At 32.9% G+C, this 62,301-nt stretch overlaps 7 protein-coding genes across 8 annotated transcripts; 4 read left to right on the top strand and 3 right to left on the bottom strand.

Moving 5' to 3' along the window:
• Positions 1 to 503: 503 nt before the first annotated feature.
• On the bottom strand, positions 504 to 1,284 carry LOC133313941 (MFP1 attachment factor 1-like). Its single transcript, XM_061515366.1, has one exon. It carries the CDS (start codon positions 1,196 to 1,198, stop codon positions 704 to 706), a length of 495 nt encoding a protein of 164 aa, XP_061371350.1. The 5' UTR covers positions 1,199 to 1,284; the 3' UTR covers positions 504 to 703.
• A 12,744-nt stretch (positions 1,285 to 14,028) lies between these two features.
• LOC133313937 (WD40 repeat-containing protein HOS15-like) lies at positions 14,029 to 20,848 on the top strand. Of its 2 annotated transcripts, XM_061515361.1 has the most exons (14): positions 14,029 to 14,186; positions 14,771 to 14,916; positions 15,033 to 15,393; positions 15,492 to 15,586; positions 15,674 to 15,720; positions 18,049 to 18,199; positions 18,395 to 18,458; positions 18,589 to 18,747; positions 18,839 to 18,960; positions 19,146 to 19,220; positions 19,544 to 19,597; positions 19,678 to 19,751; positions 20,087 to 20,161; positions 20,448 to 20,848. In XM_061515361.1, the coding sequence occupies exons 1-14, from the start codon at positions 14,126 to 14,128 to the stop codon at positions 20,665 to 20,667; spliced, it is 1,704 nt and encodes a 567-aa protein (XP_061371345.1). In that variant the 5' UTR covers positions 14,029 to 14,125; the 3' UTR covers positions 20,668 to 20,848. The 2 variants fall into 2 exon arrangements, with proteins under 2 accessions (XP_061371345.1, XP_061371346.1); XM_061515362.1 differs by lacking the exon at positions 14,029 to 14,186 and having other exon boundaries at positions 14,789 to 14,916; positions 15,025 to 15,393; positions 20,448 to 20,846.
• A 1,938-nt stretch (positions 20,849 to 22,786) lies between these two features.
• LOC133313951 (uncharacterized) lies at positions 22,787 to 23,217 on the top strand. Its single transcript, XM_061515375.1, has 2 exons — positions 22,787 to 22,963; positions 23,071 to 23,217. The coding sequence occupies exons 1-2, from the start codon at positions 22,787 to 22,789 to the stop codon at positions 23,215 to 23,217; spliced, it is 324 nt and encodes a 107-aa protein (XP_061371359.1).
• A 3,845-nt stretch (positions 23,218 to 27,062) lies between these two features.
• On the bottom strand, positions 27,063 to 28,792 carry LOC133313956 (G2/mitotic-specific cyclin C13-1-like). Its single transcript, XM_061515381.1, has 8 exons — positions 28,499 to 28,792; positions 28,189 to 28,421; positions 28,023 to 28,098; positions 27,810 to 27,886; positions 27,690 to 27,723; positions 27,445 to 27,597; positions 27,212 to 27,346; positions 27,063 to 27,128 (listed from the first exon to the last, which is right to left on the bottom strand). The coding sequence occupies exons 1-8, from the start codon at positions 28,790 to 28,792 to the stop codon at positions 27,063 to 27,065; spliced, it is 1,068 nt and encodes a 355-aa protein (XP_061371365.1).
• Positions 28,793 to 37,015: 8,223 nt separating this feature from the next.
• Positions 37,016 to 38,920, top strand: LOC133313952 (G2/mitotic-specific cyclin C13-1-like). Its single transcript, XM_061515377.1, has 8 exons — positions 37,016 to 37,462; positions 37,568 to 37,800; positions 37,892 to 37,967; positions 38,096 to 38,172; positions 38,279 to 38,312; positions 38,404 to 38,553; positions 38,644 to 38,778; positions 38,855 to 38,920. Exons 1-8 carry the CDS (start codon positions 37,016 to 37,018, stop codon positions 38,918 to 38,920), a joined length of 1,218 nt encoding a protein of 405 aa, XP_061371361.1.
• Positions 38,921 to 40,017: 1,097 nt separating this feature from the next.
• On the bottom strand, positions 40,018 to 42,447 carry LOC133313953 (agamous-like MADS-box protein AGL104). The gene is made up of 10 exons (XM_061515378.1): positions 42,263 to 42,447; positions 42,116 to 42,169; positions 41,942 to 41,957; positions 41,801 to 41,862; positions 41,659 to 41,686; positions 41,500 to 41,561; positions 41,311 to 41,410; positions 40,546 to 40,682; positions 40,266 to 40,462; positions 40,018 to 40,133 (listed from the first exon to the last, which is right to left on the bottom strand). The coding sequence occupies exons 1-10, from the start codon at positions 42,445 to 42,447 to the stop codon at positions 40,018 to 40,020; spliced, it is 957 nt and encodes a 318-aa protein (XP_061371362.1).
• Positions 42,448 to 51,818: 9,371 nt separating this feature from the next.
• On the top strand, positions 51,819 to 60,477 carry LOC133313925 (metal transporter Nramp2-like). The gene is made up of 5 exons (XM_061515342.1): positions 51,819 to 52,530; positions 55,101 to 55,237; positions 55,395 to 56,047; positions 57,382 to 59,434; positions 59,823 to 60,477. Exons 1-4 carry the CDS (start codon positions 51,974 to 51,976, stop codon positions 57,601 to 57,603), a joined length of 1,569 nt encoding a protein of 522 aa, XP_061371326.1. The 5' UTR covers positions 51,819 to 51,973; the 3' UTR covers positions 57,604 to 59,434; positions 59,823 to 60,477.
• Positions 60,478 to 62,301: the final 1,824 nt, after the last annotated feature.

Consider the following 62,301-nt stretch of genomic DNA (forward strand, 5'->3'; position numbering starts at 1 on the left):
CCAATTTGCAAGAAAATTATTTTAGCATAAATAAAACATTCGAAATGGATTACTCTCAGGGTGCTGTATAAATACTCATCTACATTCCATCATTAGTATATCTAAGACACTAATTAGAATAAAGAAGAAAAGACCAACTTATTTTTTACTAATCTCCTTAGTCCTTCACATTCCGTTTACTTACCAAACAATGGAACCAAAACTTTCCTCCATTCCATCAGAAAATATCCAATAAAATGCATGGCATCCCATTCCATTTCATCCCACCATATTAGATATCCAAGCAAAGCCTAATCTAACCAACATCATGGTAACCAAATCATCAACAAATAGTTACAATGACTTGCAGGTGTACAAAATCAGGGAAGCTCCGAAGCTCTAGTATAAGATTCAGCAAACGCAACGCCACAACATGTGAATGGATGAATTAGTTAAAAAATAAATAAAATTGGAAGCAACAAGAATCATGTATACAAGACAGAGATACACGCACACGGTGGATAGGAGCAAATGAATTGCATAAAGACGAGTTGAACATAAACAAGGCAAATTAAAACAACCTGAGATGTTCAAAGGAAGAATATATAACCAAGATAGGTGGCGCAAGAAATAAACAAAGTTCTACGGATAGATCATCATATTATAAAATATTAAAATATATTCCCTCAACAAGGACACCCTAACATACTATAATCTCCAAGGATCAGGTATCGGACTCCTCGGCGGCAGGGACGTCCTCTGCGGCGGGGGAAGTGGAAGGAGGAACCTCAGGGATAGGAGTCTGATCGACACCGTTATCCACGGCAGACGAACCTGTGGTAGCTCTGGCCTTAACGGTATCAAGCATCCGCTTGCTGATCTCCTTGGAATATACCTGGAGGATCTCGATGCCGTCATTGTCGGAAGCGAAGGAGAGGCCGGCGGCGGAGAAAGCCTCATCCTCGATCTGGCGTGCAGCGGCGGAGGCTTCGTCGGGGGCCATTATCCCGTAGCGCTTGGAGAGGACGGAAGGAGTAGATAGGGTTTCGATTAAGCGATGGATGACGGCGTCGCGGGTGCGCTGAGTGGGAGGCCATATGCTGAAGGAGAAGCCGCCGGGACCGAGTTTGGTGGTGGCAGGTTGGTCTTGGTTGTTCTGTAGCTGTGGAGCGGAGTCTTGCTCCGATGGGTTTGCGGGTGCGCTTTCCGGGTCGGACATTTTGAGAAGCCAAAGGTATTGAGATAGATAGGAATTGTTTCGTAAACACTGCTGTACAAGCCTGTGCTGTCAGAAATCAGAATTAGTAATGTGTATATCGGAATTTTTTCTGGGCCAGGAAACGGAAAGGACTTATTGAAAATTATTTATAATTTTAAATGATATAAAATTATGTCATTTTAATAGAGATAGATAAAAAATATATTTTTTATTTAAAATTTAAATTAAAAAAAATCATTCACTTTTTCTTCTGTGATTTTTATTTTTTGTGTCAATTTTTTTTTAAAATGACATAACTTATTTTCTTTAGAAGGATAAACATCAAAACCATTACTTAATTAGTTGGTTAATTAATTTTGATTAGAATTTTTTTTATTTGATCAATATGTACTTTCAAAAATTAATCCTCGGAGTTCAAATTCAAATCGTGTTATTTTTCATAATTGTACTTAATTACAAAGTAAATAAAAAATACTTAAAATAAATTTTTTTTTAAAAAAAATTGTATACGGAATATTATATTTATAAATTATTTTATTTTACAGCATAAAAACTAAAGAAAAAATGTTTATCTTTTTTAAAGATATAATTTTATGTTATTTTAAATCTTAACCGTTGATTTTCATCAATTAATAATTAAGATTTAAGATTTTTATTGTGAATTATTAATTAATTAATAAGTTTGATACAATAAATTCTAAGTGTTAACTGATGCAAATCCATAGTTAAAATTTAAAATGACATAAAATTATATCTTTTAAAAATAAAAAATTTTCAAAAACTAAATTAGTATTCAAAGCTTCTAAAATACTAATTTGATGTTATAAATTAGTAAATTGAGTTGGGACTTGGAAGCGTCAATCTAGTAAATTGACCAGAGTGGTGACGGGTCCCGTTGTAAATAACAAATTTTGACATAATATATATATTTGTATCCTCTTATTTTTAAGCTGCAAGCTACTTATAAAATAAAGTTAAAAAAAAAAAAGCTTAAAAAAAGAAGTTGTGTTGTCTGAAAGACAAAGATGTCCAACCGGTGACTGGTATACTTTATGTAGGATCTAGGTGCCCTCTCTTAAGTATCTATGAATGAGATACCTTTGAGGGTAGGTTGATCACTGTGCACAATAATAATCGACATGGTCAAGGCGTGGGATGTGTGCACAGTGACAAGCTAAGAGAGAGGTTTAGAGAGTGTCTACCTTATTGGTCTAACCTCGTATTTATAGATGGGTTACCTGAAGGAGTGTACTTCTGGGCCTCTTAGGAATATTGGGGGCCCAAGTCCAACTGCTTAGCTGTCTGGATATGATCGTCATAAATAGGAGATTCCCTTCCTTTTGTGTTGTCCTTTATTGGTCCTTCTAGAATATGGGCCTTTGTCAGGTCTATAACAGAAGTTAAAAGCTGTTTGAAAATTACATAAAAATTTTAGCTTAAAGATTACTTAAAAGCACATATTTCAAGAAAATTATCTCTCTTTCTATTTTTATCACTCTTCATTTTAAAAAAAGTACACAATTCAAGAAAAATAGATAAGAGCTTAAAAAAAGCTCCTCCTATGAGCTTTTAGTTTTCAGCTTTTTTATTCATTATACAAAAAAGAGTTTTTCAATATAAGAGTTTTTTCCAAAACCTGTTTGGCCTAACTTAAGCTTATAAGCTTCTAGCTTAAAAAAAAAATCCAAACAGATGGAGACCGGTCCCGTTGTAAGTAACAAATTTTGACATAATATATATATATATATATATATATATATATATATATATATTTATTTATTTATTTATTTATTTATTTATTTTGAAACCAATTTTGACATAAATTCTGTCTTTTTCTTTCCCTCCAATTTTATTTAGTATAATTCATTCTGATAAGATTGTTCTAGAAGAAAAAATTGCCTCGTTCGTTTGTCCTAATGAGAAAGAAGCCATATTGAATCTATTATGATTAACTAATATAATATTTATAAGAAAAAATGTGGCTTATTTTAAATGATATGTCATTTCTAAAGAGAGAGGATCTATAAAAAAAAATTATTTTTTTACATCTCTTTATGTCTGTAAAACGATATAACTTGTGTCATTTAGCGTTCGTTTGGATTTATTTTTTCTCCAAAAGCTACTTTTTTAAAAGAAAAAAAAAAGCACTTTTCACTTAAGTTTAAGGTCCGCTTTAAAAAAACAGAAGTTATAAAAAAAGTTAAAAAATTACTTTTTGTAGAAGCTAAAAATTTTAACTTCCAAAAAAAGTTGAAGTCAAAAGTCAAATATTTTTTTCAAAAATTAAATATTTTTATAAAAACATAAATAACTTTAACTTTTATAAAAAATATTTTTAAAATAAGAAAAAGATATAAGCTACTTTTTTTGTGAAGGCGAAACAAACAAGCTCTTAAAATAACACATATTTTTCCTATGTATAATGTATAAAATAGAAGAATCACATTTGTAAAATGCTATCGAGTGATATTTCTAGCTTATGTAACACTAATATTTAATTAAAATTTTGACGTATATCATATTTTTTATATACCTCTTAATACACAACAATAATAAATCTTAATTAAATATTTTATTTAATTACTAACAATTCAGATTTTAAATCTTCATTGGTATCTTGTTAATAAACCAAATTCAATAATGTTTTACATGATTCAAATTTTTAAATTATAATTTATTACATGAATCTTCATTAATATAAAATTCATTAATATCTTATTACTAAATTCAAGTTTTTTTTATTTCTCTCTCTAATATTGTGTAAAAAATAAAACATACGATTCAAAAGTTTGCTCGTGATGTTGTAAAGTGAAGTGCATCAAATATAATTTTTGTATTATGGGATATTATAAATATCGCATAAATTTTTATTTTTATTTTTGAACATTACAGGGAATCGAACCGCACACCTAATACACATTAAACACACCCAACACTACTAGACTATCTCTAGTGGTGCACGCATAAAATTTTCTTCCTCCTCCATACTTCTTCAGAATTTAGTTATGATTACTGTATTTCACAGCTTATTTTTGTAAATTTTTGAGCCCAAATTTGTAAGGAAAATAAATAAAAAATGTTCTAAATCATAATTCATATCATACAACGATATATTCGTATAAAAATTACCACCTACTGTTATTAAAATTGGATTGACACCCAGTCAATTTAATTTCTAAATAATGATAAGGCGTTTGGATTGGTTTTACAAAAGAAAAAATACCTATTCTTTTTAAAAAAATTCAAATGTTAAAATTATTTTTAATTTATTTAAAAAGTACTTTTAAATTAAAAGGTGATACTTTGCCTTTTTTTCAAAAGCCAAAATTCTTGACATCCGAAAAAAAATATTTTTTTATTTTTTTCCTGATTTTTACTTTAAAAAATGTATATTTAAATACACACATCAAATGAAAAACACTTTTATTATAAGGGTTTGATGTTTGTCATTTTAAATGATATAAGTTATGTCATTTTAGGAGAGAGATAGACACATGGAATGAAAATTATGGAAGAGTGAAAGTGGATGATTTTTTTTAATTTAAATTTTAAATAAAAAAATAAAATTATGTGTCTGTCTCTCTCTTTTAAAAAGTTTCTTAGAGAAAAAAAAAACTCATCGGGTCTTAAATGGATTAAACCAACAATTTTATAGATGAGATTCAAACTTATACCTTAACATGTGGATTAAACCAACAATTTTATACATGAGATCCAACAACCCACATTAATCACCAGATCAAGTTATATGTTTGAACCAAACCTATCCAATATCCGGATAAAGTGGATTACCGATTACCGATCCCAAGTTTAATTATATGGGTGTGTTTGGTACAGGAGAAATTTTTTGGTAAGCGGGAATCATGATTAATGGGAATTCAGTAGAAATTGAGTTTACTTGGAATCTTACAAAAGATGTGTTTGGTTCGCCAAAATATTACCGGAAATACTGGGTAAAAATTACTGATTCCATATTTGGTTTAGAACAAAATATGACTTGGAATGCGAGGTTATTTTACAAAAATAGCCCCAAACTATTTTTTCTTTTGTAATTGATAGATTGGGTCTAGATTTTTATGTGTATTGGAGTATTTTTGTCTCAAAATTTATTGTTGTGTTTTCCCTTTACTTGGTATTCTGATTGGTATTTCGAATTACCATATTATTTTTGGTAATCTGAATAGTGACTTTTCTTTATAAATCAAATTACCGGTAATCCTTGGATATCCGGGAATCGTAATTTATTCCTTCTACCAAACGTGTTAATTACATTTACCAAAGAAGAATTACCGTTAATCCTATCTAAAAACTTGAATCAAACACCCCCTCTACTCATATCACTTTGCCAACAACATATCCTGTATTTGAATACCCCTTTTGAAGAGATGTATTAAACTCTGCCCCAATCCCTAGTTAGACGAAACCCATAGATGGCGCCGTGCATCTATAATTACAAATAATAAGTTTGATGTTCTCGCTCTGATTTTATGTCATTGTTTTGGACCTATGCCAGTTGGTGGACATATATGGGCGTGCAATGACAAGATAACAAGTACAGGCAGAGATGATAGAAGTAAAGAAAAGAAAAGAAAAGAGCCACATGTAAAGGAAATAAGGGGCCGATTAGTCACCTCACCTTCCGATCATAAAATCACTTGCTAGAATATTGACATAGTATGCAGGTCAAGTGACATGAGGAATATAACAATATGCTCCACGATTGGATTGTTCAGCACGAAACTCTTCATGCACACCTTTTAATTTCGTTCTTTTTTTTCTTTTTTCTTTTTGGACGTGGGTATAAAGTATTTATTTTATTTTTAAAATTTAAGCATTTGAGATCTGAACCTTACTGCTCAGTTCTAATAGATTGCACAGCAACAGACGTCCGTCAAGAGTCATGAGACAAACGTCATTCGTGAGGGTCTCTTTAGAATCTCACGAAGGTTTTGTCTGTTCAAGTTCCAGACGTGCCGTATCTGTTCAACGGTCATGAATCACTGAGAGATTCTGCCTTGAGGCGATGTTTAGAAGATCAATACGTCTAGCGAGTGCGAGACCATGGTCGAGGATCATCGTTATAGAGTAAGCGATAAAACACCATTCACTCCGTTTATATAATATTTATTTAATTCATTCTTATTCAGTATAAAACACCATTCACAATCGAATATCCTGAAAGAACTTGAGATATAATGAGCTGCGTAGCCCACCCAAAAAAAAAAAAAGAGCTGCGCGCAGTTCCTTTCAGCACATAATTTCTTGCTCATATTATAAGTTGATTGATTAATATAATTTTTTTAAAAAACTAAATAATATACTCTAAAACTTATTTTTCAAAATGATACAGGACATATGTAATAGAAGTGAGTATATGGCATGGCAACAGAAAGATGGCATGTTTGTGGGACCTATTCCGTTCGGTCAAAAGTGATTAAAAATAATTAAATTATATAATTTTAGCATATAATTTTTAAAACACATTATTCTATTAATAATTCTATATATTTTCTAGAGGCACATTATCATTATCATTATAATATATATATTATAAAAAATTAAAATAATATAATTTAAAAGTTATTTACTAAAATAAAATAAGGGAAAAATGTTTGTCCTTATTTTAAATGACACAGCTTATGTTATTTCACTCTCACAAAATAGTGGAACCCACACCTTTATTTTTTTTGTTCATTCTCTCTCTTACATGATTTATCTCTTTTTCTCATTTAAAATGATACGAATTTACATTCTTTAAAATATTTTTCCATAAAATAATTTGACATCTTTTGACCAAATCAACTCTAGGAGTAAGACGTAACATGTGTCATCATCATGTGAGTCTCTCTAATAGAGTTAGCGTGCTAAAAAAATTAAACTATATTATTTCAGTAAATAATTTCAAAATATATTATGTCATTTTCATAATTTTTTATGATGTATTATATTGATAAATGTGCCAATGTTTTAGGCAACAAAACCAAATGAATATTTTGTAATACATTCAATTTTCTTTTATTTTCTTTTCTTTTTTAACGAGGTACAAAAGTAATATTCAAGAATCATTCACTTTATTTTTTCTAATATATCATCTGATCATGAATTGTTATTTTCTCTTTATTTACTCTCTTTCCAATATATTCACAAGTAATATGCACACTGTTTTAAAAATGATTTTAAACTAACGGACTCATACCCATGTGAATCGAACCTAATATCAATCATACAAAAGTATCGTACCAAGTGTTAGAAATTAAAAATCGTTTATTTGCTTCGCGTGCTAAGACTTGGTACGAGATGTTAAACCCTGGGAACTCTTGGAAGGAAGAGAGAGAAAGGAAAATGAAAAGAATTATATTCTATTATGAGATGTTAAACTACCTTTGCGAGATATTTCAACCGAGTTGAACTTTTGGTACACTAAACTTTATAAGTACAGTGAGTGTTGTAACTTGTAAAGCTGGGAAGCCAGAAAAATAATAGTTTGTGACTTTGTGTTCCATAACATCATTCGAATCCACATAACTAACATTTTAACAAATTAATCCCTATAATTTCGCACTAAATGTGTTTGTGTGTGATAGCAAGCATGCTTTTACCGCAAGACTTTTGAGGTGTTAAATTTAAGAGATAGGTTATTATGTTTATTTTATTTTATCTTTTATCCATTGATTCTGATTTAACAATGTTTGATATGAGTAGGCAAGGTAGGCATGAAAAAAAAGATAGGTAAAATATCTTATCCTAAATTTAAAATCTGACTTATTACCAAAAAAAATAAAATTAAATCTGACATTTTCTCTAGTAATATACTTGTGCATTATTGGCATATAATACACATCAACCCTAAAAAAAATCTTAAACTGAATAATAAAACACCAGAGAAAAAAAAAGAAAAAGAAAAATTAAAGTAGGCACTCAAGTGCTCAACTCACGCAAGAAAAAGGCACATCGTACTCATTACCAAGTTTCTTCACCAATTTATATGTTTTGAATTTACAAATCCTGTATAGATTTTAGTACCACATAATATCTTTATATAAATCCCACTCGACAAACAAGCTAAGTAGTACCTAAAAGCTAAAACGCGTGGGTGTAAATTTTGAGAAGGAATGCAGCATTCCCCGATAACATTCCGTCATGGTTGAAAAAAAGCACAATAGAATTTCTACACTAATTAACCCTCCACAGGAAATGAGTCTCAAACCTCTATTTAATATGCTCATTTCCTAGCTCCAACATCATACGAAATAAGCAAACGAACCAAGCCTTGCCTCAACGATTGTGGAGTGGGTCTGATGCATCAGGAACTTTCCTCTTCTCTGAGAAGTAAGCCTCAATTGGGTGCTTCGGAATCTGGTTTTGCTCCTGCTCCTGCCTCTGTTGTTGCTTATTCTCTGGCATAATTATTGTCTGGTTACGCAGGCCAACAGCCGAATCCTCTTCTTCCCTTTCACCGCAGACGAGGAATATAAGCAAAACAAAAACCATTACCCTCTGCAACCCCCCAACTTGCGCGAACTGTTGAAAGAGCATATCTCGCTGACTCGCTGCCTCAAGATGAAACGTGGTATAGAAATACATATATATCTTTGAAAAAGATGGAGAAATTACAAAGGCAAGCACTTGCTGGAGATAATAGGAAAAAACAAATAGGCTTTGTTTGGGGCAGGGGTAGAAGGAAAAAGGTGATGTGTTGTGTTGTGTACATTGAGTGCAACCCTGCAAACAAGTGACCCATTTTACGAGAGAACTTTTTCTACTTTTGCTTTAATATATTCTGTATTTCACGAGAACTTTTTTTACCTCCTATTCTGATCTTTTTTTGCTTTCAGTCTCTCAAAATAAGGATCACTCCCAGGTTCAATTTGTAGCATTATATACTCAGATTTTGGCACTTGTGCTTTCCTGTTTCCTTGTCCGGGCATTGCTTGTCGGCTTTGGAAAGCGGTCAATTTGCTCCAAAAAGCTTCTATATTTCTGCTAGGCCCAGGCCCCAGTAATTCCCCTATTTGCCACCTAAAAGCAAGCAAGTTCTAGTCTCCGATGTCTTGGATTGTCTTTTTCAGCATTTCTTTTTTTGTTGTTCTTTTTGTTTTGCTAAGTAAAATAGAGTATCTAAAATTATTTATTTGCACTGCATGGCATGTAACACTCATGTTGCAGATTCTGTTTATAAAGTATGGACTGTGGACTGTGGAGTGTCATTAATAGTATTTAGTAATTTAATCTAAGCAATTATTACTTACGGTTATGTTTGGCTGAATAGCAACAAGGACGGCAAGAAATATTACCACAAATATTTAAAATAAATGAATGGAATTGCAATATAAAATATAAAATATAAAATACCTACCCGATTGCCATCCTGAACTTCAAATTTTATGTTCCTCCGAATTAGATAGTCGAGGAAGGAATGAGATGGGTATGTGAGTAATTTTCCATTAAATTTTGATTTAATTACTACCTTATACTTTTTTAATAATATCTCCATCTTGTGGTTTACCGATATTATATTGAGAGAATCCATTGCGTCATTTATAGATAAATTAAATAATGAATTTTTATTTTAACACTTGTTCTTTCCTATTCCCATTGATTTGTTTATAAATAAATAAAATGGTCTCATCCAAAACTCACGTGACATGAGAAAATGCATTGTAAAACTAAGAAAATTCACTTGTTCAATAACTTTTTATTTTTTTGTATTATATTCCGTTACCATCCCTTTCTTTTCATATAACGTGAAGTATAAGTCTTGAGTGGTCAAATCATGGACGACTAATCAATTAACGGGTCTATCCAATACCGAATGAGTAAATGTCTTGACTATGGATAAAATCATAAAACCCAAAGGGTATTCGACACTTTGATTTTGTCGTGTGCTTCCCTGACTTGTGGTGTTTTTCCAAAATTGTGCTTCCCATGCTTCTTAATTATATATTATATAAATAAACTCATACGAACGATAGCACTTACGTGGCAGGCCTGCGCAATCTCCTCCCCCTCCCTGTCTCTCTAACTTTCACATATGCACTTTATCTTGAGCTCGTTTGTTACACAGTTTTTTTTAAGATTTTCGAAAAATTGAATTTTTCTAAATTTTAAATTTTCAGATATTATCATAAATTGAATGTAATAATTATATTTTTAAAAATTGAGATTTTCGGATAAAAAAAAAAATTTCCTCTACCAAACGCCCCTGTGTATCTTGGGTTGATTTCGGAATTATATATATGAGGAGGGATATTTTCACTGACAAAAATTTTCACTACTAACTTACTACCTATTTAATCACCGTTAGATTAACATTTTCTCTTTATTTAAACACTTTTTAATATTCTCTCTCTTTGATCCAATGGTGATGTGATATATATATATATATATATATATATATATATATATATATATATATATATCAATATTTTAAAACCCCATCTCGCCTCCCGAATTGACTCGGGTCAACCTTGACCCTTCCCCTCGAAAGTTGGGGTCACAAGTTGGACCTAATATGCATATCGACCACTCCAATCTCCAAAACCCGGTCGAGTTTCAGTGACTCCCGGGCCAGAGGGGTTAAAGAGGATAAGGATGTAAATGGGTTATGTCAGCCTATAAGGGCCTATGGCTTAGTCTTTATTAGGCCAGACTTGATCTATTATAAATAGTAAAATAGAACAGGCCTAGGTTTTTTTAAAAATCTATTTAGAAAACAGGGGCATAGACTTTTTTTTTTATACATGTCGAGCCTATAAGCCTACAAGCCGGCCTATATCATATTATTTATTTAAAATATAATAAATAATGTTTAATAATTTTGAATAATAAAATAATATTATTTTAGTTATTCTTTTAATTGTTGAATGTTTAATAGGCTTAAACAGGCTAACAGGCCTAGGCCAATGCGTTTATTTTTTAAATATAGGTCCGGCCAGACTTGTAATTTGGGGCCTACATAGGCTAATAGGTCAGGGCGTCAGGTCATACCCAATGTTTTTTGCACAGACCTTACCTATTTAAGCAAAAACCTAGTCTAGCTTAGCCTATTTACACCCTTAGTCACGCATGTTTTTTTTTCTTTAAAAAAAATTCCATGAAACAATATAGTTTTATTAAAAAATAAAATAAAAATGCTTGCAAACTTAAATCTAATCATTCTCTTCTCTCCTAGCGATCTATGCGTCTTCAATCTTCACCTCCCTGCCATGAATCTTCTAGAAAAGGTAAGAATTTTACCCATTCAAATGAAATCCTTAATGTCGTCGATGGAAAACAAAAACTCATTCTTACTTTCTTAAAATTTTCCTTTCCTTTGTTAATTCAAAAGAGGCAGAACCGGGTCAGCGTAATGACTCCATTAGAATATGAGTTTTGTACTTTGGTATCTTGATACTTTAATTAGGTTGTGTAATATTAACTTATGGTTGTTTTTATGTTAAGTATATTTTGAATATTTGATAATTGGTGCTTTGTTTTTTAATATTTTCATATAAGATATATGTATTTATATTTTTTTAATGGGTTTGTTTTTTCTAAAGTTACTTTAGATAACTTTATCTAATGTTCATCGAAACATCGTCGTTTTAGGGCGAAAATCATGGTGTTTTTGTAATTTTAATTTATTTCAGGGTTATAATAGTCTTTATCATTCTAATTTTTTAATTTTTCAACCCAAAAATGACGTCGTTTCGATGAACATTAGACAAAATTGTCTAAAGTAACATTAGATACTTTTTTCTCCTTTTTAATATATAAAACCGGGCCAGCGTAGTGATCCCGTGACCCCCCGGTTGAATCTGTGACTTCATGACCCCTAATCTCGCTGGGTCGATGACCGGGCTGAGTTTTTAAATACTGATATATATATATATATATATATATATATATATATATATATATATAAGGTAGGATCCTTTGATACCAGTATCAAATTTAAAATTTGACACCTCATCTGAAAGCCGTTAAATCAGAAAAGAGCAACTACTATGATTTGTAAGCATGTGACACCATTGGTCTTTTTTTATCTAATGGCTCTCAAATGAGGTGTCAAATTTCAAATTTGACACTGATGTCAAAGGATCTTACCTCTCTCTATATATATATATATATATATATATATATATATATATATATATATGGCTTATTATTTCTCAAGTTGTTTGAGATAATGTTATCTCTGGCTACTAAATCATTACCGTACAAAGATGAAATAATGATGATAAAGGAAAAGAGAGAAAAATAAAATCATAATCGTTCAAAGGTGAATCAATTAATATAAGAAAATAAATAAACAAAACGATGTAGTTTTGGAATGGTCGGAGTCGGAGATAAATTTATCTCAAATTGCCGAAGAAATATTTTTCATATATATATATATAGGAAAGATCAGTTTACAAATTATACTATGTACTCTCGGAAGATAATAGTGTAACCTATTATATTTTCGGGAGTACATGGTATACTTTGCAAACAAAAAAATTATAAATATTACACCCCCCTCTCTCTATATATATATATAGAGGTAAATATTTCTGCAGCCCCTTTAGATAAGTTTATCTACAGCTACCGTTTATAACTATATTCTTCCGGGAGAACATAGTTATAACATTAAAGTTGCTTTTTTCTCTCTCTTCACGTCAGGAGACAGGTTCTGAAAAGTAGATGAGGAGAGAAAAAAAAAAGCAACTTTTAATGTTACAACTACGTTCTCCCGGAAGAACATAATTATAAACGGTAGTTGTAGATAAACTTATCTAAAGTGGCTGTAGAAATACATTTGCCATATATATATATATATATAGGGCTTATCGTTTCTCGAGCTGTCAGATATAACTTTATCTCCGGCTAGTAAATCATAACCGTACAAAGATGAATCAATGGTGATAAAAGAAGAGAGAGAAAAATGAAATCATAATCATTCAAAGATGAATCAATGGTGATAAAAGAAGAGAGAGAAAAATGAAATCATAATCATTCAAAGGTGAATCAGTTAATATAAGAAAATAAATAATAAAACGACGTAGTTTTGGGGTGGCCGGAGATAAACATATCTCAAGTTGTCGGAGAAATATTTTTTCCATATATATATATATATATATATATATATATATATATATAACTTTTTTTAGAAAAAATATCAAATAAATCGTATGTATCCTTTATGGAGAAATTCTTTTGTTCGGGAGTAAACTCATTCTTCTTCCTGAAATATTGGTGAATCTCACCAAAAAATTAATGGTGGAAGATGTTTTTAGAAGAATAAAATAAGAGGACAATATTTTTTTTCTTTTATGAATTGTTCGATATTTTAATTAAAAATATTTTTATATAACATTATTGTATTAAATATTAATTTAAATTATAGGGTTTTATAATTAATAATTAGTTTATAAACATATTTTAAGTATTTCCTTACTGCATAATCAATCGATCATCTTTGTTACAAGCTGCTCTATATTTACAAGCATTTTAAAATTTACGGGAGCAAAATGATAAAATTACAACACTAAGGGCACTAAAAAAACAATTAAGATATCTACTAAAAAAATTTAAAAACAATTAAGATAACAAAGAATAAGGAAATGTGATCCTTACAGTGGTGCACTGCTGGTGCCCGCCACGCATGGGCTTTTTTCTTTTCTTTGTTGGGGAAGGACTCAACCTTAAAGTAAGAACCCGAAGCCCTATAACCTGAGAACGAAATGAAAGCCCAAACAGTAAAATTTGAGATAAATGTAAAATGAGAGAGCCCAATCAATCATTGGTCAGTGATGTTGACTTGGGGTGGAGTTGGTTCATTTGGCATTCAATAGATCCGAGTAGCACTCCCGAACCCATGACCTCACCACCTGTCTGTCTATGTGCAATTTCCTTGTAGTTCAGACTTCAGCGACTGAAGCTGTTGCCTCAAACCACTGATCCATCACTATGATCTCTATCTCTTCCGCTGAATTGAATTACTTAGTCTTCCGTTACCTTCACGAATCAGGTTCGAGTTTTTTATTTTTTAATTAAATTCTTTTTTTTTTCTCCTTCATGCATTACATATTCATGAATATGAAGACCTATTATGGATAATTTAAGAACTCTGCCATTTTTTATTTTCATTTTCTTTCCTTGTCTGTACATCACTCTATAAACTGAAAAACTTTTGTTATCACTCTATAAACCGAAAACCAAGGTTTAGGAAGTTCACAGATTTAATGATTTTTGCGATATCAGGGTAATGGATAACCCAAAGGAAAATTTCTTGTGCTCCATTTGTTTATGCACGCAACAAGCCTATAGAGAAGTCATTTCGTGTGCTACTCCGTAATGGATGATGCTTACTTAGTTACATGTCATATCATTTTTCCTGTAATATACAAGAGGAAGATATATGAAAGTAATATGGGCTATAAAAAATAACTAGGTTACTTGGAGAAGCATATGCTTCCTGTAATATTTGTAAAGTGCAGAAAATCACCTGATTCGGTGCAAATTGGGCATTTGCCGCACTGTGCTTCTTTTTCTCTCTTTTTCCCCCAAATATTCAATTTTCTCTTATATTTTCTGATGGCTGCCTTGTTTCAGGTTTTACTCATTCAGCATTTGCACTTGGGTATGAAGCAGGAATTGATAAAAGCAGAATTGATGTTAATGTGGTTCCACCGGGTGCTCTTGTTACTTTCATACAGAAAGGAATTCAATATCTTGAGCTGGAAGCAAACTTGAGTGGTGTAAGAATTTTATTTTTTTTGTAGTATGTTATTCGATGTTCATACCTTGTTACTAACTCGCACATAATGTATACTTATGGACCTTAAGCTGATTGGTGTCTGTGTTAGGTTTCCAGAGCGATGCAGACATGGATGAGGATTTCTCTTTTCTCCAGCCTCTTGATCTTATCACAAAGGACCCGTATGAACTACACAAGATAGTAAAATCCAAAAAGGAAAATCTACGACAACACAAATTTGAATCAAATAAAATAGTGAATGACTTGAGTCAGGACAATGCAGGGGAACATGTTCAGGAAACGGAGAAAGAGAGGAAAGAAAAGGAAAATGAACATGGACCGGAAAAAATAAAGTCTGAGAAAGAAAGAGAGCTAGAAAAGGGTGAATTTAAAGAAATACAACTTCCAGATCAAAATCATACAGAGAATCAAGAAGATAAGATTATTGTTGAAAATCTAGAAAACAGAGCGCCTGGAGGTAAATATTAATGTTTTATTTCCCCCTTTTCCGATAGCTATCGATCTTTATTGCTAGCATATCAGACAAGGGAAAAAAGTAATACATTTACTGTATAGGGCCTGAGCCAATGGAGATCTCTGAAAGCTCTATGTCGCTGCCCAATGATACTCCATCTGGTGATGTAAAAGTTTTGGAAGGCCATACCTCAGAGGTTTGGACTTATGACTTATCTATTTTCTTATTTTTCCCGATACTTAGTTTTTTTTTGCTTATTGAGAAGTTATTTCATTTCTATCAGGTTTTTGCTTGTGCATGGAATCCGTCAGGTCCACTTCTTGCATCTGGGTGAGTCCAAATAATTTAATAAATAAAATTATTATTCTCAAAAGTGTCAAAAAAAGATTTATTTTTCTTCCTGTTCATATGATTGTTGATACGTGAAAAGCCACTGAGGATAAGAGCACCCTATCACTCTAGTAATATAAGAATTGAGTCCCAAATTTCGTTTCCCTAAGGACTATTTAGCAAGTTCCAAATCTTCAAGACCCTTATGTTATTCAGACATTCGGAATTGAGATATTTATGACAGTAATTTATAAGTAATTTATAAGATTAAGCAATGGTGAAATGAATTAAACTAAGAATTAAAGCAACTTGAAGGGAATTCTCTAGTGAAAGTATCTCGGGCATAGGCTTCACTTGCATTCAATTGCTTTGTTCCTATTGCTTTACTGTTTAAGGATTAAATTTATAAGTACCTCTGTGCCTCTTTCTAAATCTATTAGCAAGTAATGGTCATGAATTGCCAATAGTCTATTCTTCATTCAAATCCCCTATTTGGTCATTTAAGAAATTATTTAACGAAAGCATAAAGTTATTAGAGGGCTGATTTACCTAATTGGTTAGTTCAATTGATAGAAGAGAGAAAAAGTTTGTTCATGCATCAATACTAATCCAAAATTGTTCCATAGATTCATTTATTGATTGTAGATGGTCACTAGTCAATCAATTAACTAATTACAGTTAAGGGTGATCAAGTGTTAACATGCATTAATCACAGCAAAACAACCCCATATGAAGAAAACCCTAAACTATATTAACAATTCAAACAATCAAAATACAGGATCCACTATAGCCCTCGCTATTGTGTTTAGCTATTCATAAAAAAATAAAATCAAAATCTGAAGTGAACATCTGTAGTTTCTTACATAAATAATTAAGAACAGATAGAGAGAGAGAATTGAAACCCCCTTTTCATGAAATTCCCTTAATCTTCAATAACTTTTTCTCCTCCTCCTGCCGTAAATTTCTATAAGCTTCCTCTCTTGGCTTTCTCCGTTTGATTGCTCTCTTAGATAGGATTCGTCATTTTCTACTCTCTTTGGTCTTCTAGCCTTTTGAGGCCTCTAACTCCTTTTAGTCTGTTTTATAAGAATAAGGTTTGCTTGATTCACTTTATAAACTTAGAAATTTGAATAAGACTTTGAGCTTGAGTAAAATCTCTTTATTTCTCTTTCTTCAAAATATCTCCAATATTTATTCAAAATCTTCTAGGATATACCTGAAACTCAAATCAAACATAAAAAAGATAGGGAAGACTAATTTATTTAAAATCTATAGAATCAACTAATTAAATTAAAAATTCTAATAAATAGAACCCAAAGATGTGTGCAATTTTGCAACATATCAAATGCCCTCTTTTGTTCTTCTGATTCATGTATTGTTGATTGTTTCAAAATTTTAAACCATGTGTATAACTAATTTTGTTCCAAACAGTAACCTTCAAATAGGGATACATTGTGTAATATTGTCCAGCCATCCAGGTATTTGAAAATTGGATTTCAGACTTTTTGCAAGTCTAAGGAAGCAATTTTATTATGGACAATTTGACACAATAGACTGGCTTTGACAAGCGTATTCTTGGATTTTTGTTTTGACTGCAGGTGTGTACTTCAAATTGATTGAAGTTCACCTTTCCGTAAAATGTTATTTCTTTGGTCTGGTGTTGAATTTAAATCATTTTTTTATTTTTTTCTTACTAGCATAAAAACAATATATCTTAAATCTGCTTAGAAGATATAGAGTATGAAGGTTCGTATTTGGCCTATGGGTATGATAGGGTTCTGATCTAGGAAGAACTGACTGCTAGAATAAATAAAAACAAGAAAAAGGAAGGTTTTCTTTATAGAAGTAAACAAAGGATACAAGGGCACTCCTCTTGCCAAGAAACTGGCCCTTAAATCTGAGAAAGATTCTCAGTCAAACACTTGCAAAACAATTTTTCTGCCTATCATCTAAGAGGTTCCTCCTTCTATCTAAGATTTATTTCATAACAGCTCCCATAACTTGCATAACCTCTCTTTTATTTCGTAATTGCTGCCATAACTCTAATAACCTCTATTTTATTGCTGTTGAGATATATTCCTACGGGAGTAGACCTTCCATATGACTGGTTCTGTAACAGGGCACAATACTGGATGTTTTCTATAATAACTAATAATGCAATGTATATTTTCTGTATTAAAACATCTAAATAGTGAAGTGGCACAGTTTCTGATGCTACTTACGCAAGATCAACAAGTAGTAAACAGTATTGACTGTTATCCTTTTTTTCTCTGGCCCAATTTCTAGTCAAAAAATTTGACAATGTGTTTTTATTATTAATTATTCTAGATCTGGAGATTCAACAGCTCGAATTTGGAAAATTGCTGAAGGACCTTGTAACTCTAGTGTGCAAAATGAACCGGTAAATGTTGTGGTGCTGAACCACTTTAAAGGAAGAACGAACGAAAAAAGTAAGGATGTGACAACACTTGACTGGAATGTAAGTCTTTGTAGCATTATTGTGGTTGCATACTCACCATGCTTCTTTGTAGAATTAACTTTACTCTTTAGTGAGATATCTTGATATCTCCTGGGTCCTGCATCCATTAGCTGAAAACTATGAAATCCATCTTCCTCTTCTTGTTTTCAGTCTTATTCTCCAGCTGATATGTTTCGCTATGCTTTTATTATGCAGGGGGATGGAACATTATTGGCAACTGGTTCCTATGATGGGCAAGCAAGAATATGGAGTAGAGATGGTGAGCTCTTTAATATCTTATGTTACAGAATACAAATATGCATTTCTTGTCATGAGCTGTGCATAGCTTTTAACTATGGGCCTTGTATTTCTATGCTGTTAATTGAAGTCTTGCTTGTGAGGTTCTTTAGGAGAGTTGAATAGTACACTAAACAAGCACAAAGGTCCAATCTTTTCTCTAAAGTGGAATAAGAAGGGGGATTATCTTCTTAGTGGAAGTGTAGATAAAACTGCTATTGTATGGAACATAAAGACCGGAGAATGGAAACAACAATTTGAATTTCACTCTGGTAAGTTTGTTTGTATATGCCTTCTAGTGAGGAAACTTTGTTTTTCTGTATGACTGTCCTTATAATCTTAATTATTCCCAAATTGTTTCAGCCCCAACTCTTGATGTTGATTGGCGAAATAATGTTTCATTTGCGACATGCTCCACCGATAAAATGATATACGTATGCAAAATTGGAGAAAATAGACCAATCAAAACTTTCTCAGGGCATCAGGTATCTCATCCTAGTTAACCAGTCTGCTGATAGATTTTTTAATTAATATACCAACTTTTAATTGGAGAAGACATATAGACTTTCTGTCACAAAATAGAATAATATGCTTATTTATCATCAGCTATTTGGAAAGTTCAGTCACTGTTTTAATCTTACTTAAACGTTCTGATATGGTGTTGTTTCAGGATGAAGTTAATGCCATTAAATGGGACCCAACAGGTTCTTTGCTGGCTTCCTGCTCTGACGATCACACCGCAAAAGTAATCAACAGGAAATTATCAATTGGTCCACTTTTGTAGTCATATAAAACACAGACATATGAGTAGTCCACATGCATTTTTTTAAAATAAAAAAAATTATAATAGGGGGATAATCGATATATAGGATAGATAAGGGCTGTGCTGAAAAATTTTGGGGGCATAATTACTTGGGCAATATGACATTTTTGGTGCTTTCCAGGACAAAAAAAACTGCCTCTGGAAGTATAAACCTGACTGTCATTGTGCTTTAAAGTATTTGAGCGTTCAATTTTTTTTTTTGGAAACAGAGCGTTCAATTTAATTTTCATGAAACAATGATGCAGATATGGAGTCTGAAGCAGGACAAGTATTTACATGATTTAAAGGAACATGTCAAGGTTCGGAGATATGTTGTCATGTGTACACTTTTATTATTATTTCCCTTTATTCTCTTTCTAACAAAGCAATGATCCTTCAGGAGATATATACAATCCGATGGAGCCCTACAGGCCCCGGTACCAACAGCCCCAATCAGCAGTTAGTGCTAGCAAGGTAAATATGATTCCACTGACGTATAAAAATTGGCAATAGTAAATGATATGGAAGCGGCTCCTTGTGTAAACCTATTGTTATAAATTAAAGGTTTAGGCACAGGTTGATAAATTAGAAATAGAAGCTATTAAATTAAAAGTATAAGCATTTAATACTTTCTTTTATAAGTAATTAAGATACGTAATAAATGTTATTTTTATTCCTTAACTGTTGCCTTAAGGGCACATCTTAACAAAACTCTTAAAATAGTCAGTGTTCGAGAAATTTGAAATTAACCGGAAAATAACTCATGTTTTGTGTTCCCTTATGCTTTGGATTATTGTTCTTTTAAGCAGCGCCTCCTTCGACTCCACAATAAAGCTCTGGGATGTGGAACTGGGGAAAGTACTCTACAGCTTGGATGGCCACAGGTACAGAAACTAAATCATCCTGCATTACAATCAAATGAACAGCAGACATGCATATGCATATGTAACCATGGATGGACGCATTTGTCCATGATAAAATATGTATGCTATTAATAGGAAATGGCTCAAAATTGGAGATGATTTATATGCATTTGCTAATTAATAGGAAACATTGGTCTAATGTGTAGAATTCAACGATTTTCTGTTGCTTAGAATTTCGAAATCATCAATGTTCCAGCATATTATATTCTTGGCATTTTAATACATTGCTTTCTGTTGCAACACTCAGGGATCCTGTATATTCCATTGCATTCAGCCCTAATGGCGAGTATCTGGCCAGTGGCTCCATGGATAAATACATGCATATATGGTCCGTGAAAGAGGGCAAAATTGTGAAAACATATGCTGGAAATGGTGGGATATTTGAAGTTAGTTGGAGCAAAGACGGTGATAAAGTTGCTGCTTGTTTTTCAAATAACATAGTTTGTGTTTTGGATTTCCGAATGTAGAGTCTAGGTTTACCTCTAATTTTTGAGTACATTTATTTCCTCTGTACTATCAGTTCCAGCTTTTGTACAGGGCCATTCGCCACATTTTCATATTTCTCGCTTATACAGTTTAATTGGCGTTAAGTTCGTCGAATATGTAGAATTAGAATTAGTCGCTTGTGTTAAATTGCTAATACCAAAAAATGAGAGGGAAAGAAAAGAAAGGATGAAAATAATTATGCAGTTTGTGTAAACTGTTTTCTTCCTCGGTCTGGGGCACATTTTGGCACTGTAGTTTAGATGACATTAACTATAAAAAGGTAGATAGAAATGGTAAAGTGAATTGATTTACTTAAATGTGACATCATAACAAAAATAAGAACAATTGTGTCGAATTTTTATGGTATGAAAATAAAATCTTGAACAATCACGTCATTATATTAAATTTTGAAAATAAGAACAATCACGTAGTCACATCAAATAAAATTTATCATGCAAAGTATACTGTGGTAATTCAATAAAAATTAAAGGCACAATATATCAATATAATGAATATATAAAAATGTAAATAAATAATTAAATATATAAACGTATAACATTTATCACATATATAACAATATTAATGTATGTGTTACTAAGCATAATTGCAAATTATAAATTTACATAAAAACAAATCAGAGCTCACACACACACATATATATATATATAAGAAAAATATTTTTCCAGTCACTTAAGATAAACTTATTTCAAGGTATTCCTTTTAAGTTTTAATTATATATTACGGGTAGTACATAGTTATAACGTTAAAGTTTTTTTTTTCCTCAGTCACTCTTCAGAACTTGTCTGCTGACGTGGAGAAAGAGAAAAAAAATAACTTTAACATTATAACTATGTACTACACGTAGTACATTATAACTATGTTAATCCCTATATATACATATATATATGTATATATATGGTAAAATTATTTTTGCAGCCACTTTACGTACAGCAACGACAGGTGTATGGTTATGATTCCCTACATTTAATGCTTTCATCATTTGTATGGTTATGATTCTTTGCATTTAATGCTTTTAAGTATATATATGGCAAGTACTCGATTGCTGCACGTATAGCAGCTGCAGAAATGTAAATTCCTATATATATATATATATGGGCCAAGGATTTCTTTGGTCAATTGAGATAAGTTATCTTTGGTGAGCTCAAAACGACGTCGTTTTGGACGAAAATCAATGTATTTTTGTAATTTTAATATATTACAGAGTTATATTACTCTTTATCATCATATTTTTTCAATTTTATAATCTTAAAACCAATGTTATTAAACTCGACCCAATTATTGAACTGGTCGAGGTGCTGGGTCACTGGTTCAACCAGAGGGTCACTGGTTTAACTGCATGACCCGACAAATATATATAAAATATAATTTTTGGGAAAAAGTGTTTGTCATTTTAAATGACAGAAAGTTATGTCATTTTAAGAAAGATACAGACACAGAAAATTTGAATTTTAAATTAAAAAAAACCTCCCACTTTCTCTCTCCCATGATTTTCGTTTTTCTGTGTCTATTTCTCTTCTAAAATGACATAACTTATGTCATTTATTTTTTTTGGTACAATAACTTATGTCATTTAAAATGATAAACACCAAACCCATAATTTTTATATTAAAAAAAGGGTTATTTTATCTCATTTTACATGAGATAAACAACTTTCTTAGACACACAAAAAGAGGTTGGGTCCCACCTCTCTCCTCTTACCTGTAGGTCCCACTTATACTTTTATTTCTACAACATGAGGTAATTTTTATCCTATAACATGAGAAAAATATATCCCTAAAAAAATATACACATACTCAAATATATATAAATAATTAAAAAATAATACCAATGCAAGGGGATGAAAGACCTATGCACTTATCCTGAGTTTTGTCTATATTATACTAAAAATTATGAGACCATGCTTGTATTCACTACAACTATAGATCCAATAAAATTCCGTGTTTCTGACATAAACTACGACTCTAAAGAAATTTCCTTACGTGACCCTGAAAATTGCCTTCCGAACAAGTTTCTAAATTCAACTATTTATCAATTGAAAAAAATATGAATACATTCTCTCTCTCTCAGCGTTGCACATCAATGGCTAAAACAGATGAACAAAACACAACCAGAACATCGATTATGGAGCAGAAGCATATGCACCAACTTCACCGAATTGCAGGGACACCGACCCACAAGCTCTTCCTGAAGAAATGGCTGAAAGAAGAAGAACTCATCCATGGCAGCATAGTTCTGAAGGAGACCCAAATAGAGTCTGTTCGCAAAGAGATAACAATGCTCTACATCTTCTTTTTCCTGTTCCACTCAACCACCCTCATGCTTCTCTTCAACTCTTCTTCAACAACAACACCCCAATGTCATAGGTCGTGGATCCAATCACTGTGCTCTCCCTTGGCATCATATGGGCCATTAGGTACAAGAGCGATGTGGAGGTCCATATGAAAAAGATGTTGCAGAGGGAGAAAGAGGATAAGGGGATGTTGGGGAAGTGTGTGGAAAATGAAGTATAGGAGAATGTGTTCCACATCGTTTTAAACATGAGAGAAATTACCCTTTTATAAATAATATGAATGCATTCTTTACACGTGAAGCTTGCTTTGCCTATTCGCTTGCTCTTACTAGAAAGTAGATATCCGGGTTATTGCTATCTAACCGGCGAGTTGTAGCGGTTTCTTCCGAGTTGTACCGATTCAGTAACATGACTGATCTATTGTGTGGCTCGGACTATACACAAGAAATTGGAACGTAGTATCCCATCAAAACCAATTAGGGGAAGAAGAGGAAAAGTTTAAAAAGATAACAAAATAACACTTCCATGTTTATATTTTAGAAGAAATAAAGAATTTATCCTTAGTATTAACATTCACTTTTATCTTTTCTTATTATCAAGTTATCTCACTCACAGTATCTTTTTTCTTTCCCTCTCCCCCGGTAGAATTCTCTCTAAATTTTTCAAGACCTTGCTAACAATTTTGAAGCAATGTCTAATTGTTCTTTTAGTCTCTATTTATAGGAAAAATATTATCATGTTAATGGTAAATTTAATATTGTAATAGTAAAATATTATTTACCTAATAATCATTAAAGAAAACATTCTCATGTGACATATCTTGGAACTGTTTGTTAATAATTTATGATTGGATTATGATTTTTGGAGTGTTGTTTATAATAGTTTATTTGAATTATATATTTTTGAAATGTTATTTGTTCTAATTTATGATTCAATTATATATTATAAAGTGCTATTTTTAATCATTTATGATTTAATTATACATTTAGGAGTTTTATTTTTAATAATTTATTATTGAATTATATATTTTAAAATATTGCTTATGATCAAAATATTTTTGTTATTATTATTATTTTGATGAGAGAGTCACACCCTCTCAGACATTTTGACCCTACCTGCATAAGTTAGAGTGTAATAGAGCGAGCTAATTCATTTTGACAGCTCTAAACATGGACAAAAAACTCTAAAAATTTATTCATTTTGAGTTGACCTGGATCAATTTTACGTAGTCAAAAATAAGTAGAATGAGATGAAATTATAATTAGAGGTTTTATTTTTTATTTTTTAAATACTTTTACATGAAGTAATATTTCTTTTAAGTTTCATTTATATAAGTTTTTTTAGATAAGTTATTCTACCTATATTTTTTTCTTATCTACTTTACCTACTCATTTTTAATATCATTGGTTCAAAAGAAAGGATGAGATTCTGAAATAATAATATTAAAAATGAGTAGACAATGGATATATAAAAAAAAAGTTGACATAATATTCTATTCTAGATTTTTTTTTATTAATGAGCTAATGTGAAGGCTTTTTGACTGAAGTGGAAATCCCAAAAAAAAGAAAAAGAAAAAATTGCAAGTGTAGTTTGAAAAAGTTAGACTAATAGCATGTTTTACACTTGGAGCTCATAGAAAACATTCAGTCTCTTGTAATGAGTTTTTAAAAAAAATACTGCTTTCATGCGTCAGCATGTGACAACATCTGGATGGATTATTATGACAATTGACGCAGTTATTAAATTAGAATATTTTTTGGCTGCATTGATTTTTGAAACTTTGTGCAAAATATTTGTAGACTACGGAAATAGATCTTTTCATGTGTAATTTAATATGATTATGTCATGTGGAAGGATCTTAATTATTAATAATTAAATCAATGGTGATGATTGTGTAATTTCCTATCCTTATATTTTTTCTTTTTCATCCCTTATCACCATTAACTCACCCATGTATGGTTATGATTGCTCCACATGACATGATCATGTTAATTAGCACATGAGAGGATCAACTCCCATCATAAATGGATTTGAAAGAAAATGCATATAACATTAAGCACTATATCACGGTATTATGATTGTCATATTGTTTCTAGAGAAAAAAGGTGTGTAGTTTTAAATAACACACTCTATATTTTTTCATTCTCACGAAGAAGTGAGACTCACACCTTTAAAAAAAAATTCACTCACTCTCTCTTCCATGATTTATATCTTTCTCTTACTTAAAATAACACAATTTGATCCCCTTCAAAATAATACACACTATTTCCTTATTTTTGTTACTATATGTATGTAAATTCAGTCCAAACAATTTAACCAGTCATACATTGATTCATTGACGACGAGTTTAATATTTGGGTGATGTGTGAAGGGAGATTTAAGGAGAAAATATTTTCTGGAAAAGTCAATTGCTATGCCTAAACTAACACACTTAACATTGTTATTGTTTATGCGCATGAACCATTGGAAAATAAAAGCACATTAATAATGTATAGTCCTTAATTAGTAATATATTAATAGATTTAATGTCTCTCATATTTTAAAATATAATTTTTTTGATAAGTTTAAATATAATTTTATTTTCTACACAGATATTAAAACGTGTGAAACTCATGTGTATACATTTTTTAATTCTCTTTATATAACTTCACGTGAATCTCACATGTTTATGTGTACGTAAAAAATAATTTTATCTCTCAGTGTTGTGCAACAAGCATCTGGTCCTCTCCAACATTTGAATGGAGGATGGCCTTTCTTCCCGAGTGATGACAAGGAGGAAATTTCCCCTTTTTGTTATTGCTACCACCTGAAGCTGAAAAGGATGAGCTTCCCTTTGGATTCTCCTTGTTTCTGGATGCTTCAAGATGTTCCTTCAATTTCACCTTCTTGTCTCATTGCTCTTCTTTTCTCTTATGCTTGTAAGGCATGCAACGATTTTGTTAATGAAATTTGTGACATATCCTTCATGTTCTCCAAGGATGCAATTATGGCTTCAAATTGTTCAGGAACAGTTACAATAATTTTTTCAACAATTCATGATTCTGGAAAGGTGGAGCCAAGTATTCTAATTCTGCAAGCAATATTGAGCAACAATATTCATAGTATTCTTCAATAGATTCAGAATTCTTCATCCTCTACATCTCAAAGTTCCTCACCAGATTCAGCACTTGAATCCCCCAAATTCGTTCACCACCTTTGTACTCTGTTTTAAGACAATTCCAGATCTCCGTTGCTGACCTCAAATTCATAATGCAATTTTGAGCCACGGTGGGATTTTCTGGAAGTGGTAGAACCTCGAGTCCTCCTCCACTGCTTCCCATAGATCCAACGCCTCTAAATATGTCTCCATACGTACTTTCCAATTAGGATAATATTCCCCGTTAAACACCGGCGAAGCAGTTGACGTTAGGTGTGATTCAGTTTCCATGGTGCATCAAGATTCACACAGGTCCCTCAAGAAGACAGCTCTTGATACCAATTGTTTTTTTTTTAGTAGGAAAAAAGTGAGGAACAAAATTGGATCAGATTTTTCACTCACTTATTTTCTGCAACATTACATCATTTAAAAACAGGAAATAAACTGCCTACTTGAAGTAACTACCCACTACAGAACATGAAAAGAAACTACCTATTACACAGTGAAATAAGGAAATAACTTCCTACACAGAACACATCTACACTAACTGCTCCTAAGCACATATTCTGACACTTATCATCGATAAGTACCCAACTTAAGCTGTATTAACTTTTAAAAACTTATATCATAAAGGGCCTTGGCTCTTGGCAGTACTACCAGATTAACTTTTCCATCTACTGTGTAAGCTATATGCTGAGATCCAATTGGGCTAAGTTGTACCGTTTTGAAGTAAATACTGTCAAAATGAAGAACATACTCCATCCCAAACCCGTTGTTCACGAGAGGGAAATTATCAAATATTTTAAGATCCCTCGTAGGTGTAGCATGCCCAAAATGGGGCTTGGTTCTGGGGTTGAAGATACTAAATTCAAAGATGATCTATTTTGTCGTGTCCATGAATTTCACTCATTCAAGGAATTCCCACTGCATTACACTTCTTCAAAGTAATTACTTGGTATCTTTGGTGGGGATATCACGTTTGCCACGTATTTGTACTGTTCCAGTCAAAGATATCAAGTCACTCAATTTGCCATAACAAAAAAAAAAAAAAAAATCAAAGAATGGTAAAAACAATCACCTTGTCCTGCTCGTATTTATCTCGAACAGCTTTGAAGGACGCTGCCCTTTTTGACAAATACAAGTCATGTAAGATGAGAACACACTCTTTTAACTCAACTGATTTATAACCCGAGCATTCACACAGGGATGAAGTCTGCAAAAAATTCTCAACTATAAGTTCCTTGAAAAACAGATATTAGCGTGTTCTTTTAGAAGAAAAATAGATTACTATCCATAACATCAAATATTTACCCAAGGATGAACTTCAGGCCAGAAGATAATATATCTGGCAAGAAATATAGCTGACGCAGCCACAATAGAAGGCAAGAATCTTATACAATCATAGTCCAACAAACTTAGCTCAGCCAGATAGTAGCCTAAAAATTCGATCAGCGAATTTAGAGTCTGAAAGTAAAAATACAAAAAACAATTAGTAAAACACAAAAAATCTTTTAAAATAACCAAGAAGAACGGGAAGAGCAATTCATTCAACTTACATTTTGATTCTCACCAGCAATCCCAGCAAACCTCCTGAAACAGTAAGAACACAAATTAATCCAATCAATTTCATTTCAATGTTGGTTTAAATATTCAAATTTGCAAAATAGAGTTCCTACCTTATAAAGGTCATTACAGTTGGGTTGCCCATTTCAAAATTCAGGGACTTGAGTATGTCAGCTTCCATTTTTACAACCTGAATAATTGCAATTAACAATGGGTAGCAAAGTGAGGAGAGGAAACTGGCAAATAACAAAATGAAATCCACTACTTGAAACAAAAACAATATTTGATACCAGACCAAAAAAAAATAAAAAAAATAGCATATTTACCTCTGTCTTCTTGTACGTGTTATCGGTAATGTCGCAGAAATCTTCCACGCTGGGTGGGTTAATTTCTTCATATTTCCTGCACATTAAAAAGGAATATAATTATGCTGCTTTGGCAAGATAAACAGAACAATGTTTGTGAAATCAAAGGCAGCTGGTGAAGCCTTACGATGCAACGAGCAAAGAGGAAACACCCAACAACTGAAGCCTGGGTTTAGTCATAGGATTAATTGATAAAAATCTATCAATGTAGGAAACAGAGAGATGGAGAGTGTCGGGGAGAAGGTTGTACTCCTCTGCAACCTCAACTAACCAATCCACCAATATTCCTCTCCTGTTTGCATTAACTTCTTTCTGAACTCTTTCAATGTAGTCAATCAATGGTCTTCTCTTTTTCTCCATCTGAGAAACAAGCAATGCAAATATTGAGACAACCCAGCAAAATCAACAACAGCAACAGACAAACAAACAAACATTACCTCCATCGTGCGAAGATACTGATAGATGTCGGATTCAAAGGGTTCACTAGATTGGGGAACATCCTTCTCCGACAAAGAAACGGCCCTCTTTGTGGCAGCTGATTTCTTGATCCTAGGATTTTTAGGACATTGCACTCTCTTGATCCTGGGATTTGAAGTTGTCAGATCTATAAAATTGGGTACACTAGTAAGTTCCCCCAACACAACCCGTGGCTTTTTGCACTTGGGTTGTTGATTCTCATCTGAGACAAGTGTTCTAGCATTAGCCCTCTTCTTTGATGCACGAGTATCCATCTCCTTGTGCCTTGTTGGTTTGGAAAAGAGGGTAAGAGAAAGAGTTAGATGATTCGGTGTTTATGTAGACAACAGCACAAAGAGTAATGTGTGAAAAACTGGCGAAAACCCAAATGTTTTTGGACATCCCGCTCATCTTAGAATCTGTAATAAAAAAATTTTAAGTTTCAAAATTCATTTATATTTTGAAGTTGGATTGGATTTAAAAGTTGTTTTCATATGGCGGGGGCGGGGACAGCGCGCTACTTTTCCGCACTACTGTCCAATTAAAACACAGTCAAACTTCTATGCAACAAAAGATAACATCTTTTTATTTATTTTTCTTGTAATTTTGAGATTTTCGTATTTGTGACCCTCTTGATATATCTGTGACTGTAATAATAAAAATATAATTAATTTATATATTATGCATTAAATGATATTAATTTTTTTATAAATATTTAAAGTGTTTTCAAATATATTAGTAACACCTCTCTTGTTGGACAACTAATAAAACAATTTTTAAAATTTTGTTATTATTAAAGTATATATTTTCATTAAAAAAATTACATTAACCTTATATTAAAACTAATAAATATTTTGTAGATAATAGATGGATAATAAAATCAAATGAAAATAATAATAATAATATAAAAAAATATTTATTGGGAACATCATACATATTTCAATTAGTTTGGTTTATATTTCAGTTAATAGGATTTTCATCTTTACCAAACAATAGGGTAAAAACTTAAATAACAAAAAACCAACTTGATCCAAAGATACATTATGAGTAAATTTTAATTAATGCAACATCATGCACGGAGGAAAACGACAATTGTTAGCAATAAAATTAAGAATCAGTGAGGTGGGTTTTTTACCGAGCCAGAGTTTGTTTATATATATATATATATATATATATATATATATATATATATATATAATTTATTTTTGAATAGATATTTTAAATTATTATAGTCAATCTCGTACGTTAATCGTACGAGATAGGTTTTGCAACTCAACAATGCGAGACTTAAAGCCAATATAATAGTTTCGTATTGACTATGCCAAATTCTTTTAAGTCTCATATGTTGATTATACGAGACTTTATGTAACGTGACAGTCTCATAATTTGACAGTGTAGGACTTAAGAGTCTCGCACGTTAATTATATGGAATTTAATGTTAGTGTGACAGTCTCATATGATAAACATGCAGGACTTTATGACAAACATAGGTCCTCTACAATCTACGACCATTAAATACTCCTTTACAATTTAACAGGCCCAAAACTCCATTATACTGTCAGTAGAAAAAAAAAACACAATAATGAGAATAATGATTTACAAATTGCTTAGGAAATTGGTATAAATAATATGAAAAGGCATATAAGTTATGTCTTACTTTACTTAGTTAGTGCTTGTGAGCAATGTTATAAGAATCGGCTTAAATCAGTTGGTTCAACCAATAACCCAGTGAACTATTAATGTAACCGGTCCAAGCGACCTCTTAGGTCGATTATGCATGAGAATCGGGTTAACTCAGCCGATTTTGCTATATTCATATCCAACCGGTCAAAAGTCAACAATCATAGTCTAAAAAATCGTGAATGAGCCTTTCTTTACTATCGAGGATTCTTACACGGGCTGTTTTCGTCCTTTGCTTATAGACATTTTGCTTGTTTATTTCCTAGTCGACTTGTAAATTAGAATTGTTAATTTCCTTGCTACTGATATATTAAACGTTTTGAGATTTTTTCTCTTTTACGAAGTTGGGATGGAAAAGAATAAGTTGTGTTAACATCATGAATTCTTATTTTTTGTAATATTTTATGCAAGTTGTCATTACAAGCCATGGCGATAGAGGCATGATGAAAACTAATAACATTCAAACATAGTAGATGAAAATTTTCATAGAAAAAAAACTATTTTTTAAATAAGGATCTTTCAAAAAGATGTACTTTAAAAATACTATTGTATTATATCATAGCAGGCAAGGGATCTCTTACGATCCTAATGCAACGTATGGGATTTGGAGTTCCATATTGATTGTACGGGCAACTAATGTCAGTTTATAAGGACATTGGTATTTCCTATCTCTTGAGCTGGCTTTTGGGGAGAGGTTCTCTCAATGTTCGTATCTATTGGTATATATTTGTTCTTTGTGATGGGAATTGCTTTTAGTATACATCTAATTGGAATGGAAATTGCTATGAAAAATGCAAAAAACAACTATACTTGAAAACTATAGTTGCCACAAATTATAGATATAATTGGTATTTTGTAGGATGAGAATTACCATAAATTAACCGTACAAATGATTATTATTAAAGGTACAGACCATTTTTGTGCCTTACCTGCAAGCACGAAAAAAAATCATTACATCCCTCTTCATATTTATCAGGTATGCAGTAGTATGACACAAGTTATTCCTCAAACTGTAAACCATGGTTTGATCTCACCGTCTCAAGAGTTTTGAATCAAACAAGTAGAAAGTTGTAATTGTTGGCCCAAATGAAACATAATCACTGGTTTCACCTCATAAAGTCAAGCCAATTGCTAAAAACGTGTAGAACTCATGTTGTAACACTACGTCAAATTGGCAATTTGTACATGAAAGTAGTTGATTTCTTATTACATACCATATAGCAGTAATTGAATAAACAGGTAAACAACAAGAAATGTTATTAAATAAGGGGGTGTTTGGTATAAATTTTTTTTCTAGAATCCCGAGAAAGTGGGATTGGAAATGTTATTTTTCCACAATTGGTACAAGAAAGAGTAAAAAATTCCCGAAAATCTTGCTTTCCCTTTCGCCATTGTTTGGAGTACTATTTATCACAATGCCACTATCTATTGAAATTTTCCTGAAATGTCACGTCATATTCTCTCTATGCCAACAAGCGAGACTGAACTTGACAAGTGACAGTGTCTTGCAGGCCACAAATACGCCCAACAGTGTAGCGAGATGTGTGGTCAATGTGGCAAACTACCATATCTCCAAAAACTTGTCCACCTGGCTAATCTCGTTGGGCTGACCAACGAGATTAGGTGAACTTTTTCCACGTCTTAGCACACTTCGTATTTCGATTGGCTGCTAACCGAGACTAATGGCAACTATACACTCAATAGATGCATGTGTGACATGTGTCACAACCGATGACTCTCGCTAGGCAGGCTGAGAAGTTATGTGCAGCCAAACCCCTATGAAAATATTAGTATAGCGAAAACAACAAAAAAATCTAAAACATTATACATTTTACAATCCTAAATTATTTATCGTTAAAATTAATTATTTACAACATTACATTAAATATAAAAATTAATTCACATTATAAAAATCAAACCAATATTACATTCCTTTTTACAATAATACATGCTAATAACAACAATAATAACAAATAAATACTAACCTAATTACTAATTTAAATAATTAACTACCCTAAAATTTACTTATACTAATAATTGTAATAAATAATAAATATGTAATCTATCCTGTGATTTTTTATATTAATACATACTAATAACAACAATAATAACAAATAAATACTACCCTAAAATTTACTTATACTCAGGGGTGTTAACGGGCCGAGTCGGCCCAGAATTTGGTCTTAAAAGGCTAAACCCGTGTTTAAATATGCCAGTCTAGCCTAGTTTGCTACCTGTTATGAATATAATTAGCGGTTTATGACCTGACTTATTTACAAAAAATAAAAGTAAAGTTTAGCCTGTTAAACAAAAAATAAGATAACAAAAATTTATACAAACATGATATATGATCAACAACACTAATAATTCCATAAAGATTCATAAATTATATGTATATCCAAACAACATAATACAAAACAAAATAAATCAAAAAATTTGTTTAACCAATAAATTGAGATGAAATGAGTTGAGGAGAGAGACGAGACTATTATAAATAGTATAAAAAATGGGAAAACATTTTCCCATGTCGTAGGATATTTGTTTTCGTCTACTAGTGACTCTTCAATTTTCGTGTAATATTTTCTTTTATTTTTTTATTTTTTTAATATATGTGGGCCCCACATAAGATGTGCCTACAGAATGAGAAAATTGTCTCCTACCGCATGAAAAATCGAAACCCATAAAAAATACAAAATTAAAATTAAAATTCGTATACTTGGCCAGCCTGGGAGGCTATAAGGCCGGACTTTTGAATCAGAGCCTATGACCTTTTTATTAAACGAGCTTTTATACAAGTCCAAGTCTGGTTCCAACAACTAATTTTAGACATGTAAGCTCAGACATTTATGAGCCAGGCCAAAGTCCCCCGTTTCATTTATCATCCCTACTTATACTAATTCATGTGATAGGGGGTTGGCTGCACATAATTCAACAGTCTGCCCAGCGAGATTCATGCGGTCATGACACATGTCACACATGCGTCAGTTGGGTGTACGGTTGCCACTAATCTCGATCAGCAAACCAGCGAGACATGTTAGAAAAAGTTCACCTAATCTCGCTGGGCATCCGAGTGAGATTAGCCAAGTGGGTAGTTTTTTGCAGATGTGGCAGTCTGCCACATTGACTACAAATCTCGCTACACTGCTAGGCGAGATTTGGGGCCAGCAAGATAGTGCCACGTGTCCAATCTAGTCTCGCTTGTTAGCGTGACAAGAATGTGACGTGCCATTTTGGAAAAATTTAAGTGGATCAAGGCATTGTGATAAATAGTACTCCAAACAGTGGCAAAAAAGGTCAATGTTCCCATAAAATTGAACAAGAAATTTCACCGAATAATCTCATCCCACAGCTGGTATTCAACAAACCCCACATGTTTGGAAAATGTTGGCAAATTATTGAAACAAAAATACCCTGTCGTAGTTATCTTCCCCACCAACGTTATATTTTCTTCGAGCTTTGTTGGAAGCAGAGTTCTCCTATCCCTGAAAACAACCAAATTGCCACCATTTATTTTCAAAACAAGGTTTATAAACGCCAAAAAAAGCATCTTCAGGAACAAGAAACCTCAGCATTAGATAATGTGAAGAAGGAAAGGGTTGACAGGGTCCGGTTCAGCAAAAACAGTTATGTTCTCCAACTCGTCATCTTTCTTAGCCGTGGAGCCACAGTCGTTGTCCCCAATGACCCTGACCTCGTTGTCATTCTGAATAAACAAAAACGTTGCTCAATAAACTAAATGAACGATAAAGGTTAATTTTGTAAATTCAGTACACATTCCAATCAATATTTTATAATCAACCAAAGATAGTGATAAATCTTTAGTTTATTATGTTTTAAGGACTGATTTTACACAAAATATCTAGACAAATGTATAAGAATTAGGGTTTATTAATGAAAAAATATGAACTATTGAAATACGAAGTAAATAATTAACTTTTGCATGTTTTGAAGGTATATGAGTATAAATGAGAGCAAATATGAAGCCCACAAGCTTAGAGCTTAGAATTGAAGATCATGGAAGTCACAAAGTGCGAAATAAAATAAATTATGATATTTGAACAGGAGTCCCACTGTAGAGCTTAATCGCCCAAGTTACAAAGAAATAACAAGTCTATGTAATAACACGCTGAATCCCCCAAAATGGAGCTTAAGTGCGCTGCCATGTAAAAAGTTCCTATTTGAAGAGAGGACTTAAGCGTCCTCATACGAATCTGTCTTACTGTCGTGGAGCGCTTGAGTGCCCAAGAGGGGGCTTAAGCGCCCATCATGGTCCAACTTAGACTCATTTGATTGTTTTCATTTAGGGCACAGATTCTTCAACTATTAAAGGGCAAATTGAGGCAGAAATCATAATCATCTGATCAGTCTTGGAGATTTGAAGCAAAGGAGGATCGTATTTTATGTTCTTGAGAGTTGGAGATGGATTGGTATCAAGTTTGCACTGAAAATCTCGAAGATTCACCACACTACTGTGGAGTATGAGGGAGATTTATCGTTTTCTTTCATTCTTTATTCTATTATGTCAAGCTCGGTTTTTATAGTAGTTAGGGTTAGATAGAACACATTTAATCTTTTATGTTTTGAATAAATTATTGATGTTATTCTTCCTTTTTTATTTTAAATGAAGATATATTTTCTTAATGCTTTCTATGAGCTTGAATCTTGTAGATTGATATAAGGTAAATGCATGATAATATGAATGTTGGTGTATGATTCGTATATGATAACTTCATCGTAATCTTTATGATTATAGGGATAGACACATGATTTTACGCAATCGTATGATTCTTAAACGTAACGCTTATCTTTTTGGGGAATAACTGAGGAACTATGATTTTTGCAATATTATAAATATTTAGGGTGTCAAGGAATTGAATCCTAATTAAATTAAAATAATCGATTGACTTTATATTAAGGATGATTAATATGAAAGAGTGAGTTCAAAACATAAATGGGAGATGGGAGAAATTGAAACTTTAGCTACGTTTTTTTCTGTCAAATAATCAAAACTTTTACGTTATTGTTCTTGTTTTTACTTATCTTTATAAAATCCAAACCAAATATTGTTACAAATTCATGATTGATTGTCCAACTTAAGCGGAAGTAGTGAATTAGTGATTGAATTAAAATTCTCGCGAGAACAATCTCATACTCAGTACACTTTATTTCTTGTACGATCGGTGCACTTGCCAAGTCTACAACAAATAGCATTAAAAAAGTTGACCCAACATTCTCAGGAATATTTTGTCAAACCAAATAATTTTTTGGTAACATTTTCAGAAAAAATTAACTTTTCATCATATTTTCGAAAATCGTGAATACTGGGTAAAAAAAATTGTTCTCTACCAAAGCCCCTGAATGGTTAAGGGACTCTCCCGTTGCAAGAGAGTCACTATCAGCAATATAGACCAAAAAAAAAAAAAAAACATATACGGCCCATATATATAAAAGAAAGCATTAGCACGAAAATTAGTGGTAAGTAGGGAAGAGTCACTTAACCCATTGTTACAAACTTGCACGAGAGTCACTTAAACCTCAAATAAAATATCCCCTCTAGCATGATTTTCACCTCAAATAAAATATCCCCTCAAATAAAAACATATAAGGCCAAACTTGCATGATTTTCAAATAAAAACAATTGAACTACGTCGGTATCAAGGGTTTACAAGGTCAAAAGAATTTTTTAGGTTCAATATTAAAACTTAGAATTGTTTGAAAAATAAATAAGTCTAATAACATTTATTTAAGTTTATAAGTGAGTTTAATCATTAGTAATATATTTGGAAAAATTATGATTGATTTATTGTGAACATGATTTTAAAACATAAATTATGTAAATAATTTTATTTTATTTTTATATTTATCTGGTTCAATCGGCTGAATTAATGACCTACTACATCAACCAATAATTCAATAATCCAATGCTTTAACCGAATCAATTATCTGAATGAGTTTCAAACAATATGAGCATTGTTTTCAAAGAGTCTTCACATAAGGAGTCCCTTGTAAGATGCCCATAATGTAACATTGTTTATTTTTAAACATGCACAATTCTTTATATATTAATTTATGTATGATATATGTAATATTTCTTTTGTAAGAAAAAGTTAACAAGCTTATTATACTTTCCGAACACACCTTATCATATACAATTTTAAAAGTTTAGAAATTAATTATTGACCATGGTAATTTTAAGGTCTTGGATTGATTATGTATCAGACTAAACTTTTTTTTTTTGGGTACAAATGTATAATCATTTTATTATAATGACATGATGCACCAAGAGGATGAAGTTTGTCCCGTAATTATTCAAATTAACTATCTTTTTTAATTTTTAAAAATAAATAAATTTATTAGAATTACTTTTGATTTTTCTTTTCGTTACAAAAGCCTATGATTAATTACTTTTACATAAAAAAGAACATTATTACTTAATATTTAGACACCTGTACTGTACAGACGAGTAATATATAATAATAATAATAATAATAATTATTATTATTAAAAGAAATCGATACCCAAATTATAAAATAATAGAATATTTTAACAATTTAAATTTAAAATCAGAGCGCACAGTTTTTCATTTAGGGGGGAAGAAGTTTTGGACCAGAGGAGAGCGAAACGTGCTATCCCCGTCATACCAAATCGTCATTTTTAAACTCAAATTCAAATCATTAAATTTTGAATGAGAAAGGAAATTCGCCAAAATTTTCATCAGACGCCAAAACATTTTGGTTTCCGTTTTCATTTTCATTTTCATTTTCATTTTGAGTTTCAGAAATAGCGGAAACGAAGCTCTTCATGTTTTCTATTTTTATATGCCTGAATGTCTCATCTCCAATCCCAAACCCTCGAATCTCAGAACGCTATTCTCTCAGTTTCTCTGTTCTTCAACTGATCGTGAGAAGAGAGAGCTTCCAACACTGCCGGAAGCTGAGATGGAAACTCGCGCAGCAGCAAAGAGGAGGGTCAACCAACCCGAGAATCAACCGCTCAAAAAGAAACGTGTTGTGTTGGGTGAAATTTCCAACTTACCTGATCTCACCGCTACTCAAACTTCGCTTCCCAAGAAACCGAAATGTCTGAAGAATCCCAAGGTCAAGAAAGCAGCGTCGTCCACGAAGAAGAACCTCAGTTCTGCGGATTCTTCAAGGGTCGAGGTGGAGAAATCAGTTGACATTGTTATTGATGCAAAATTAAGCAGCCATGGCAATTCCGAAGGTTCTTTGGTTTCCGACATGTATAACTATCTTAGCTCAATGGAGGTAATTCTGGGTGTAGAGTCAATACGGTTGTCGTTTTGGTTATATTGTTCCTTTTTATGTTGTTGCTTCAATTTGTACCGATTCCGATGATTGCTTGCTTATCAGGCGGAGAAAAAACGAAGACCAATGATTGACTACATGGTTAAAGTTCAGAAAGAAATTACTGCAAACAATAGAGGAACATTGGTGGATTGGTTAGTAGAGGTTGCAGAGGAGTACAACCTTCTCTCCGACACTCTTCATCTCTCTGTTTCATACATTGACAGATTTTTATCAATTAATCCTGTGACTAAGCCCAAGCTTCAGTTGCTGGGTGTTTCCTCTGTGCTCATTGCATCGTAAGGCTTCACTAGCTTCTTTTTTTATTTTGCAAACATTGTTCTGTTATTCTGCTTAAGCATCTCAATTGCATTCCTTTTTGATAAACAGGAAGTATGAAGAAATTGACCCACCTAAGGTAGAAAAGTTCTGCTACATCACTGCTGATACGTACAACAAGGCAGAGGTAAATATGTTATTCTTGTGTCTGGGTCTGTTATCAAATCATGTTCTTGTTTCAATTAGTGGATTTCGTTTTGTTATTTGTCACTTGTCAGTTTCCTCCCCTCACTCTGGTTATTGTTGATTATATAGGTTGTAAAGATGGAATCGGACATACTCAAGTCACTAAATTATGAAATGGGCAACCCTACTGTTAAGACTTTTCTAAGGCAAGAATCCTGAGCTTTGTTCTTTATTCTGTTATTGCAAATATGAAACTTCTAGACCCAATTGAAATAACATTTGGACTAATTTTGTGTACTTACTTTGATGTAGGAGGTTTACTGGGATTGCTTCTGAGGATAAAAAAGTGAGTTTGATTACTCGTTCTGTGTGTTTTGGTCGTTTCACAAGCTTTTGTTAAGTTTACTGATTTATTTATTTATTTATTTTTTCTTCAGGCTCCAAATTTGATGTTTGTGTTTATGACTTCCTATCTTGCTGAGCTAAGCTTGTTGGACTATTATTGTTTAAAATTCTTGCCTTCCTTGGTAGCTGCGTCTGTAATATTTCTTGCTAGATTTATCATCTGGCCTAAAGTGCATCCCTGGGTAAGTATTTAATCTTATGGACAATAACTTACTAATTACCATATTAAGACCTGTGATTCAAAGAATTTATGAAGTTGTTTGCCTGTGCAGAATTCAGCCCTGCATGAATGCTCTGGGTATAAATCAGTGGAGTTAAAAGAATGCGTTCTCCTTTTACATGACTTGCATAGGGGAAGAAGGGGAGGGTCATTCCAAGCTACTCGGGAGAAATACAAGCAGCACAATGTGATTATTTAAACTTGCATTTCTTTGACTTTTATTATTGCAAGTTGATTGACTTGAGATTTTTATATTGTAACAGTTTAAATACGTGGCAAACCTCCACTGTCCTCCACATTTGCCAAATTCTCTCTTTGAAGAAGAGTGATGTAGTTGGATGGGTCTTGTTATCTTCTGAAGTGGTCCAATGTGTGATGTAACTTGCTATCTTTTGCACAAGAAGCATGCTATGCGGGGTCATCAGTCTAAATTTCAATTTTGTGGATGTTATATTGTAAATGGCGATCAACTTAATTTGCTAAAGTTGTGGTCAAGACACTCTGGAATTTGCTTAGCTAGGTATTGAAATTGTAGGAGCATTTACCTCAAAGTGCAGTTGAAGGTATAAAGCTCCACTTCAGTATTAACTAATATGGTGTGCTTTTGTGCTGCAGGTTTTAACTATATTGACCTTCCATCCCATGACAGTAATGTCTGTCTTTCCATTGAAGAATGTATAAATGTTTCTCAGCTTGTCCTCAATAGTTAATGTGAAACCTAATTGCCAGCTGCTTCTTTGATGGTCATCTCTTTGTATTGATAAAATAGTACTCTTGTTAAAATTGTTTTATACATTTGATATCTCTATAGTTTGTTTGTTTATTTGAGAGAAATGTAAGAAAACAGAATCATGAATGAGAAAAATTCAGCGAGTAGTTGTTAACTTTAGATTACTTTCCATATATGCGTATTTCATTATTATTTTGATGGTTAATTCATCACTATTTTCTTTGAAATAAGTTGTGTCCAAATTCTTTTTTTGTATATTTGTGAGACTTATTTATCATCAGGGATACTTTGTAGATTGAAATAGGACGGTAATATACTTAATATTGTTATGAAATTAAAGAACATATGGCATTTCTTTTTCAACCAAAAAGGAAATTGTAAAAAGAAGATACAAGGTTGCGGTGGTTGTGTTTTCATGAGACATTTTGGAAAAACTTTTTTGTAGGAAACATTTTTATTTTGCCTATGTCATTCAAAGTCAGATTCATCAAATTACAGCAATTCCATATAACCAACTTAAGTTATTGTAGTGCATACCTACGAGCCATGCACATTGAAGCCTAGAGATAAGTTATACACGTTCAAGCCCAAAAATAATAACACATTGGAAATACTTTATTTCAGCTGTTGGCTGAAGAAGTGCAAATACATAATCATGTTTTGCCTTATTTCTCACTTTAAACAGTGTCTAATTTTCTAGGAAATACGTTGATTCTGATTCATCATCAAAATGTTTGGCAGGGTAAATTGAGGAAAATACTGTTCAAGTGGTTGTCCGTCCCTTGTCTCTGCAACCGACAAAGATCCATTTCCTGCAAATATAGTGTAAACAACAGTGTACAGCATCCATTACAAAACAAGGGCTCGAAATCAATACTTGTCTTGAGACACAACAATGGTGTTGTAAAAAGTTACTTTTATCAAGATTGTATTCGAATAAGCACCTAAAGGATGGAGGTGTTCCCAAGAGGACGGATTAATGTTGATAACTTGTCCAAACTCAGGAGGTGGTGTGTTATTTATGCCGGTCACTAAACTATGCCTTGGACTCATTTGACCATCCTGATCCATGTTTGCAGAGTGCAGAAGTGTCGAATTTGGCGTTAACATATCAACAACAGAACTATGTAATTGTCGATCTCTGAATGCAGAAAGATGAGAGATAAACGAATTGATGCAAATTTTGTAGTTATTGACAAATGGATCAATGCCAATAAAAAGTACCTGAGAGGAGCAGGGTCATAAGTATTCGCGAAGTTCAGAATCTGAACATGTAAATCTCTCTGTGGAAACCAGTCTACTGCGTTCTTTGAGGTTCTGGTAACAAATCCATCTACTTCTACAGTTTTTGCAAGATGTACCTAATCATAACAATCAATTTGTAGTTGCAAGTTGCAACCAATAATTATCTGCAATTGTAATATAACGTGTACATAGTTCTATATTTAATAAATGATCTCAACTTTAAGTTGTAACCTTGTAATCGATATCCTTCCATGTTTTTTTTTTTTTTAGAGTTATTGAAGAGGTATTTAGCATACATTTATATTTTCATCTAGGCATCTAAAATTCCTTGGCTAGATACTTGAGTTAATAGATTCTGTTAGGAACGCAAGTATAGAATTAATCTAATATCATAAGAAAAAGGTTTCATCAACTTGTCAAGATACCTGAGAATGAAATTATATATCAGCAAACAAACACCTTGTTGGTTAGATTTTGTAGAATAAATTGGAATGAGGTGATCAGGGAATGTTATATAAGTTAGCTTAATCTTTATATACCTGTGGAGATGCACGAGAATTATACTCTTCCACCAAAACACCCTGTTCTGGAAGAAATTGTTAGTTGCCTTTCATCTTAAGACATTTCAGAATTCACATCGTTAATTAACTCCATAAATTTTTGAGAATATTGTACATAAAAATAATAGATGTAGTGAATTTATTGTGTGGCTACTGTTGACGGTAATTAAGCAATCAAACTTACTTTTCGCAGCTGCACTTGTTTTAGAGTTTCCTGAAGGACATGTTCGCGATATTCAGCCTCACACAGTGTAGTGATCTCAGAAGGATCACCTTCGAATATCCTAAAAAAATTTAGTGTGAAACAATGAAGGACATGCTATTTTATTTAATTGATGATATAAGTAGTAAGCAATGATAACGTCAAGGTAACCTTAGCCGCTTCTTCATCTCTTCCAATTGAGACTTGCAAATGAAAATTTCTCTTTGAATCTCCTGAAGATCGCATAGAATGATCAATCGAACACATATATATTAATTGAAGTTGGAAATAGATTTGCTAGATGATATACAAATGCTCTTTAACAAATACCTCAAGTTGGGAGTCTGTAGTCATCGGGCTGCATCGAAACACCCTAAAATGTAGTTTTGTAAACAATAGTAATAGTATACTACAATTCAAACCTGATAGTAAATAATCAAATGGTAGACAAAACAAGAGCTCTAGAAAATACCTAGGGGCTTGGCATATTTGATCGGCTTCAACTTTCAACTTTCTAAGCACCTTTTGAATGTGCTACAAAGACGATGAAAATTTGTAATTTCAGAACAATATTCCAAACAACCTTACAAAATTGATGTCCAGTTCAACTTACCTCTTGATTATGTATCCTTCAGAGTTGCACAGTAACAAGAGTTTACGCAAGTCCACAATATGGGCGATAAATTAAATGTGGCAACATTAGGATAAGTTAGGAAGCATCAAGCACTATAAGAAGAAAAAAAGTACTTTAAACTATTATCTCAGAAGTTTAATGAGGGATTCTTACCGTCCACGTTCATTCTCCGGAAGATTAATATATCGTTCTAGAATTTCTTCAATGCTTCAAAAAATATATTGAAAAAGCTAGTGACATATTTGGATTTTTTTAATAAAGAACAGAACATTTAAATAAATGAGATAAAAGTATGCCAACCTTCTGGTCCCAGAGAAGAGACTGGCTCTCCCAGATGGGGAAAACATGATGAGAGCTACATCAACATCACAAAGAACAGAAAGTTCATAAGCTTTCTTGATTAAACCATTCCTCCTCTTTGAGAAAGTGACTTGCCTATTTGTTGTGTTTTCAATCTTTTTGATCGGAAGCTTCACTCTCCCCATATTTCACCCTATCAGCACTGGTGACAAGAAGTAAAATAAATAGGAAAAGGAAACATTAAACCCCTCGTAACCCTCATTGAATTGCATCTAGAAACTTAGGCGGCGACATTAGAAGAAAACAAGGAAAACAAGGAAGAAATGTAGGTAGTGGAATTTGTCTGTGTCAGGCCATCTATAGAAGGTGATGCGAGAGAGTTAAGAAAGAAAGAGATGGCGGTTTATACGCAGATAACTTTGGAAGATGAGGTCGGTCTCAAATTAATTAATACATTAAAACGTTCTTTACATAAAATCCTCATTGTACAAACTCAATACATAAGAATGTGCATGATAAGTTATCTTCCGAATTGTCATAGCTTGAAAATGTCCTGAATCAAAATGAGAACAGTGAGGTTTTGTCTCGAGAAAACAGAAGAAACTGTATCTGAAGTTGAAAAGTGAATATCAACTAACATCATGTACATTTTCTTTGTTACTACTTGCTAGCAATGACCATAAAAGAGTGAGCTAGATGTCATAAAAGAAGCAGGATGAAAGAGACAAGCTTGCGGTGGTTTCAGCATTCAAGCATGCTTGAGGAAGGAGGACGGTTACGCATTAAGTAATGAATTTTTTTGTTTTTTTGAAATAAATAACGGTGATTGCAGAATTCAACGCCACGTCTTCAATTTTTTTTATTGTTGTCTCACCGACTCTGACTCCTTTTTTATATTTTCCAACTTGCATGAGTTGCCTCGTGCGTCATCCTATTTAGTGGTATTGTTGGAAAAAAAAAATTTAAATATTGTTTTTTTAATAAATAATTACATAAATGTAGTCGTTTTGAAACTATTTATATATGTATAGCAGTCAAACACGCCCACGGGAGCGTGACCGGTTGGAGAGAGACACTCCTCATTGGGACGTGACTGAGGAGAGAGACACTCCCCTGTAGGGCGTGTTTCACTCGGTGCTGCCACGCGGCGCAAAAGTCAACAGTTTGACCGTAAAATTTTGAAAGTCCATAACTTTTGACTCGGGTGTTCGAATTAGGTAATTTTTTTGATTCCACATCACTTTTTCGAGATCTGCGTAATGACACTGATAAACCTTTAGTTTATCTTGTTTTATGAACTAAAATAATATGAATTATCTAATTGAACAAGTCAAAAACTAGATTTTTAATAGGATAATCATGAACATTAATCTGATTGTTACTTAATTAAATTATCTTTGCTAATTTTAAGGGATTTGATGACAAAGAGATTCAAATATGAAGATTTGGATAAAACGAGATCAGAAAAGAAGATGAATCAAGGTGGAAACAAGAAGATTGAAGATCTTATCAAGTTGTTAGCAGAGGGAGCTTAAGCCCCCATTTCGAAGCCTAAGCTCCCTAAAAACGCATTTGCCACTGCCTCTGGGTGCTTAAGCCCCCCAACTCAGGGCTTAAGCGCGCTGCCAGAAGAAAGCTTCAAGTCAAGGAGTGCGTTTAAGCACGCAACGCGAACTTTGCCATCACCATCCTAGGGGGCTTAAGCGCCTGAAGCAAGCTTAAGCGCCCCGAAAGATCCAATTTAGGCCCATTCGAGTTTTCTACTAGGATACGAACTCTTGGCCAATAAAAGCACCATTGGGGACCAGAATTAATTAACTTTGGATATTGCAAAACAACTCTCGGTGCTTGGAGGCAGAGGGAACGCGGAGAAACACTCGGTTCATGTTCGTGAGCGGCGGAGACGGATCAACATCAAGTCTGCACTGGGGATATTGAAGATTCACCAATCACCTATGGAGTTTGGGAGAGCTTTTATATTGTCTTTCATTCTTGATATTGTTATGTGTGGCTAGTTCTTTAAGTAGTTAGGGTTAGATGGAATTTAATCGATTTATTATGCGTTGAACAATTTGTATGTTAATTTTCCTTTATATCATGAATCAAATTATCTGTTTTTAATGTTTTATATAGGCTTGAATCTTATATAATGATCATAGGTAAATGCATGACAATAGGAATGTTGGTGTGTGATCCTTATATGATAATTTCATCGTACGCTTTATGATTCTAGGGATAGACATAGAGTTTGCGTAATCTTTAAGATTCTTGAACTCAATGCTTGCATTCTTGGGGAATAACCGGGGAACTAGGGTTCTTTCAAGATTGTAAAGGTTTTAGGATAACAAAGGATTGAGCCCTAATTACATGCGAAAGAATTGATTAGATTGATACTAAGGACGATTAACGTAAGGAAGGAATTCAAACGTAATAAAGAGATTGAAGGAAATCGAAACCCTAGCTACGTTTTTATTTTATCAGTTTATTCAAATCTTTACTTTCTTGCTTTTAAATCTTACAATCAATTAGTTTTAATATTTTAATTTTTCAACTCAAATTCTGTTTCCAAATACAACTTTGATTGTCCAACTAAGTTTGCGATAGTGAATTAGTGCTTGAGTATAATCCTCGTGGGAACGATCTCTTATTCAATCATTATATTACTTGTACGATCGGTGCACTTGTCGTGAGTAGCAACAGACACCTCATTTGACATATTTTGTCTCTCACCAAAAAATTTGAATTTACAACAATGATACCATAAGAACGTTTAAATCCAAATTAATAAACAAAAAATCACTGTTATAATTAAAAACATTCATAGTAAAGGCCCTTATGATTATAGTAAAAATACATCAAAACGACATAGTTTTATTAAAAATGATATAACTTTGTGTCATTTAAAATAATAAAAATAATAAAAAACTATCCCCACCTTAATAGTTTTATCAAAACATTCATGGTATCTCATCGAAAGAAAAGGAAAAAAATAATAAAAATAGAGAAAAATGTGTATCCTTTTAAAGGATGTAAAGTTGTATCATCTTAAGTGAGAGAAAGAGATATATAAAGGAAGAGAGAGAGAGTGAAAATAAATAAATAAAGGTATGAGTCTCACCAGAGTGAAAAGATATAAGTTGTGTTATTTAAAAGGATAAACACTTTTCCATATATATATAGGGAAAAATATTTCTACAGCCACTTTAGATAAAGTTATCTACAACTATCCCTTCTTAGGTCGTACTTAGTTATAACAATAAAACTGTTTTTTTTTCTCTCTCCTCAGACACTGTCGATTGACATGGCGGAGAGAGAAAATACACTTTTAATGTACGACCGATCGTACTTAGTGAAAAAAGATAGCTGTAGACCACCTTATCTAAAGTGGCTGCAGAATTGTTTTTTTTCTCTCTCTCTATATATATATTAACGTTGCAATTTATAATAATGTTTAACTTATAATTGTATGACTTACTGGTTACCTAAAAAATTTGAGATTTGGGTCCGTTTGGATAAGCTAAAAAAAAAAAGTGCTTTTTACGTTTTGTTTATTTTAGAAGTATTTTTTTACAAAAGATTAAACTATTTAGATTTTAAAAAATATATATATTTGACTTTTGACTTTTTTTTTTAAAAGCTAAATTTTTTAACTTAAAAAAGTGCAGATTTTTGATTTTTTTTTTTGTGATTTTTTTTAAACAGACATCTAAACAGATTTTATAGTGAAAATAATTTTTTTTTTATTACCAAAAAAAAAAAGAATTTAAAAAAAAAAAAAAACTTTTGAAGAAAAAAAACCCAATCAAAACAGGCCTTAGTATTAAAATTAGTCTTTGTTTTACTCATAATGGGTTTTTGCAACAAATAAGTCAAATATATAATCTTTTTGATTAAGTGTATTATATTATTAGGTCATACGCGTGTTAATTGAGTTATGTTTATAATTTTGTATTTATTATTATTATCTAAAAAATCTATATGATATTCGACTATTATCACTGTTTGTTTAATTCACCATATAACATTTTTTGATGGATTATTGTTTTTTTGATATAATATTTTTTTCACGAAGCAAATTTTTTTTCCTTTTTCTGTATATCTAACCTTTAACCAAATTGTTAACTTGATGATGCAACCTTTTGATCGGGTCAACTTTCATGTCTAAGTTATCAAATTATGGTTAAACAATATTTTTGTAGCAAATACTAAGTCTACTTGAAGATGTGATCTAAAAAGCATATAACTGCATTAGAAGGTATTATTTGTCCTTATTTTTTTTTAATCAAGATAAAATATGGGGCGAAATCATTTGGTTCAGGCCCAACCCATATTTTATTGAAAAAGGATTAAATCCGTCTAAGGACGGTTTGGATGAACTTTTAAGAAAAATGACTTTTTATGTATTGTTTTTTTTAAAAGAATCTTTTCTAAAAGATAAAGTTATTTTGGATGTATGATATAAAAATCAGTTTTACATAAAAAAGTTATTTATGTTAAAATAAAAAAGCATTTATATATATATATAATTACAATAAAGGGGAGATAAAATAGGTATGATAAGATGAAGTTAAAATTGTATGTTAAAAATTTATATTATCTTATTTCCAAAAAAAAATTTATATTATATTTTAATTTATACTTTTTTCAAAAACAATCAATTACTGGCTAAAAAAAAGCAGCTTTTTAACTTTTATTTTAAATTTTGCTTTTTTAAAAAGTTTTTATTCAAACATCTAAAAATTCTCAAAAAGTTTTTTATTTAAAAAAAAAACAACTTTATTAGAAACTTATTATAATTTGATTTCGAACATGAAAGAAAGGAAATAGTCACTTATTATAATTAGGTGAATCACGATAATTCATATAGCGTTGTGATGTTCTTAATTTGGTGTGTTCTTTTTCAATGTTCTTTGAGAACTCTTATTATAACGTAGCTCGAAATTTAGCTCATTCATCATTAATGCTAGTTTACTATTATTTGAATGTCAAAATAGTCCCTCAAAGCATATATCAGATTTTGTGTTTAATTATTTAAAAAAATATTTAATTTTTTTTTTTTTGGAAACGGATCCTAATTAAATCTTCGAGGCGAATCAGAATCCCCGGTATTCCCACGGGTTTGACTCTTTGAGCCGCCTATGGGACTAATCCAGAGTTCGGGTATGAGTTCAAGGATTAGGATACTTATGTCCCTTCCCAGATGGTGTTGGTAGGATTCAAACCGAGGTCCTCTCCCACTACTCAGTCCCCATACTACTTTTATTTTCTTAGATGTGCTGCACATTTATAAGTGCGACTCTTATTCTGAACTATTTATTAATAACTTCACTTATTTTTATCGTCTAGTAACATGATTACAACTCTAAAGCATTACTAAGATTTGGACAGAGTTCATCAGAGCAGCACTAATTGCGATTTTGTTTTAAAAAAAAAAAAAAAAAAAAACCTCAGGAGACTTGAAAGAGAGGTCTTAAAGAATTATCTTCTTACTTGGATAATATAATTTGCACATTGGTTCAGAGTTTGTTGATCGCTTGATTCTCTGTGTTCCAGTCAGTTATATAATTTGTGCTTATTATATCACTCTTGCATCATTTGATGACAATCAAATTTTATCTACATTTGAACTACTGGCCTATTTAACAAAACTCTTCAAAGATGTTAGAAAACTTTCATTTATTTAAGAAAATATGTTACCTGCAGACAGTACGACCATATATTTATTCATTTTCAAGACTTGTGTCCCGATTTGACACTAAGTCCATTCCCTATGAACTGTTATATATTTTCCACAATAAACTAAAAAATGCATGATATAAACTTTAATTTCTTGTTTTTCATTCTATAGTGGAGATTGCAATTATCCATCAGTGAATGGGCATGAATCAAAGTATATCTCGGATGGTATTCCTTTTTTGCCTCTTATTATTATTATTATTTTTCAATCCAAACCCGTCATTTTGTGTTAAAAATTGAATTCTCATCCTTTGATATAGTCATGGCACTTGAAGTCATTTTGTGTAGAAAAGTGTATCCTCATCCTCTGGCACTTAAGCTGCTGAGTAAAAAGAATGAAAGAAGCTACTCTTAACCTCTTCTCTTTAAAGTGTTAAGCACCCAAGCAATTGTTAGTCTGGACTTGGAGCCAATCTAATGCAAAAAAACAACTAATTATCCTTCTAACATGGGAAATTCATAGTGTTTGGGTCAATTTGGTGAATAGAAACTTGTGGCCACTGCGAAAGAGCAGCTGGTGATAGGAACTGATTATATCAGCTTTAGAATTATGGATAGAAACTTCTCAAAGATGCTTCGAATTTTAATCTTCAATCTTGAAATGAATATTCCCAAGCTTAAGTGCACCAATTCGTTTGTCAAAAGGGACTACAGCGTAGACTGGGTGTGTGGCTTAAAATGGTGCTGCAACTATTCTCATGGACTTTTACAAGCCTTTTTTTTCACTAATCACCGTGTCAAGGGCTCAAATATCGTTCTGAGTGGAGAACAAATGTCGTTTTTTTTTCTCGTGCAGACTGATAAGCACTACAAACTCACATGCTCACGGCATTCCAATTTTGTCGAAGAATTTCTAAAATTGCAAAAGCTTGCAACTGAATAAAAACAGGTTTATGGGTGGGAACCAAAGAGTGTCCAGGTGTTGAGATATATAAAATCATTAATGTAGCCTCATCCAACAGCTTAAGCTTTTGGGTTGAATTGATTCTTTACATGGTATCAGAGCCTCGGTATCACGGGTTCGATCCTCACCGCCCCCACTTTATTTCAAGTGGAATTTCTTTTTTCGCACAGGTAGGTGGGCTTGTGCATTGTTCACCCTTCAAGCCCAGTGGGCTCTCGTGTGAGGGGACTTGTTGAGATATATAAAACCATTAATGTAGCCTCACCCAATAGCTTAAGTTTTTGGGTTGAATTGATTCTTTAAACCAACCATCAGAGAATCAGAGAAGGGAACAGGTGAAATTTGTTTCAGGATGGCGCACCTTAATTTCTTAGCAAATCCAATGTTAAGAAATCCAATGTTGTAGCACCCTGCAGCACTTTTTTGGGATTGGACACTCTTCTTCCAAAAATGGTGCCAATCTGTTACTGCTGACGGACGAGTTTCAAACAATCACAAGGTGCTGAATGTTAACCAATTCACATGGCCTAGGTAATGCAATATTTTTTAGTTCAGTATCTTAGTTGCACTTTGTCAGCTTTTGGATTTGTTACTCTCTTAACAATATTGTTGCAAGGGACAAGAGTAGAGTACTAGAAAGAAGTTCCTTTTACAGTCATTTACTGTCAATTAGGGATATAAATGGGTACGCCGTTCACATTTTAACTTGAATAAAGCTTGGTATAAAATATTTAAGTTTGGCTTAATCGGTCTGTTTAAATCTATTGGGCATTTAAGAATAAAAAAATAATTAAAAATATTACTTTATTATTTAAATAATAATTTTATTTAAAATAAATAATATAATATAATTCAGCCATGCGTAGACTTATAGACAAGGTCATATAAAAAAAAGCCTATAACATGCTTTCTACAAAGACTTTTTCTAAGACTTGAACATATTTTATTTTATTAAATATAATGATCAAGTCTGATATAATATAAGGCCGGAAGTAGTCTCTAACTCATTTACATACCTAAATTACAAAACAAGGGGTTAGTTTGGAGTAAAGGATTAATATTATTTATTTACTTTTGTGATATACATTATTAAAAAAATACATAACCATTAAGTAATTAAATTAAATATAATATTATTCATAAAATTAATAGTTATATACATAATATAAAAATGTTATAAGTTACATAAATCAAATCACTTCCCAATAATCCCAATTGGCAATAGAATAAGAGTGAGAATAAGCAATTTTACTCTTGCATATATTTATAAAGATACCTAAATACTAAAGAAATTTGAAACTTGACCGGTTATTTTATTTAAATTCTAAATTCTACTATATTATATGTTATAAGTTATATAATATAAATAATTTTTTAAAAAAACCCTAAAAATTTAATTTTATTAATTAAATAATTTCTCGAAATATTTGAGTTTAACATTTTTATTAAACGGGTCAGGACATACCAAATGCTCCTACCAAACCATGGAACTTATCTTCATCTTATTCTCAAAAGTTGCATCCAAAATATTGGATGTATTATAATTTGTAATGCAATATTATTCATAGTTGATTCAATTTTTTTAACATAAATTCAATCGTGATAATCAAATCACATTAAATTAAGGTGTGATATTTATTAGAAATATTTATTAAAGTACAGTAAAAATGATATTCTTCAAAAAGATGTTTCATTCCAATAAAAAAAACAAAAGTTTTATTCCATGTGATTGCCACACGATCAATTATGTTTTATTCCATGAAGATCACGAAAAGGATTGGGTGAGAACGATAGGGTCGAGATCCAATTATGTTTTTTTTTGGCTAAAAAAATCCCAATGCATTAGATTGAAATGGAGCACGAAACGTTTGCTTTTCAGAGTGCTTTATGTAGGAGCCAAAAGTCGCCAATTAAGTGATTTATATGCGAATACGTGGCAAGTTGGCAATGAGAGTGGATCTTGTTAATTTTTTACATCATCTAGTCATATAATATTTTTGCAAATGAATTTTTTATGTTAAAAAAAACTTGATACGTGAGAAGAATATAATTATACAAAGATAAATTAATGATTATAATTTTGTAACTCTTATTTTAATATTTTTTTCTGTTTTATTTTATAATCATTAATTCATCTTTGTATAATTATAATTTTTCACATGACCATATTATTATTTTTTTTAACATGATCTAAATCCATAAACATAAATTTTTTTATATAAAAATAACCATTCCAGTTGGCAAATGACAATTTTCAGAAAAATTGTAGTTTAGTTTCATTTAAGCTTTTTTATGTACAATTTTTTTTTATGCACGTACATTTTCTTTTTCCTTTTTTAAAAATCTAGTTTATTTTAGGGATTGATGTTTCTTATATTGTTGAAAATAAAATTATTTTCTATACATACATAAAAATGTGTAAGACTTATATGAAGAGAAAAAATAAAATAAATCACATACATTTTTATATGTATGTAAAAAATAAAATTAACTCCATAAAAATATTAAGTCTTTTGTTTTATTTGAGAATCTTATTGAAGTAGAGAAATGCGACACACTTAATTTCAACAATAATTATTATCGTTTTGGTACAACCTAACGTTAGTTTATTAGTTTGATGTTTGATATAACAAAATCTAGATACTTTTTAATAAAAATTCAGAAATAGGCATATTACTATAAAAATTTACAATAATTTAATTATGCATATAAGCATATTAATTGTTTTAATGTTTTGAAGAAAAAATTATTATTTCTGCATAAGTTGCAGAAAAATAATATCTGCCCCAAACAAAAAATTGAATCTACTAAGTTCTTTTTCTTTTTTTAAAAAAAGTAGCATGAAAATCAATGTAAGAATTGTTGCCTTAGCATTTCCTAGCTGAGTAATCAGTCATTACACACAGACACACATAACTAGATCGATCCGTATAAATAGGCGCATTGGCTTTGCACACGTAGCAAGTTGCCGCGCACGGCAACTCAAAGCGGCTTCTACGGTTAATCTTCGCCGTACTCACCGGGAAATTGAATTCCGGAACCTTTGATTGTATTGAAAAGGAAGATTAACGATGAGTGCTCCGTCGCGAGAAGAGGAGTCCAAAGAAGATGACAAGGACGGAGAGGCTAACAGGTTGCTACAAGGGCAATCGGAGGAGGAAGAGGAGGCATATGAAGCGGGGGAGAAGATCCGGGTCGTAGATTTTGACTTTGATTCCGGGGATGATTCGAGTGTGCCTCCTTTCTCGTGGAAGAAGCTGTGGCTATTCACAGGGCCTGGGTTTCTAATGAGCATAGCGTTCTTGGATCCGGGGAATCTGGAAGGGGATCTCCAAGCTGGAGCCATCGCCGGTTACTCTCTCCTGTGGTTGTTGATGTGGGCCACGTTCATGGGCCTGTTGATCCAGCTTCTCTCTGTGAGGGTTGGTGTGGCCACGGGTCGAAACCTCGCTGAGCTCTGCAGAGACGAGTATCCTGATTGGGCTCGGTTTGTGCTTTGGTTTATGGCTGAGCTGGCCTTGATTGGTGCTGATATTCAAGAGGTCATTGGGAGTGCCATCGCCATCCAAATTCTTAGCCGAGGACTCCTTCCCCTCTGGGCTGGAGTTTTGATTACTGCTTCCGATTGGTATTCTTTTTCTATCTCATTACTGATTAAATTGAACTATTCAAATTTTAAGGAACCGTTGTTTCTAATCATATAGCTAGTGGTCTTAGTTTGTAGTTAAATTACTTTGTGACGTACACGATCTAGTGGAGGAGCTGGGAACCAACCGTACTTATAATTTGAATTGCCTTGCATGATTCATTATTAGAACTCATAGAGCCTATACTAAGGATATTTTTTGTTTGTTTCATGAGTTATAAGGAAACTTGCACTCATATTAGTCATGGGTTAAGAACTGGAATTGAATTCTATAAGATTAAGTTTCCTGTTAGTTGCTCTTTGATAGAGCAGTTGGCTTTTAACTGACTGTTAGTAGTCTTGATTTATGATGCAAAATTATAGGGAAAATAGGCTTTCAGGAAAATACAGAAGTTTTCTGCTATATTATCATTCTTCAATCATCAAAAGTCGTCCCTCACATCCTTCTAACCAGCCTTTTAAAGGCAATACAAAAAGTAACTGACAACAAAGGACCATCAATGGTCTTAAAAACTGATACAAAACGGAAATAACCATAAACAAAACATAAAGTCATGCAAACTGAAACGTCTGCAATTATTAAAATCCATAAAAAGCTTTAAAACTGAAACGTCTACAATTATAATAATTTATGGTGACTTAAGTGCATCATCCTCTCCCACTAGGAAAAGATTCGCCCTCGAATCTGCAACGTCTTCAGGTGGTAATCCAGGCAACTCTTCTGGTACAATATCACCAAATTTCCTAATTAAGATTAGGACTTGGAAATGCAATTCTTTGACTTGGTATATTCATTGGTAGTTTGGATCAATGATCGCATCTGTGATTCGTCATAGGAAAACTTTGTCTGATGTACCAGCAAGTCCCATTGCCCTTGACGATCTCCAATTAAACTTTTACCAAAAGCTAAATCTTTATCTCCCATTGTTATGCTCGTTGTCCCCAAATTCATAATACTGCTTGCAAACTAAAGACTTCTTGGATGAAGGATCATTCTGCATGATATTTTTGGGGAGAACTTCATCTTTGTTAGAGATATTCATCTTTGTTAGAGATATTAGAATTTCTAATAACTGACTTCCCATCGGAATCACTACAAGAGATTTCTTTCACCTCTGGATTCTCGTCGTCTTGCTCCCAATCATACTTATCATAGATAGGGAACTTGTCATAAATTAGAGCATCCATAACAGGATTCTCATCATCTTGCTCTTCATCATATTCATCATAGATTGGGACCTTCTGGTCTTCTGTCAAGTCTATGATGTCAAAGACTTTTTTGAGGGTGTGTGACCCGTCGATAAACTCATCTGGATGAGTGGTGCCTTCGAATTCCGGGATCTCAATGTTCACCTCAATATTAGCAAAAAAGGATTGATGTCCAGGTTGACTTCGTCCTCGAAGCTCCTGGTTCCGGTTCCATAATCTTCTTTCCTCCACATGAGATGATCTTTCAGATTCCCATCCTTCATCTGACTCGTGCAAGCAGTTGTTCGAGTTCTTGGATCCGTCTGTCCTTTTCCTTTTCCTCAATTTCAGCATCTCTCGCATCAGTATAATAATCACCGGTAGGTTGACCGCGTCTGCCGCCACGACCTCTTCGTCCAAAATTATAGGGAAAATAGGCTTTCAGGAAAATGCAGAAGTTTTCTGCTATATTATCATTCTTCAACCATCAAAAGTCGTCCCTCACATCCTTCTAACCAGCCTTTTAAAGGCAATACAAAAAGTAACTGACAACAAAGGACCATCAATGGTCTTAAAAACTGATACAAAACGGAAATAACCATAAACAAAACATAAAGTCATGCAAACTGAAACGTCTGCAATTATTAAAATCCATAAAAAGCTTTAAAACTGAAACGTCTACAATTATAATAATTTATGGTGACTTAAGTGCATCAATTTCAGAAGAGATGCAATTGGCAAGGTATTTATCGTAGTGATAAAAAAGTATAACAAGTTTTACGTGGTGGTGGATAATTTGCTTTATAGTTATTACTATACTGCAAATATTTTTCCCGCACCTTGATTCTAGAGTATAGACAACATTTTTTAAGGCAAGTTCAGCTAATAATTATGTCATGTCGCTGAAATTACTCATAAATTCGTACTCTGAACTCAAACTTTTCTGTCATGATATTATCAAACCTCTCATAGCCTCTCTGTTCCTGGATGGTTGCTTATGCTTTCATGTTATTTTGGGAACTCTTTTATCTTTAAACATTATGTTGTGTTTCTGTGGACTCAGTCAACTATGACGACACGTTAACAACATGCTCAGTTCCTTACCTCACTATAATTTTGAACATGTAATCCTTTTATCAGCACTAAAAGTTTTGAAATAAACTTTTGCATGCTACTCTAATATGAAAGTTAGTAAGAGAACCATCCATAAATCAACCTCTCTCTTTTAAACATTTACTGGTTTCATTTATTGATTTCAGTTTTCTGACTCTTGTTTGTTATTGTATTTAATTAATTGGTTGGAACCTTCCTACTTTCATGTTCAAACACGTTTAACTGTGGTTATTCTCTCTGTTGTTGAACAGCTTTGTCTTTCTGTTTCTTGAGAACTATGGAGTTAGGAAGTTGGAAGCTGCTTTTGCAGTTCTTATTGCTACTATGGCTCTTTCTTTTGCCTGGATGTTTGGTGACACAAAACCTAGTGGAAAAGAACTTTTGATGGGTAAATTTTATCTGATGTATTTGAAATATCACTTTCTTATGTGGTGCAAAATCCTGTCTTTTTTAATAGCTTGCCCCTCCCACTGGCATTTCAGAAATAAAAAGATTTCTGTCCTCTAATAATCCACACGTATAACTGTGTTTGTTCCTTCTGGTAGGTATTTTGGTTCCAAGACTTAGCTCAAAAACAATTCGTCAGGCTGTGGCCGTTGTTGGTTGTGTCATAATGCCTCATAATGTATTCCTGCATTCTGCTTTAGTACAATCAAGGAAGATTGATCCCCATAAGAAAGGCCAGGTACAGGAGGCTATCAACTACTATTCGATTGAGTCATCGGCTGCACTTTTAGTCTCCTTCATGATCAACCTATTTGTCACAACAGTTTTTGCTAAGGGTTTCTACGGTACAAAGCAGGCAAATAGCATAGGATTGGTGAATGCAGGGCAGTATCTTGAGGAAAAGTATGGAGGAGGGCTCTTCCCTATTCTCTATATATGGGGAATCGGGTTATTGGCAGCTGGACAGAGTAGCACCATCACTGGCACATATGCTGGGCAATTCATAATGGAGGGTTTCCTCAACCTTCCTTTAAAGAAATGGTTGAGAGCATTGATCACTCGAAGTTTTGCAATTGTGCCAACTATAATTGTAGCTATTGTTTTTAATAGGTCAGAAGCTTCATTGGATGTTTTGAATGAATGGCTTAATGTGCTTCAGTCCATGCAAATTCCCTTTGCATTAGTTCCCCTCCTCACGATGGTCTCCAAAGAGCAGATCATGGGGACCTTTAAGGTTGGGCGTATTCTTGAGGTGAGTTCATGGTTCACTGTTCTTTCATTTCATCAATTGTTAATTGTAAGATCTCTGAAGCAACTTCCTAATGATTCAAAGTTATGTTTTTCATCTTATTAGATTATTTGACAACACAATTAATTGGGTGGTAAGGAAACAAAAGTAAAGTTTTCCTTTGTTTAGCTTTGCCTCTGCAGCCATCAATCTTTTTCTCTTGTTAAGAATGGTTGGCTGTCTAGATTAACGGTCAAATTTAATCTGATAATCAAATCTCGAGTTATTTAAGATGTCTATTGGCTATTCAATCAATGATCTATGCCTGCTTGCTGGGTAAAAAATAGAAATAGAACTGCTGTAATATATTAAGGGAATGTAACAGGTTTTACATTTGGCTATATCTGCTTTTATCACTTGTCTTGTTTTGCCGAAGCTTAGATGCATTCAGTTCGATTTTTTTTTTTTTTTTAATCTTTATGCATCCAAGTTCAGTCTGATGAATTAGATGTGTGAATTCTCCAGTCATAAGTGTTTGTGTTTATGATTGGATTTGTATTCCTATCGTAGAATTGATCAGTAAAGTTGAATGTAATTTACTTGGAAGATCTGTTTCTTGCGTTGTGTATCTCAGTAGCCACAATTTTTCTGCGAACTTTGTTACTAGGACATTACTTTATTAGAGTTCGATTCAAGACATCCAAGGTTCATGAATCATATCTGGATATATTAATATATGAGAATCATGAGATCGACTTTGAAGTTTTGAATGGTTTGATGAGTTTGGATTTAAACAAAAAGGACAACTAGTGAACCAGTTATCCCATTTGTTGTATGGTACAACTTTATATACCTTCAGGACAAGATGAAGCTTGGAGTCTTTAGTCATATAAAATATGTTGGTCATTATTGAAAATTGGTCACTTTTACAAATTACTGTTACGAATATAGTTGCCAATGCACACTTGAAAGTCATTGAAAGTGCTAATTTTCTGACAGATTGTTTCTCATATCGTGAATGTTTCACTGCTACATAAGTACGTGGGGGTGCTTAAATTTCAGTTTGTACATCTATAGAAAATAAAAAAAGACAAAAAATCAGCATATACTGTTGCTTGCTTGAGTTCATAAAGTCATATTGGTTCAAAGAATTGTCTCATAGCATTAGGGAAATAATTGTTGCACACGCTTATGGTTTCTTTTTGCAAAAATAAGGGTGATGTTAAAGTAATTTAAAAAATAAAATATGATGTGCAAATACCAAATCCATTCAATAAGCTGATTTCCAGTTATTAAAATTGTCTGCCTTTTTATATAAAAATACCTAATGTTTGTTTATCTTATTTTATTTTTTGTAGAGGGTGGCATGGACTGTTGCTGCACTGATTATAGTAATTAATGGGTATCTCTTATTAGATTTTTTTCTTTCTGAGGTGAACGGCCTATTGCTTGGTTTCGTAGCCTGCGCCTGCACAGTTGCTTATGTTGCATTCATTGTATATTTGATTTCACAAAGCGGTGCTCTTCCTTCCGCTTGGGTTAATCGACTTCCCAAGGGGTTTTCTTTTATTGGGAATTAAGTCAAAAGGAATTCACACACCCTTAAAAATCTGGAAATAGTATGGCAAGCTTCAGCTAGACAATTTTGCACGAGGAGTTTTTCTTCATACATCATGAAGGAATTTGTTATATAGTTCCTCTAACCTTGCAACCTGGATTAAAGGGAGATATCTTTCTATAATTGAAGATATGCAGAGGTTATATCCTATTTAACTGCACTGTATTTTTGCAATAGAGATACAGAGGTTTCCTTCCATATGTAACAAGATGGAGATATCTTTGTGTAATGGAAGATGTGGAAAAAGCGTTGTTACAACTTGCAGGATAAATTACTTTCCTACACACCTTATTCTTTTTCTAACAAGTTCACATTGCTCCATTATTCTTTGATGTAAACAGTTTGTGTTTGATTTAGACAAACGGGTGCATGTTGCTTTCACGAAGGAACATGAGTAGATATCTATTCAGGCTGTATTAAAGGGAGATGTCTTTCTATAATGGAAGATGTGGAGAGCTTACATTTTTATTTTTGCAATAGAGTTTCAGAGGCAGGCAACCTTCCATGTGTAACGAGATGGAGATATCTTTGTGTAACGGAAGATGTGGAAAGAGCTTTATTACAACTTGCAAGATAAATTGCTTTCCTACCTACCTTTTTATTTTCCGAACAAGTTGTGAATTGCTCCATTAATGTTTGATGTAAACAGTTTGTGTTTGACTTAGACAAACTGACACATGTTCCTTTGTGAGGGTGGCCAGGTAAGACAACAGACATAAACTGTAGGGATTAATCAATAGTACAATGTGGAGTACATTTGCTGTGCTTCATTTTGTCTGTTTTCTAGTTGGTTATGATGTCATCACATGTGGAGGTGCTATTCCATTGCTTGAGCAACTCACTAGGGAACTATTAAAACTTAAAACTGAAAATTGTTTACACCTAAATCACCAGCAGATTAATTCCCTCAACAATTTTTTTTTTTAAATGTAAGGGTTCTCAACCATGAAAAAATGGTTTATTTTGTGGCAATTTAAAAATGAAAAATCATTTTCTCATGCAACAGGAGATAATTTTATCATGGTGTGAGACATCAAAATTCATATTTTTTTTCCCTCTTTTTTAACAAGTGGTGGGCCCCATCACTTGTTGTGTTTGTGATACAAGAAATGTTACCTTATGTAATATGAGAAAAGAGAAGTCCTTTAAAAATTTACATGTAATGGTATAAATGTACTCCATTGGATTTCTAAGTGCACCATCCCGTAGTTCTTTTTCTTTTCTTTTTTCTAAGCATCCTATGCTGTTAGAAGTTGTCTCTGTTAGTAATTGAAAACCCTAAGGAAAATCCTGTTTCAATGCTGCTTTGCTTGCATTTAGGGTATGTTTGGAAGTAGGAAGTTGAATGGTTAATGAAGAGGAAGGAATCAATGAATGGTTGGGAATGAAGGCTTTTTGACCCTTTTGCCCCTAATTAAATAATTAATAACCAATTTGCCCCTCCCCCAGAACTATCCACCATCATGCCCCCATTTAGTCGATTAAGTTGCACTTTTAATCGACTAAATGGGCTAAACTCAGAAATTATGAAACGCGAATTTTAGTCGACTAAAAACTCACCTTAATCGACTAAATTGTTTGCACTTTTAGTCGACTAAGAACATTATTTAGTCGACTAAATGTCGCAGATCAGGTTTTTTAAAAACTCCCCCATTTCGCAAAGGGGGTTATTTTCAAACCCTAATCGACTAAATCACTCCATTCCGTCCCCTCTCTCCAACCAAGTCCGAATCTCAACCCTTGAAGGTGCGATTGAAGCTTCCTTGGTTCACACTTGCGAAATCGACATTTAGGTAACGTATTCTGACTTGCATTTGGTTTTAAGTTTAGTTTTTTTTTTTGTTTTCTTCATGCATTTGATTTCTGTTTGCGGTTTTGTGGATTTAGGTTAGGGGTAGGGTGCTAAGTTTGTTGTGATGGTGAGGGTTAGGGTTGATGTGGTGCCTTAGGCTTAGGGTTAGGGTTATGTTAGGGTTAGGGTTAGGGTTAGGGTTAGGGTTTATGTTGCTGTTTTGTTTGGGTTGTAGTGTTAGGGCAAGGAGTGGGTTTTTGTGTTTAGGGTTAGGGTTAGGGTTTCTGATTTCTGTTTTATTTTAGGATTAGGTTTTGTTTTTTATATTGAATTTTAAATTTTTTGATATTGTTATTGTTCATTGATTTTTGTTTCCACTTGCATTGTAGGTACAGTTGTTCCCATGGCTGGCCGTAGAAGATCGTCTAGCACTGGAAATGAGAGACGACAGAAGCTACGACAAGACCGTCCGTCTTCGTCAAGGCCACAAGAGGAAGACCCCGCTGCTGTCGACCTCCCATTCGGATACTTGTTCGAGAATGACCCGGTGGTTCATGAATCTTTTGTTCGTGACTTTGTTAACCGACCGATTTGTGGGGCCAAATCACTTGATACAGCCTTTTTTGAACAAGAAGGTTTTAACATTGTGAGGTGGTTGGAGGAATCACATCTTAGGACCTTGGCTGAACTGTCGTGCTCATATTCTGAGCTGCATGTACGGGCCTTCTACCATAACCTCAGCTACCATCAGGGTGAGCTGAGGTCTAGGGTCTGCGGGGTGGACATATACAGGGACGTGCAGAAGGGAAATGAAAGATTTAGACATATACAGGGACGGTTCAAGGGTGTTGAAGATAGGCTTGCTCGTCTAGAGCTTGGACGAGGACAGCAGATTGAGGATGTTGCAGGGCAGGGGGCTGATGTGTCAGATGAGGATGACGAGGAGACGGCGTCCGAGGAGGATTAGATTTAGGGTTTATGTTTCTATTTTACGTTTGTAGTGTATGTTGTTATGTAATTGACTTCGGTCTTCCTATTTGACATTTGTAGTTTATGTAATATTATGGTTATGAAATGAACTATTTGATGTTCCCATCATGTTGTGAACCGTTTACGTAATTATTGTTGTTTTCTTATTTACCAAATGAAGGAACAAATATCTTTTACCTTCTTGTTTTCAATTTGTGTCTAATCACAGTCCAACGGGTCTAAAATGTCCAATGAAATTCAGAACAAGTGACCTTAACAGAGTTAAAAGAAGAACACAAGTTTCGGATACCCTAATTTGGAGTATTTATGCAGTACATGTACATTCGTGGTTTATAACCTGTACAATACTATTTTGTACCTGAAAGTGTGTTCCCCAAGTCATTATATACGTGTACATTGATATTCGATCGGTTCCGTGCCAAAAAAATGCGTGCAAAACAGAATGGGGTGTCAAAACCAGTTATTTAGTCGAGCAACCTGTACTGGTTTAGTGGACTTGCACGTATTTTTTGGCACGGAACCGATCGAATATCAATGTACACGCATATAATGACTTGGGGAACACACTTTCAGGTACAAAATAGTATTGTACAGGATTCGTATGCGATTGGGTACGTATTACCCCAAACCGTTTGTTTACGCTCCCCGAAACTTGGTGATTTCATTTTTTGGTAATATTAGTATTAGTTATGAGTTTCAATCTATCAATATGGACCAATGTTAGATAATGGACTTAGAAATGAAATGTCAAATTACATAATGAGTTAGACAGTAACACAAAGTAACTTCAAAATTCATAACAGAATTACATGAACTCTTACAAAAGACCTTAAATACATGCACAACATTGGTTCAGCTAGGATTAATCCTCATAGGACATGTACGTTTATTGTGACCAATTTGCTTGCAGGTGCTACATCTAGTTTGACTGCTTGTGGGTTGGGACTCGACCCAATCCATTTCATTTTGTATCCTTGAAGACTTCGGTCTACCTTGTGCACGAACCAAAGATGCATTTGGGATAATAGTTGGACCATCTATTTCTGGGATCAACAACTCATTACCCATTGGAAACCAATGTGCAGCATAGACCTTCTCAATTTGTGTAATTGAGAACACAGGATCGACATAGTCATAGTGGTTCAATTTTTCAACCTTGCACACCGCTAGCACATGACTGCAAGGAAATCGTCTAGCTGTGAACCGTCCACATTGACATTTACGATTTAACAAGTCAACCCTCATAATGTCGCCGGCATCATGCGTAGATTGATTGTAGGCATCCTCAACTTCAAACAACTGCAAGTCTCTATCAAAAACACGGACACAGAGACTGACAGTTAACTGATCATTCTTTTGTAAGAAGCAATGGCAAACGCAATAGGCAGAATGAATCCATCACCATCCTGTGACGTAGCAATCAAGAGGGTATCTTTGTATTTCCCGTACAGGCGCGTGCCATCAATTTGGATTATGGTTTTACAATATTTGAAAGCCTCAATGCACTGGTGAAAAGTCCAAAATACCCTGCGAAAGACAGCCTTATCGGTGTAGACTCGCTGGTTCGTCACAACACTGATCCGCATCCGAATCTTGAACAGAACCAGGATTTTATCCTGTGTCACGTAGGTCAGCCAACCAGGTAAGATGGCATATGATTTTTCCCAGTCCCAAACAACTTCGACAATGGCCTTCATTTTAGCCTTCCAAGCCTTCCTATAAGAGTATGTTGTATCCATACAAACTTTGTACCCTCTCCTGAATAACTGGTTTTGTGGATGGATCTTCTTTTACATACCTATAAAAAATCCAGTCAACACAATCAATAAATATACCGAAATTAGCATATGTACTTAATTAAAAAAAACATAAACATTT

Source organism: Gastrolobium bilobum, unplaced genomic scaffold (genome assembly GCF_033153095.1).
Source record: "Gastrolobium bilobum isolate Gb01-03AN ecotype WA unplaced genomic scaffold, APGP_CSIRO_Gbil_v1 utg436, whole genome shotgun sequence".
Taxonomy (NCBI): domain Eukaryota; kingdom Viridiplantae; phylum Streptophyta; class Magnoliopsida; order Fabales; family Fabaceae; genus Gastrolobium; species Gastrolobium bilobum.

Coding starts and splice junctions, on each gene's coding strand:
- LOC133313941 (XM_061515366.1), bottom strand. CDS start 1,198: ATGTCCGACCCGGAAAGCGCACCCGCAAACCCATCGGAGCAAGACTCC.
- LOC133313937 (XM_061515361.1), top strand. CDS start 14,126: ATGATCTCTATCTCTTCCGCTGAATTGAATTACTTAGTCTTCCGTTAC. Junction 14,917..15,032: donor TGGAAGCAAACTTGAGTGGT/GTAAGAATTTTA, acceptor TTAGGTTTCCAG/AGCGATGCAGACATGGATGA. Junction 18,459..18,588: donor AAGAATATGGAGTAGAGATG/GTGAGCTCTTTA, acceptor GAGGTTCTTTAG/GAGAGTTGAATAGTACACTA.
- LOC133313951 (XM_061515375.1), top strand. CDS start 22,787: ATGGCTAAAACAGATGAACAAAACACAACCAGAACATCGATTATGGAG. Junction 22,964..23,070: donor AGGAGACCCAAATAGAGTCT/GTTCGCAAAGAG, acceptor CCAATGTCATAG/GTCGTGGATCCAATCACTGT.
- LOC133313956 (XM_061515381.1), bottom strand. CDS start 28,792: ATGGATACTCGTGCATCAAAGAAGAGGGCTAATGCTAGAACACTTGTC. Junction 27,724..27,809: donor ACTGTAATGACCTTTATAAG/GTAGGAACTCTA, acceptor TTACTGTTTCAG/GAGGTTTGCTGGGATTGCTG. Junction 27,129..27,211: donor ATAAATACGAGCAGGACAAG/GTGATTGTTTTT, acceptor TGACTGGAACAG/TACAAATACGTGGCAAACGT.
- LOC133313952 (XM_061515377.1), top strand. CDS start 37,016: ATGCCTGAATGTCTCATCTCCAATCCCAAACCCTCGAATCTCAGAACG. Junction 38,173..38,278: donor ACTGTTAAGACTTTTCTAAG/GCAAGAATCCTG, acceptor ACTTTGATGTAG/GAGGTTTACTGGGATTGCTT. Junction 38,779..38,854: donor AGAAATACAAGCAGCACAAT/GTGATTATTTAA, acceptor ATATTGTAACAG/TTTAAATACGTGGCAAACCT.
- LOC133313953 (XM_061515378.1), bottom strand. CDS start 42,447: ATGGGGAGAGTGAAGCTTCCGATCAAAAAGATTGAAAACACAACAAAT. Junction 42,170..42,262: donor CTCTTCTCTGGGACCAGAAG/GTTGGCATACTT, acceptor TATTTTTTGAAG/CATTGAAGAAATTCTAGAAC. Junction 41,562..41,658: donor CTACAGACTCCCAACTTGAG/GTATTTGTTAAA, acceptor TGCGATCTTCAG/GAGATTCAAAGAGAAATTTT.
- LOC133313925 (XM_061515342.1), top strand. CDS start 51,974: ATGAGTGCTCCGTCGCGAGAAGAGGAGTCCAAAGAAGATGACAAGGAC. Junction 52,531..55,100: donor TTGATTACTGCTTCCGATTG/GTATTCTTTTTC, acceptor GTTGTTGAACAG/CTTTGTCTTTCTGTTTCTTG. Junction 55,238..55,394: donor TGGAAAAGAACTTTTGATGG/GTAAATTTTATC, acceptor TCCTTCTGGTAG/GTATTTTGGTTCCAAGACTT.